At 42.3% G+C, this 72089-nt stretch overlaps 1 protein-coding gene across 1 annotated transcript; it reads left to right on the top strand.

Moving 5' to 3' along the window:
• The first annotated feature begins 32259 nt into the window (after window positions 1-32259).
• On the top strand, window positions 32260-44586 carry ACOD1 (aconitate decarboxylase 1). The gene is made up of 5 exons (XM_077483097.1): window positions 32260-32376; window positions 33692-33853; window positions 38234-38323; window positions 39652-39857; window positions 41663-44586. Exons 1-5 carry the CDS (start codon window positions 32362-32364, stop codon window positions 42621-42623), a joined length of 1434 nt encoding a protein of 477 aa, XP_077339223.1. The 5' UTR covers window positions 32260-32361; the 3' UTR covers window positions 42624-44586.
• Window positions 44587-72089: the final 27503 nt, after the last annotated feature.

Below are 72089 nucleotides of genomic sequence, written 5' to 3' on the forward strand. Positions count from 1 at the left end.
CTGGAGTGCCTGGTAAAATTAGTTGTGTCTGGCAAGGTGTGCAGGGTGGGGGTGCGCTACATCATACAAATAGGTAAAATCATCTTTAACCACTTCCCGACCGGCGCACACCGATGTACGTTGGCAGAATGGCATGGACAGGCAAATGGGCGTACCTGTACGTCCCTTTAAATTTGCCGCCATGCCATCGCATGCGCACCGCCGGCGGAGCACTCGCACCGGCTGGGACCTCTGTGAGTCGGATCGCAGGTCCCGTGGACTCGATCACCGCGGGGTTACCCGTGATCATCTCACGGGGAGGGAGAATGGGGAGATGCTGATGTAAACAGGCATCTCCCCATCTTAGTGGCAGTGTCACTGATTTCTGCTCCCTGTCATCGGGAGCAGAGATCAGTGACGTGTCACACACAGCCACGCTCCCCCACAGTTAGAAACATGCCCCAGGACACGCTTAACCCCTACACTGCCACCTAGTGGTTAACCCCTTTACTGCCAGTGTCATTTACACAGGAATCAGTGCATTTGTATAGCACTGATTGCTGAATAAATGACAATGGTCCCAAAAATGTGTCAAAAATTTCCGATGTGTCTGGTGCAGTCACAATAAAAATCGCTGATCGTAGCCATTACTAGTAAAAAAAATGTATTAATAAAAATGCCATAAAACTATCCCCTATTTTGTAAACGCTATAACTTTTGCGCAAACCAATCAATAAACGCTTATTGCGATTTTTTTTTAACCAAAAATATGTAGAAGAATACATATTGGTCTTAAGTGAGGAAAACATTTTTTTTTATATATTTTTGGGGGATATTTATTATAGCAAAATGTAAAAAATAATGCGTTTTTTTTCAAAATTGTCACTCTTTTTTTGTTTAAAGCGCAAAAAATAAAAACCGCAGGGGTAATAAAATAACACCAAAAGAAAGCTCTATTTGTGGGGAAAAAGGATGCCAATTTTGTTTGGGAGCCACGACGCAGTGCTGAATCGCAAAAAGTGCTCTGGTCTTTGGCCAGCAAAATGGTCCGGGGCTTATGTGGTTAAGATTACATTTATCTAAAGTGTATGTTCATTTCTGTTAATGTCAGTCCTTTTGGTACCTAGACATGAGTAAAAAAAGTTGTGAAAGTCCCCTTACACAATTGACTGTGAAATTTGAGATGTGGCAATGTGCAGTAAATAGCTTGGGAAACTGGAAGTTTTACTGTATATTTGTCTGCCTCCTGACCTAGGAAAATGGTCAAACATGACGGGTACGGGTATTGCAAAACGATTTGTGTTTAAAAGATAACATCTAGTGACCTGTCAACCAAATATGGACCTATATACACAGGAAAGAGTTAAAGAATCAGTAAATTAAATCTATACTTCAAGGTTTGACTTCACTTAAAGAAAAAAGGATGCATAGAAATTGAGATATGCCACATAAAGATAATGATGGATCATACATTGCTACTTGGGTTTAGTGAAAATGTCAAATGAAGCCTAGTTTCTATTTTTTTTCTAAAAAAAGGGTAAAAATCGTGATGACCAGTATACAGTATAATATTCATGTTTTATTTACTTGGTTTGGAAGTATACTGCTAGGAATATTGTTGGAGCTAAAGAAAAATCTTATTAACCATTTCCCGACCAGCGCACGCCGATGTACGTCGGCAGAATGGCACGGGCAGGCATATTGGCGTACAGCAGGGGTGTCCAAACTTTTTTCAAAGAGGACCAGATTTGATGAAGTGAACATGCCTGAGGGCCGACCATTTTGCCTGACATTCTTTGAACCATTAAAAATTCGGTCTAAGTGTGTCCATCCGAGCACTAATACACGGCCCAACAAGAATTATCTTGCCTTTGTCGCACTCGTTCCCAACACACAGAGGAATGCTCTGCACTTTAGGGGGCACCGTTAATTCTTAATGTTGCCCCACACATTGGAAAATGTAGGGTGCTTTTGGTGCAGTGCAATAAAAAAAAATAAAAAAAAAAAAGCTCGGGAACTTCTTTCCCTGCATTTTTGTGAGTAGGGAAGTCCATTGAAATGAATGGGCTGCCCTACACACAGTACACAGCCACACAGATGTTGCATTTACGGGCTTAAAACAGGTGGTGAGGAGGCAACATAATGCCTCTTTACCACCATTCAAATGCCTCTGCAAAGAGATCTGTGCATGGATTGCTTTTCAGAGGAGCAGGAGTCCTGGCTAATATCACACACAAGCCCTACAAAAGCAGTTTTGATGGTATAAGAATGGGGGGAGGGGGGTCCGGATTAAAAGTAACATACACACAAGCACACAAATGCAGGCACACATACAGACACATGCATACACATACATACAGACATATATGCAAACACATGTGCACACACACATACAGACATACAGACACATGCATACACATACACATACAGAAATACATACAGACACATGCATACACATACAGAAATACATACAGACACATGTGCGCACACACACACACACACACACACACACATACAGACACATGTGCACACACACACACATACAGACACACACACACATACAGACACATGTGCACACACACACACATACAGACACATGTGCACACACACACACACACACATACAGACACATGTGCATACAGACACATGTGCACACACACACACACACACACACACACACACACACACACACACACACACACATACAGACACATACACACACACACACAGACAGACACATGTGCACACACACATACATACAGACACATGTGCACACACACACACATACAGACACATGTGCACACACACAAACATACACATGTGCACACACACAAACATACACATGTGCACATACACAAACATACACATGTGCACATACACACACACACACACACACACACATACAGACACATGTACACACACACACACATACAGACACATGTGCACACACACACACACACACACACACATACATACATACACATGTGCACATACACACACATACAGACACATGTGCACACACACACACATACAGACACATGTGCACACACACACATACAGACACATGTGCACACACACACACATACAGACACATGTGCACACACACACACATACAGACACATGTGCACACACACACACATACAGACACATGTGCACACACACACATACAGACACGTGCACACACACACAGACACATGTGCACACACACACATACAGACACATGTGCACACACACACATACAGACACATGTGCACACAAATACAGACACATGCATACACATACATACATACACACACATGAATAAAGGCCTTTTTAACACTAATCTAGCTTGTAGTACAGTACCTTTGCAGCTTCCTTATTCAGCCGGGTACTGCACTGTAGGGGGAAGCAGAGAGCACAGCACAATCCTCTGCACTTTACTTTCACTTTTGAAGCTCACGGAGCTTCTCACAGTGCCGGGGATCGGCTGATCTGACAGCCCTGATCCCGCAGCACAATAAATTGAGAAAGACCAGGCGGGCCGTTCAAAACCGGACCGCAGGCCGCAATTGGCCCACGGGCCGGACTTTGGACATGCCTGGCGTACAGGTACATCCAATCTTTAATGCCGCCCTGCAATCGCGAGAGCGCGCCGCCAGGGTTCGGTCGCGGGTCCTGTGGACTCGATCGCCGCGGGCATACCCGCGATCGTCGAACGGGGCGGCTGAACGGAGAAATGCCATTGTAAACAGCATTTCCCCGTTCTGCCTAGCAACTAGTGACGCTGATCCCTGCTCCATGTGATTGGAGCAGAGATCAGTGTTCACTAAATGAAAGCCCAGCCCCCAACAGTTAGTAACACACCCCTAGGAACACTTAACCCCTACACTGCCACCCACTGGTTAACCCCTTCACTGCCAGTGTCATTTATACAGGAATCACTGCATTTATATAGCAGTGATTGCTGTATAAATGACAATGGTCCCAAAAATGTGTCAAAAATGTCCGATGGGTCCCCCACAATGTCGCAGTCACAATAAAAATTGCTGATCGCCACCATTACTAGTAAAAAAAAATATTAATAAAAATGCCATAAAACTATCCCCTATTTTGTAAACGCTATAACTTTTGCGCAAACCAATCAATAATCGCTTATTGCGATTTTTTTTACCAAAAATATGTAGAAGAATACGTATCGGCCCAAACTGAGGGAAAAAAATGTTTTTTTATATATTTTTGGGGGATATTTATTATAACAAAGAGTAAAAAATAATGCGTTTTTTTCAAAATTGTCGCTCTTTTTTTCGTTTATAACGCAAAACATAAAAACCGCAGAGGTGATCAAATACCACCAAAAGAAAGCTCTATTTGTGGGAAAAAAAGGACATCAATTTTTTTGGGAGCATGACCGCGCAATTGTCAGTTAAACCAACGCAGTGTCGAATCGCAAAAAGTGGTCTGGTCTTTGACCAGCAAAATGGTCCAGGGCTGAAGTGGTTAATGTCAAAACAAAACAAAGGCAAAGGTTGATGAAATAACCACACTGTATTTAAAAATGATGGTGATATTCTTTTCCAACTCGTTCCAATAATTTTTTGGATATACAGAAGGTGGAAGAGCTTACAATTTACTATGGTGTTTTTAGAAAAGGTCCTCAAACAATAGCACTTAGCAGCAGCTCTGGGGATGTCCTTTTTCTGGAGACACAAAACATTAAAATAATTATCTGTTATTTAGTATGTCAAACAAAGAGTTTCAGTTTCCATGTATCGATGGTGTTGAAAGACAAATATGGGCGATAATTATGGACTTCTCCTTTTGAGCAAGCCAGCTGTCTGCTTGTCATGCACTGGACTTAACGCTTTCTGAGTCACTGACTTGGAACAAGCATGGAAATAAGGAATCCTGACACTTCTTTACATCATGGTTGTGTATCGCTACCCCCAGAGAAGCCGCTGAATTGTTTTGTGATTTCTCTGTTGGCACACCCCACTCATCCAGCACTTACTGACGCACCTTTAGGATTGAATGCCTAATAAAATGAAGAATTTATTAGGCCAAGCAAAGCCTAAAAGAAGAGGGGATTAGCAAGTATACTTTTACGAACAATCAATAAAACAATAACGTTACTTACAATAATGAAAGATATAGTTAAACACCTGCAGTATTCTGACTTAGGCCGCGTACACACGGGCGGATTGTCTGCCCAACTAAGTTCGTCAGACAATCCGACAGACAGTCCGTTCAACTTTTGAATGAACGGACTTGACCACACACGATGAACAGACAGTCCGCTGAAAACTTGCGCGATGACGTGTACAGCACGTACGACGGGACTAGAAAAACGACGTCCAATACACTGCAATGCAACCTTCGGCCGTGTAAATCCTTTCTGAGCATGCTCCATACTTAGTCCGTCCAACTTGCCTACACACGAGCGGACTGTCTGCTGAAACCAAGTTTGTACGGACAAAACCAAGTTTGGACGGACAAAATTACGGAAATTCCGAAAGACAAAGTCCGTCAGACTGTCCGCTGAAAAAGTCCGCTGAAGCCCACACACGAGCGGATTGTCCGCTGAAACACGGTTCAGCGGACTAAGTTGGGCAGACAATCCGCCCGTGTGTACGCGGCCTAACAGTAATTAACAGAACTGGATTTCCTTTACCTAGCAACAGTATATAAAGACAATCCTAACTTGTTTTAACAGTCCCAGTTGTATCCTAAAGGCCATTGATTGATAAAATAAAAAATTGGTTGGCAAAGTTGTGTCCCTTGAAGAAAGCATAATGCCGCGTACACACGACCGGACTTTCCAGCAGACTATGTTCGACGGGATCAGTCCGTCGGACAATCCGATGTGTGGGCTAATCTGTTCATTTTTCATTATAGATAGAAACCTAGAAATAGAACATGTTTCAAATCTGTCTGACGGACTCAATTCCTATCAGGAAAACTGTTCACCTGTATGCTGGTCTGATGGACCAAATACGGCGCAAGGGAAGCTATTGACTACTGTCTATTGAACTTCCTTTTTTAGTCCCATCTTATGTCATCACATTCAAAATGAACGGACTTTTGACCGGACTTAGCCCGTTTGTGTGTGGCCAAGTCCGTTCGTTCAGAAGTCCGTCGGAACTCCGCTCAAAAGTCTGTTGGGAAGACCGTTGGACCTAGTCTGCCGGAAAGTCCAGTCGTGTGTATGGAGCATAACAGTTCCCAGCATATAACAGATGAACTTGTGCAATGTTGGTCTATTACCAGACCCAGGACCCCCTCTTCTGGGTCTCCGAAACACACGCTCTGGTTCAATTCTAGGCCTCAGACAGGAAAAGAGTTGCTATGATTTTCCTCTTTCAGCCAGCCGAGACTGCCCCTTTTTTCTTTCCCTAAAAGTGTTTGGAGTGCTCTCTAGTATAGTCTGATGACACACCCTCCCAGAGAGCAGGTTCCCAGTCTCTGAGCAGTCTCTTACTTCTTGTAGTCAGCTATGGCAGGCTTCCATTCACCGGCTTAGCTTTTTCCAACACCCCTGCTAGCCTTTTTGGCTGTCGTCCTCCTTTCTCCTTAGCAGCCTCCAGACACACTCTCCTTGATTTATTGCATCAGGCAATCACCATCCTCTAGAATTGAGCCAGATCCAGCCAAGATGGCTCCACCCTGCAATGGAGACACTCAATAGACAAGCTTTGCTAAGTGGTCCCCTTAAAGATGGCAGCAGTTCTGCATTAATAAGTATTCAGCTTAACACTGTCCACACTGCAGAAGGATAATACAGCAGCAACAAAGGAAGAAGTTCCACAGCAGTTATCAGCTAAAGTCTAGGTTATACTTGCACACATCCCATCATTGAAAACTGAGAAAGAGGGACAACCTGGAAAATTCTCCTTAACTACTGTACCACAAGTGCAAGTTTCACAGATACACATTAACCTAAACGATCATATTTAAAAATTTAACAGACTCTAGAGCTAACATTTTGTTTGAGTCTACCTTAACCACTTGCCGACCAGCCAGCGCAGTTACACTGCTTCAGTGCTGCTCTATTGCGTGAATCGCTGTATTGGTATGGTGCTTCGTGTAATAGATGCAGTGGGAGCGTACAGGGCGTCAAAGCCGATGTGCGTGGCCGGCAGCTGTGATGACCGCCGGCCACGCGCGATTGCTCACAGAGAGTCAGAACAGGGATCTGCCAGTGTAAACAAAGCAGATCTGCGTTCTGCCAGGGGAATACAGTGTGATTGTCTGTTCCTAGTGATTAGGACCAGTGATCTCTCTGTAATCCCAGGCAGTCCCCTCCCCCCACAGTTAGAAACACATCCCTAGGACACACTTAACCCCTTGATCATCCCCTAGTGTTAACCCCTTTCCTGCCAGTGTCATTTATACAGTAATCAGTCCTTTTTTATAGCAGTGATCACTATATAATGTGGGCACTTTTATCCCCTTCTTGCCCAGGCCAATTTTCAGCTTTCAGCGCTGTCACACATTGAATGACAATTGCGTGATCATGCAACACTGTACTCATATGAAATTTTTATAATTTTGTTTCCCACACATAAATAGAGCTTTCATTTGGTGGTATTTAACCACTTCGCATCCAAGCCAATTCTGACATTTCTCTCCTACATGTAAAATTCCTAATTTTTTTGCTAGAAAATTACATAGAACCCCTAAACATTATATATGTTTTTTTTAGCAAAGACCCTAGAGAATACAATGGCGCTCGTTGCAACTTTTTATCTCACACGGTATTTGCGCAGCAATTTTTCGAACACATTTTTTTCAGAAAAAAAACAGTTCCATGATTAAAAAAAACAAAAAACAGTAAAGTTAGCCCAATTTTTTATGCATAATGTGAAAGAGGAGGTTGGGCTCGTGGAATGGCGCCAAACTTTGGTATTTAAAAATCCCCATAGGTGACGATTTAAATTTTATTTACTGGTTACATATTTTGGGTTACAGAGGAGGTCTAGGGCTCTAACGTTCGCGGCGATACCTCACATGTGTGGTTTGAACACCGTTTTCATATGTGGGCGGGACTTAAGTATGCGTTTGCTTCTGTGTGCGAGCTCACGGGGACAGGGGCGCTTTCAATTATTATTTTTTTGTTTTTTATTGTTAATTTTATTTTTATTTTTTTAGTTTTACACTTAAAAAAAAAAAATTGATGACTTTTATTCCTATTACAAGGAATGTAAACATCCCTTGTAATAGGAATATGGCACGATCGGACATATTTACAGTGAGATATGGGGTCAATAAGACCACATATCTCACCTCTAGGCTGGGAAGAATAAAAAAAAAAACGATCCTGGCTTCCTAGCCAGATCGGCACCGTTAATTTGAATACAGAGGCCAGGCGTGACGTCATAACATCGCGCCCGACCTCCGAACGACCATAGAGACTCCGGGGACGATCTGGTCCGCCGGAAATCTCTATGGTAACTTGCTGGGGCCGGCGGATCCTGTGACCGACTCACCGATAGAAACGGTGAGTCGGTACAAGCACCGGAGGGCGGCGGGAGGGGGGGCGTCCCCTCCCACCGCCCCTAAGAACGATCAAGCGGTGGAACAGCCTCTATGATCATTCTTATGGTGCAGGGAATCGCCGGCTGAAAACGGCAGTATCTGAATGATGTCTGTGGCCTTAGGCATCATTTAGGTATAACCACTGAAAGCCCATGACGTCAATAGACGTAGTATGTGCGCCAAGTGGTTAATTACCACTGAGTTTATTTTTTGCTAAATAACCATAAAAAGACAAAAAAAAAAAGGTTTTCTTTCAAAAATTTTGGAAATAGGTAATTTTTCTTCTTCACAGATGTGTGCTGCACTGATGGGCACTGATGGGGCTACACTGATGGGCACTGATTGGCGGCCCTGATGGCACTAATAAGCAGCACTAATTGGGGCTGCATTGATAATCAGGACACTGATGATGAGGGCCCTGATTATCAGTGTAAATGTCCCCTTTCACACTTGCTGGTTACCGGCTCTCTTCTCCTCATGCTGTGACAGCGCATGAAGAAAGGAATGCCAATAACTGCCAAGTGTGTTTAAATTGTGATCAGCTGTTATTGGACACAGCTGATCACATGTAAAAGGGTAATTAGCCATTTACCCCATCTGTGATCAGCTGAGTCTAAAAGACACAGCGATCACAGGGCACACCGGATGCGTGTCACAGAGGGTGCGCAGGGGCATGATTATGGGAAGACGTCAATAGACACCCTCCGAGAACTGGACGACTGCACTGTAGCTGTCATTCGGCTATAGCGTGGTCGGCAAGTGGCTAAATAGCTGTAAATTATGTAATAACCAGCAACTGTTGTTAACCCTTTCATGACTAAGCCTATTTTTGGCATTTGGTGTTTACAAGTTAAAATCCATATTTTTTGCTAGAAAATTACTTGGAACCCCGAAACATTATATATATTTTTTTAGCAGAGACTCTAGAGAATAAAACTACGATTGTTGCAATATTTTATGTCACACGGTATTTGCGCAGCGGTGTTTTAAAAGCAACTTTTTGGGAAAAGGGACACTTTCATGAATTAAAAAAAAACAAACAGTAAAATTAGCCCAATTTTTTTGCATAATGTGAAAGATAATGTTACGCTGAGTAAATAGATACCAAACATGTCACACTCTATAATCGCACGCACTTGTGGATTGACGACAAAGTACGGTACCTAAAAATCTCAATAGGCGACGCTTTAAAAAATGTTTACGTTTACCAGGTTAGTGTTACAGAGGAGGTCAAGTGCTAGAATTATTGCTCTCGCTCTGACGATCGTGGCAATACCTCACATGTGTGATTTGAACACCGTTTACATACATGGGCGCGACTTCCGTATGCGTTTTCTTTGCTTCGCGAGCTCGCGGGGACGGCGGGCGCTTTAAAAAAAAATTTTTTCTTTTTTTATTTATTTTATTAATTTTAAAATTACTAAATTGTTTTTAAAAAAAATAAATAAATTTGATCACTTTTAATGCTGTCACAAGGAATGTAAACATCCCTTGTGACAGTAATAGGTGGTGACAGGTACTCTTTATGGAGGGATCGGGGGTCTAAAAGACCCCCCACCCCTCCTTTACACTTCAATGTATTCAGATCACCGAAAACGGCGATTCTGAATACCGTATATTTTTTTAAAACCGGCGCCATTGGCAGCCGAGTAAACGGGAGCCGGAGGCATCACACATGGAATCGGTGCTCCCGTTCGAACGGGAGCACCGGTAACAGCGGTGGGAGGCGGCGGGAGGGGGGTACGTCCCCTCCCGCTCCTCTGGCATAACAGCCGAGCGGCTTTTAGCCGCATCGGTTGTTATGGCTGGAAAGCCAATCGCCTGCTGAAGAAAACGGTACAGGGATGATGCCTGCAGGTGCGGGCATCATCCCGGTATACCCCGGAAGCCGAGTACGCAGATCTGCGTACGCTCGGTGGGAAGGGGTTAAAAGGAGTGTGCAATGCACAGTTATAACCACTTTGTTATGTAAAACACAATATAAACAAAGATAACAAGAAGGCACAACAAACTAGCGCATTACTGTATAAATATTTTTTGAATACAAATGTAGCCCTGGCTCCTGACGAGCAGGCGCTATGTGCTCATTGGGAACCAGCCCAGTGGGAGTGTTTTCCTGCTGTGCATTCTGGGAGGTGGTATTTAAGGTACTGGCATCACGTGCTTCGGGGTTCTGGAGATTATTTTCCTCCTGGCCTGGGGTGTGGAACCATGCATTTCGAGTCTCGGGGCTGGCTAGCCCGAGGCAATGCAACTGCAGGGACAGGGCTGAATGGATTTCAGGGCCTATTGATCCAAAGGTGGTCTGGTGCCGTCTCATCGGAAGGGAGAGGCGCAGCAACTGGAGAAACCCCAGGGGAGGACTCTTCAGGAGAAGGCCGTGCGCAAGGCTGGCTTCTCTGAAGGAGCCTCGAGGCTTAGTTGAAGGACACAATCTGGATCTACACTCATACGATATCGACGGATCGGCTGAGAGATACTGGTACTGTATGATAGCTCTTTAAATTTGTCTACGTTCCCCAGTAAATCACAAGTCTGTGGCAGAGACCTTGTCAAACATCCTACGCTCAAGTCTGTGGCATAGACTTTGTTAAATATCCTATGCTCAAGTCTGTGGCAGAGACTTTATTTAACACTCTACCGGCTGCTAGGTATAGTGAGAGGAGGTCTATCCGGGGGTTGTAAAATCCATTTGTGAAACGGTTGCTATTCTCTGGATTTTTCTATAAGAGACTTTCCATTTTTGCAGTCTAAAGTACCTGAACTTACTCCTAACCCTCTACCCTAAACTGAGAGACTCTGTTTCTGTTTCAAATAAATAACCCAAAAGAACATTCAGTGTCAGTTTCCACATTTCTTTGGGCCATCTACCACGGGAATCTCTAGATGGAGAAGCGGACAAGAAGGTAACGGTAAGCCCGATAAAACCAGCAGCTCCTTCGGGGGTCAGTGCTACACAAAATATATACCAAAATATTTACAAAGGGAGAAATAACACAGGCGTAACGTAGACCAATCACCACCTGATGCATTACCCTTATGAGGGCACAACTGATACGTTTCAAGGGACAAGCCCTCTTCCTCAGAGCTCTAAGGAAGAGGACTTGTCCCTCGAAAAGCATCAGCTGATGATGCATCTCATGGCAATTGGCATATGTTACGCATGTGTTATTTCTCCTTTTGAGAGTATTTTGTAGAGCTGCATGGTTTTGCTAAAATAAAAATCACAATATTTTTGCTTGGAATAAAGATCACAATTCTCTCACAAATCTCTCAGTGAAACATCACCTTTCACATTATACAAAAAAATTGGGCTAACTTTACTGTTTAGTTTTTTTTTTTTAATTCATTAGTGTATTTAAAAAAAAAAAATGTTTGAAAGGCTGCTGCACAAATACAGTGTGACATATAATATTGCAACAACCCCCATTTTATTCTCTAGGGTCTCTGCTAAATATATATAATGTTTGGGGGTTCTGAGTAATTTTATAGCAACAAATATTGATTTTAACTTGTAAGCAGCAAGTGCCAGAAAAAGATTTAGTCTTTAAGTGGTTAAACTTCCCTCATCTACAGGCAGAAGTTCTTTCCTTTGATCTAAGAAGAAATGTTACTTTGTTTATACTTATCTGCATGTTGTGATAAAACTTGGCAGGCTGCCTGGATTCTTTTTTTCAGGTGTGAGAACTCTCTGCACTTGTCAAAAAGAATCCTGAAATGCTGTTTTGAAGATCGGGAAGGGAAAAGAATTGCAATTTTGATTCTTAACTACTTCCCACCCGGCCAATGTACATATATACGGCCAGGTGGGAACTCTCTACTTCTGAGTGGACGTTCCTGAACGGCTCTCAGAAGTAGGGGGATCGCGCGCGTGTGCCCGCGCAACGGCGCCATCCCGATGCTCCCGTGTCACCCGGACATGGCGCATCTCGGATCTGCAGGAGGGGTCTGTGATTGGCCCTCCTGATCACATGACGGCCGTGTCCAATCATGGCTGTTACTTTTTTTGAATTCTTGTCCTACCCGTCCAGGAAACGCCCAAACCTTGAAGTCCTGTCATGTCATGGACAGACCTTAGGTGGCATTGTTTCATGCCCAGTTATCCAGAAGTATAAGCCCCTGGTTACGGTCACCCTTTCTTGGGCTGAGTCATCCGTCGAGATACAGGCTCTAATAGACTCTGGGGCGGCAGGCCTGTTCATTGATGCTGCCTTTGTATGGAAGCACTCGATTCCGCTGCAGCTGCATGACACTCCACTTGCCACTGAAGCTCTTGATGGGAGATCTCTAAAGCCTGCCCATGTGACTCATGAGATGGTTCCGTTGTCCATGACCGTAGGGGCTCTTCACCATAAGATAATCAAATTCCAAGTTATTTCCTCACCTAAGTTTCTGCTGGTTATCCTTGATTACAGAGGCACAACCCCTCTTTTGATTGGCTTTGTGCTGAGATTCTCTCCTGGTCACCACAATGCAGTGAGACATGCTTCCAGAAGGTAGCCAAGGTCCTGTGCACCTCTTCACTCTCCTCCCTGCCGGAGGAGTACCGCGATTTTAGCAATGTCTTTGACAAGGGTCAAGCCGGTAGTTTGCCTCCATACTGGCTGTATGATTGCGAAATTGACCTTCAACCTGGTGCCATACCCCCTCGTGGACAGGTTTACCTTTTGTCGGTCTTGGATAGGGCCATGGAGGAGTATGTTGCAGATGCACTTTCTCGAGGTTTCATCCACAAATCCTCATCTCCTGCTAGTGCTGGTTTCTTCTTTGTGAAGAAGAAGTAGAGGGGTGAACTAAGACCTTGTATTGATTATATGGAACTCAATCATTTAAGAATGCCTATCCGATTCCGTTGATTGCAGAACTATTTGACCGCCTCAAGGGAGCAACGGTTTTTACAAAGCTTGATTTGATAGGGGCATACAATCCCGTGAGGATTAACGAGTGGAAAACTGCAGTTAATACCAGAGCAGGCCATTATGAGTACCTCGTTATGCCTTTTGGCCTTTGTAATGCCCCGGCAGTTTTCCATTTATTTATGAACAATGTCCTTTGAGATTTGTTGCAGTTATGTGTGGTGGTTTATCTTGATGATATCCTCATATTTTCCAAGTCCCTGGAGAGCCAACACACAGATGTCTGTTGTGTGCTTCAGAAATTAAGAGAGAACAAGCTCTATTGTAAACTGGAGAAGTGCAAGTTCCATCGTGAACAGGTTAAATTCCTGGGTTATGTAATTTCCACTGCTGGTTTTCGATGGACCCAGAGAAACTTTCGGCAGTTCTACAGTGGCCCCGACCCGTGAGTTTACATCCTCTGCAGTGTTTCCTGGGCTTTGACAATCATTATCGGAAGTTTATACGTAACTTCTCGTCTCTGGTCAAGCCCCTGGCGGATATTAACAGAAAAGACAGTAACACACAGACTTGGTCTCCGGAGTCCATTAAGGCCTTTGAGAGTCTCCTGTGTTGCTACATGCTGATCCTACATTACCTTTTATCTGATAATACATTGCCTTTTTGTGGCTACTTTTCCAAGAAACTGTCACCTGCGGAGTGCAATAGGAGATTGGTGACAGAGCTGTTGGCGATCATTTTAACCCTGAAAGAATGGAGACATCCCCTCGAAGGTACCACTGTGCCAGTTCTCATTCTTTCTGACCATAAGAATCTCACATTCTTTATGAGGCTAAATGCCTCTCTCCCTCTCAGAAGGGTACGATGGGCTCTTTTCTTGTCAAGTTTCAATTACATCGTCTCATTCTTACCTGGTACTAAGAATGTAAGGACTGACGCCTTGTCACAACAATTTTCCTCCACTTCCAAGTTGGAGTCGGTTCTGGTTCATGTGATTCCTCCTGATTGTATTCTGGCTATGGTTCGCACCAGTCTCACTTCTCCTTTGGGTGACAAAATTCTTGCTGCTCAGGTCCACGCTCCTCCTGAGAAACCTTGTGACCACTACTTTGTCCCAGAGAGTCTCCGTACTACCGTGATTCAGACTTTCCATTCTCCCAAGGCTGCTGGCTGCCCTGGGAAGAATTAACTCTTTTGGGCCATTTCCCAACAATTCTGGTGGCCTAGACTACGTGCTGATGTAACTGGCTTCGTAGCTGCCTGTTCCGTGTGTGCTCAGAGTAAAAAACCATGACACCTTTCAGTGGGCCTCCTACAACCCATACCCAATGGAGAGAGGCCCTGGACCTACCTGTCTATGGATTTCATTGTGGAGTTCTCAGGGCAACACAGTTATCCTTATGGTAGTTGACCGGTTCTCAAAGAAATTTCATTGCATTCCACTTAAGAAGTTGCCCACTTTTAAGGAACTGGCTTTCATTTTTGCTCAGGGGATCTTTCGCTTACATGGGCTACCCAAGGTGATTGTCTCAGACAGGGGTAGTCAGTTTGTGTCCCGGTTCTGGTGAGCCTTTTGTGCACAGTTGGGAATTCAGCTTGCTTTCACCTCTGCATGTCACTCGCAGTCTAACGGGGCCTTAGAATGAGCCAATCAATCCTTGGAGCAATTCCTACATTGCTATGTTTCTGACCATCATAACAACTGGTCAGACCTATTACCGTGGGCAGAGTTTGCTCACAACAGTGCCTTAAATTCTGCTTCCTGCTTTTACCAGTTTATGGCGAATTATGGCAGAATATTCCTGCATTAGGGGAGCATCTCCGTGGTCTTTGTTCCACCTGGGTACAAGTCCAAGAGGCTTTGCAACATGCTAATGATAGATACAAACTTCATGCTGACCTGCCTGCGTCTTCCTACCAGGTTTGGGACATGGTCTGGCTGTCATCTCACAACCTCCGACTTCGTGTTCCCTCTCTGAAGTTTGCACCTCGGTTTATTGGGTCTTTCCATATTCTTTGCCAGATTAACCCAGTGGCTTACGCATTAGACCTTCCTTCTAATTTGCATATTTTGAGTGGATTTCATGTATCCTTATTAAAACCTTTGGTCTGCAACCGCTTTACCATCTCGGTGCCACATCCTCACCCTGTACAGGTTAAGAACCATGAGGAGTATGAAGTACAGTCCATTATTGACTCCCGTAGGTTCCGTGGGTGCATTCTGTAGTTGGTGCATTGGAAAGGGTACGGTCCAGAGGAATGCTCTTGGGTCTCATCCTTGGATGTACAAGCCCCTGTCCTCCTCCATGATTTCCATAGACATTTTCCCCTTAAGCCTGGTGGTCCTCCGAGGGGGAGAGGTGGTTGAGGAGGGGGTACTGTCAGGGCTGGGCTCAGCCCTTCCTTCTCTGAGCTGGCTGCTCAGCTGTCGGCTAATTGCCAGCTCCTATCTGTCCACAGTTACTCAGCTGTTGATTAAATCCTGCTCGTCAGTCCTGCCTACTTAAGCCGTCCAGTCCAGAGGAGCTATGCTTTCGCCCTGGTCACATCACAGAAACTATATCTTACGTTCCTGTTCAAGACTTGCTTTGCTGACATCCCTTCTGGATCCATATACTGCTTGCTGTTCCACTACATTGATCCCTGACTTCTGGCTTGGCTGACTATCCGTTCCGGTTACTGAACTTTGGCTTAAGTATTCGCTGTGTTTGGTTTTGCTACGTTTTGGTTTTGATTATTAACTGGTTGCTGACCGCCGGCCATCAAATGACGGCCAGGCGGCGCACCTATTGTGGCGGGAGGCTGTCATATGGCGTCCTCCCATTTAAACAGGGAATGTGCGCGATCGTGCGCGTGCATCCCTGTTCCTTCGGTGGCGGCGTGTCACGGAGACACCACTCGCCATCGAGGGGGGTGAACAGCCATTGGGCATGGCTGTTTACCACGTGATTGGCCGTGATGAAGTCACGGCCGATCACAGATAGTTACACCCCCCTCTGTGCACAGTGCATGCGTGCGATCACACGATTGCGAGCGCGCTGCGCGTGCACGTCGGTGGCGCATGTTTCCGGGAACACTGCTCGTCACCGATGCTGGTAAATAGCCATTGGCTGGCTGTTTACCCATTGGCTGGCTGTTTACCCATGTGATCGGCTGTGATCCTTTCACAGCCGATCACTAAATGTAAACAAACTGCGGTAACGAGATGTTACCGGGTTCTCCTCCTCACACACCGATCTTACAGTACACACAAATCATACTGATTGCCCCCCCCAATAAAGAGGACCTGTCACCATCAGAGTACCCGAGTACCCATCACAGTCCATCAGAGTACCGGAGTAGCTGTCACAGCCCATCAGAGTACCTGAGTACCTGTCACAGTCCATCCGAGTACCCAAGTACCTGTCACAGCCCATCAGAGTACCCGAGTACCTGTCACAGTCCATCAGAGTATCCGAGTACCTGTCACAGTCCATCAGAGTATCCGAGTACCTGTCACAGCCCATCAAAGTACCCGAGTACCTGTCACAGCCCATCAAAGTACCCGAGTACCTGTCACAGCCCATCAGAGTACCCGAGTACCTGTCACAGTCCATCAGAGTACCCGAGTACCTGTCACAGCCCATCAGAGTACCTGAGTACCTGTCACAGTCCATCCGAGTACCCAAGTACCTGTCACAGCCCATCAGAGTACCCGTGTACCTGTCACAGTCCATCAGAGTACCAGAGTACCTGTCACAGTCCATCAGAGTATCCGAGTACCTGTCACAGCCCATCAAAGTACCCGAGTACCTGTCACAGCCCATCAAAGTACCCGAGTACCTGTCACAGCCCATCAGAGTACCCGAGTACCTGTCACAGTCCATCAGAGTACCCGAGTACCTGTCACAGTCCATCTGAGTACCCAAGTACCTGTCACAGCCCATCAGAGTACCCGAGTACCTGTCGCAGTCCATCAGAGTACCCGAGTACCTGTCACAGCCCATCAGAGTACCTGAGTGCCTGTCACAGTCCATCCGAGTACCCGTGTACCTTACCCAGTCCATCTGAGTACCCGAGTACCTGTCACAGTTCATCTGAGTACCTGAGTACCTGTCCCAGTCCATCTGAGTACCCGAGTACCTGTCCCAGTTCATCTGAGTACCTGAATACCTGTCACAGTTCATCTGAGTACCCGAGTACCTGTCACAGTCCCTATGAGTACCTGAGTACCTATCACCGCCCTTCAGAGTCCCCAAATACCAGTCACCAGGCCATCAGAGAACCTGTCACCAGGGCATCAGAGTACCCGAGTACCTGTCACCAGGCCATCAGAGTACTTGAGTACCTGTCACCAGGCCATCAAGTACCCGAGTACGTGTCACCAGGCCATCAGAGTACCCGAGTACCTATTTGCAGCCCATGCCTCATAGAATATACATTGGGGTGTTTGCTTTCCAAAATGGGGTCATTTTGTGGGTAATTTCACTGTCCTGGTGCTCCAGGACCTTCAAAATTGTGATGGGTAGGAATGAAACGAGATGTGTTGTTTATGCTCCTAGAACGCCTGAAGGTACTACTTCAATGTTCGTCCTCTGTATGTGGCCAGGCTGTGTAAAAGTCCTACACATGTGGTATTGCTATACTCGGGAGGAGTAGCAGAATGTGTTTTGGGGTGTATTTTTTGCTATATACATGCTATGAGTTAGAAATATCTTATAAATTGACAACTTTGTGTAAAACAAAATGCGTTTTTTTTTCCACATTTTCCAAAAACTTCTGGAAAAAAATGAACCATTCAAAAGACTCATTATGCCTTACAGATTATACGTTGGGGTGTTTGCTATCCAAAATGGGGTCATTTTATGGGCAATTCCATTGTCCTGGTACTCCAGGGCCTTCAAAAGTGTAATAGGTGGCTGTGAAATGAGATGTGTCATTTTTGCTTGTAGAACGTCTGAAAGTGCCACTTCAATGTTGGTGCTCTGTATGTGGCCATGCTGTGTAAAAGTCTCAGACATGTGGTATCGCCATACTCGGGAAGAGCAGCAGAATGTATTTTGGGGTGTAATTTGTTGTATGCATATGCTGTGTGTGAGAAATAACATGATCATATGACAATTTTGTAAAAAAAAATCATTAAAAAAAATCTTCATTTTGCAAAGAATTGTAGGAAAAAAATTACACCTTAAAAAAAATCACCATGCTACTTACTTAATACCTTGACATGTCTACTTTCTAAAAAGGGATCATTTGGGGGGTATTTGTACTTTCCTGACTTGTTAGTGTCTCAAGAAATGAGATACACCTGATGTACTGAAGGCCTTATCAGATGTGATCAATTTTCAGTGATTGGCACCATAGTTTGTAGACTCTATGGCTCCATGCACACTGGAGTTCATAATCTGCAGTTTATTGGAGTTTGGGCATTTTTTTTTAAAAGCCCATAAACTCCACTCTATGTTAGCCTATGTGTCCATGCAATCACCGCGTGAACCCTCCACCACATAAAATGGGGGCTTACCAGATTTAATAGATCCTGCTCAAAATTATATTTGGAGGATCATATATGCTTGTAGATATGCAAAGGCTGTTTTTGAGGTGTTGTCCTTTTCTGGAAAACTTTCAAGTGTGGCTATTTCCTCTGCGGTATGTCTCCATCCACATAAATCATCATAGGTAATGGGATAGATATAAAGGAAGAAAGCAGGGACCACAATAGTGTAACTCCGTTTTTCGTTTCAAACAATTTAATAAAAAATTATCAAACTCACGTGTACAAAGAACATAAGCGCTTTTTCAATAAAATCTCAGGCTGCAGTGAAGTCCCGACGCGTTTCGTCTTAAACAGACATCATCTGGGGTACGTCGGGACTTCACTGCAGCCTGAGATTTTATTGAAAAAGCGCTTATGTTCTTTGTACACGTGAGTTTGATAATTTTTTATTAAATTGTTTGAAACGAAAAACGGAGTTACACTATTGTGGTCCCTGCTTTCTTCCTTTATATCTATCCCATTACCTATGATGATTTATGTGGATGGAGACATACCGCAGAGGAAATAGCCACACTTGAAAGTTTTCCAGAAAAGGACAACACCTCAAAAACAGCCTTTGCATATCTACAAGCATATATGATCCTCCAAATATAATTTTGAGCAGGATCTATTAAATCTGGTAAGCCCCCATTTTATGTGGTGGAGGGTTCACGCGGTGATTGTGTGACTATTTCTTGGAGGAGGTGTAGGACTGTCTTCACTTCATCGTATCACATACAGATATTTTGGAAAATTCGGAGAATTCTTCACTGGTTTTCATGCTGTTTTTCCATTTCCATTTTTTTTGGACACATCTTTTTATACATTTATCTGGACATTCCAGCTTTGCATACACAGCAATGAATGTTTAAATGTTTTTTTATTTTCTTTGCACAGTTTAATATATGTATTAACTACATTGGTCACATTGTAATGTGGTAAAAACAAATAAGCGCTACACTGTTTTTCACAAAATTTATTACGTCACATTTGTACACCTAGATGTTGTGTTAGCTGCTGTTTGTATATTAGTTACACTTTTGAATAGCGCAGTGTTTTTGGATTGTTTTGAGATATGTGTCCATGCACACATGGAAGTTTTTTAGCTTTAATGAGCAGTAGAGTTTATTGGCTTTTTTCTGAACGCCAGAAATTCGCGTTCAAAGTGCCATTTTTCACCGCCAAAAAACAACAAACGCCGATAAACGCTCATAAACGCTTATAAACGCTCATAAACACGCGTTAATTAGTGTTCGGCATTCTATTTTTTCAATGCATTGTGGGAATTTTTATTGAAAACGCCCATAAACGCTAACGCTAATAAACGCTCATAAACGCTAGTACAACCGCGTCCAGAAAAAGCTTTGAGCTTCAGTGTGCCTGGAGCCTATAACTTTCACAAAGATCAAATAATATACACTAATCTGGGTTATTTTTACAAAAGATATATAGCAGTATAAATTTTGGCCAAAATGTAGAAGAAAAATTACTAATTAGCAAAATTTTATGACAGAAACAAAGAAAAAGGAATTTTTTCACAAAATGTAAGATTTTTTTATTTATAGCACAAAAAATAAAAAACCCACTAGTGATTAAATACCAGTAAAAGAAAGCTCTATTTGTGTGCAAAAAAGGATGCAAGTTTCATATGGGTACAGTGTTGCATGACTGAGTAATTGTCATGCAAACTGTGAGAGCGCTGAAAGCTGAAAATTGGTCTGGTCAGGAAGGGGGTGTAAGTGCACTGTATTGAGGTGGTTAAACAAGTGTGATTTAACTGTACTTCTGTCACGGCCTGATTTCATGGTTTTTGAAGCTTATTCCCATGGGGGAACTGGACAGAGGGGAGGGGGCCAGGAGTGTCGGAAGGGGACCTTTATAGAGGTTTGCGGCCGCAATTCCATTAAACAGGGCAGGTAAGTATAGACACGTTTGTTATTTATTTATTTTTAAAGGGGTTGTAAAGTCTAAAGGTTTTTCACTTTAATGCATTCTGTGCATTGGGGTGAAAAACCTTCTGTGCTGCAACTTCCCCCCAGACCCACCATTTTCCTTACCTGAGCCCACTTGTTCCAGCGATGTGCATGAGCCCAGTGGGTCCAGCTTCCTTCTCTGTCCTCATTGGATAGATTGATGGCAGTAGAAGCCATTGGCTCCCACTGCTGATAATCAAATCCAGTGACTTGGGGGGGGGGGGGGGCAGGCCGGGCCCCACTTTCTTTGTCAATGAAAGCAGTAGCGGGACACGGGATTGACCCTGCACAGGTTCCCCCATGAAATGCAGCTCTCCGTGGGGGCACCTGATGAAGGGGAGGAGCCAGAAGGAGCCATACTGTCACAGTATGGAGCAAGAGAAGCCAGAAGCTCCTAGTGTGATATTATCTTCTTTATAATTATTTATGAAGAACTGTAAGGCCCCTTTCACACGGGACAGATCCGTAATGATCAGCCCCATGATGATCTGCTAGGATTTTCCTCCATCTGCAGAATCGGACCATAGCGGTGATGAACGATATCGGGTGTCTGTGGATGTTCATCTGCAGACACCCGCTATCCCATAGGAATGCATGTATGTCCGTATTTCATCCGCAAACAGATGGATGAAATATGGACATACGGTCCGCATGTGTGAAAAGTCCTTACTCAAGAAACAAAAGAATAAAACTGTTTTATTTGCTTGTGTCACACAGTAAACTTGAAGAATTATCACAGAACATGTTGATAAATACAAAAAATATATTTTACAACATGAATATATATTAATAACAATAACAACAATAACAAATGTAAAACAATCACACAACCAACCAAATGTGCAAAACAGTAAAACATATAACAGTGCAATGTTTAATCATGGGAAACAGTATGGGCAAGATTTATAGGCAATATAGCTAATAGAATTATTATTTCTCAAAAGTTAGTGGCAAGTTCTTCTTAAGGAATAAAAGCATCTCTGCATGTTCAGCCATAAGCCCTTGTACAAACGGTCAGACATTCTGACAACCAAATCCTTTGGATTTTGTCTGACGGATTTTGTCCGAAACTGTTGCATACACACGGTCGGACAAAGTTGTCGGAAAATCCAATTGTACATAACGTGATGACGTTATTTTGTTACGACGGAACTACGTTCAGGCTAGTGGCCAATAGCTTTGGTCTAGGAATTTGATCTGAGCATACGTGGTACTTTGTCCGTCGGAGTAGGCTACACATGATTGGAGTATGTCCGATCGGAGCATTTTGTCGGAAAATTTTACCGGCAAGTTGGAAAACAGTCCAATGGAGACCACAGACAGTCGGAATATCTGACAAAGCGGTCCGATAGGACACATTCCGTCAGAATCTCCGACCGTGTGTACAAGGGCTAAGCCTGTTTCTGCTATCAGTAAGGATGTAAGATGCTAAGCTGAACAGTCTTTCACTTTCCACACTACTGCATGGGGCAGAAAGATATTTTGGCCCATTTTAGCCAGAGTTGGAGATCTCACTTCATGAACTGCCCAGTACTTCAGGGGTTTCTCTGAACGAAGTACAGTGATCTCTCCCAGGTAAGCTTCCAGCTGTATAGTATCAGCTTTTGGAGCACTGCTCTCAGACGTAGATGAACCTTCATCAGCAATTTTTGCAAATACAGACTGGTACCTGGCTGGTCACGGTGAGGCCTTTTGGAAGCTGGTTCTTCATGCTCCTCAGATACAATTATCTCTTCAGAAATGTTTTGCAGTTCCAGTATTAACATTTCTTTTGCCTCCCTGGAAGTGTCTGAATTACAGAAAAATCGATCTTTATACCTAGAATTAAGAAAAAAATAAACAACAATGAATGAATGCAGCATATTCTTTCTGTGAATTAAGAAAACAATTACATTTAATAGCAGAAAAATGAAGATTACCTTGGATTGAGTAAAGTTGCGATACAGTAAAGTAGGTTTCGCTCAGTATCAGAGAAGCATTTCTGCAAAGCAGCAAGCAAAGTGCTCTTCATTGTTTTGATACCATGGTCCTCATCCACTTTTGATAAAACTTTCTGTAGCACTGTTACTGCAGGAATTACATCAGAGGCAAATGCATCTGAACAACTCACTTGGCGAGTCATCTTTTCAAAGGGAGCCAAGATATAGATCATCTTCTCTATCAGATTCCACTGGTTTGCAGTAATGATGGCAGGGAGCTCATATTCAGACACATACACTCCAAGGGCCTGTTTCTGCTCAATCAGAGGCTTCAGCATGTAAAATGTTCTGTTCCAACGAGTCTGCATGTCTTGCTGGAGTCTTCTTACTGGCTGACCAAGCTGTATCTGGATGTCCTGCAGCCCAGAGTATGCCAGGTTAGAATCTTTGAAGTGGCCAATTAATTATTCTACGCCTGACTCCCACAGCATCTGCAGTGTTGCGCTGTGTTAACAGTCCCTCTGAGACAGCAAGCTGCAGTGTATGTGCCACACATGAAATATTGGGAAGTCCAGCATCTTCCATACCTTTTATCAAGTTTTGGGCATTGTCCTGAACCACAACATGAACAGAAATTTTGGGAATCGCCCATGTCTGAAGCATTAACTCAAGTATGTTTGCTATTGCTTGACCGGTGTGGGAGCCTTCAAATTTCATAGCTTGGAGCCAGGGGCGGACTGACCATTAGGGCAGTCGGGCGCCGACCGAGGGCCCGGTGTCCAGCAGGGGGCCCCACGTTGTTTGCAACCGCCCGTAGAGTTAACCCCTTTTTGGAGCTGGCCATTAAAATCTATTATGGGCATCGGTGCCCGTAATAAAGATGGCCACGAGCCGACCATGGAACGGCACATGCACTGTTCCAAAGCCGGCCAGGCTTGGGAAAGTTCGTACGTGCTCGGCCGGGCGGCGCATGCGCAGTAAGGTAATGGCGCCTCCCGGCGCCATTTTTGAATAGATGATCGGGACACTGGCAGAGGAGACGAGCAGGGTTGAGCACTGAGGAGGGAAGAGGAGAGTAAAACTGTGGGGAGTGAGAGCGGAGGACATCGCTGGGAGCCCGGAGGCGGCGGAGGGTGAAGCTGTGGCATGCAGGGAAGGGACAGAGACTGATGTGTTCTGTCAACTATCATATTACTTCTCCACATCATCAGTGCTGTGCCCTCCTCCTGTGCCCATTTCTCCTCTCCACAGGTCAGGGAAGCACTGTGCTGCCCTGAGCTGTGGAGAGGTGAAAGGTGCATAGGAGGAGGACACCTCACACTGATCATGTGGAGAAGTAATGATGGTGGACAGAGGAGGAGGCTACTGTGAGAAGGACACTATCATGTCCGCAACCTCTGTCCCCTTCCTGCAGTATGTCCGCAGACTCTGTCCACCTCCTGCAGTATGTCCGCAGCCTCTGTTCACCTCCTGCAGTATGTCCGCAACCTCTGTCCCCTTCCTGCAGTATGTCTGCAGCCTCTGTCCACCTCCTGCAGTATGTCCGCAACCTCTGTCCACCTCCTGCAGTATGTCCGCGACCTCTGTCCACCTCCTGCAGTATGTCCGCAACCTCTGTCCACCTCCTGTATCGTGTCCGCAGCCTCTGTCTACCTCCGGTATCATGTCTGAAGCCTTTGTCCACCTCCTGTATCATGTCCGCAGCATCTGACCGTCTCTTGTCTTTTATCATGTCTGCAGCTCTCTGCCCCCATCCCAGGGATCCCCCTCTGCCTCCATCCCAGTGGTCCCCCTCTGCCCCCATCCCAGGGATCCCCCTCTCTGCCCCCATCCCAGGGATCCCCCTCTCTGCCCCCATCCCAGGGATCCCTCTCTGCCTCCATCCTAGGGGTCCAGGGGTTTACACACATTGCAGCCTCAGCAGAAATTATACACCCTGTCACGCTTGGCATGGGGCTTGCTCTGCAAAGGTTGTGCAACCTTATCCAGTACAGCGACCAAGTGGCTAAAGCAGGCTATAAGGAGGTGTTGTATAACATAACCTGCTTTAACCCCTTGGATCCCACACTAGCATGATGCTACTGCGTGCATTACACATTGTTGCTGGGTGTTTGCAGAGTGGCCCTATTCACTTGATTGGGTCACGATCACCCACCAAAAGCAACAGGGGGTATAATTCCTGCCGCAGCATGTGTAAATCCTCAGCTGCTGCCTCTGCAGCTAAAGGGGGTAGAGACCAATGTATGTAATGTGGGCAGTGTGGCTGGGACACGGGGGGCCCCATGATCTCCTATTGCCCGGGGGCCCCATGAGTTGTCAGTCTGCCCCTGCTTGGAGCATGACCTGATGCAGAGAGAATTTGCCATCTATCCACTGCGCAGTTAAGCTAAAGAGAGACAATGGACTCATACTACTGCTCCAGATGTCAGTGGTGAAGCTAATTGCCTTTATGTCCTTCTGCAACATGATGGTAATGTGCTTATTAACCATGAGGTAGATCTTTGGTAAGATTACGTCTGTTATGCAATGGCGACTGGAAATGTCGTACTTCGGCTGCAACACATTAAGAAATCGATGAAAACCCAACAATTGAAAGAGGTTGATCATCCAGAATAATAAATTGGGTGAGCGCCTCTGTTATTTTTACAGCTCTGGGGTTGTCTCTTGATAGCTTTTCTCTTCTGGCAAAAGTTTTCTGCAGAGTTGGCTGCTGAGTGCTACTGCTAGCGATAGCGGTAAATTCTCCATGCTCACTTTTATGTTTTAATTTCAAATGCTTTATCAGATTACTGGTATTGTAAGAACTGATTTTTGTACCTCCTCTAGATAATTTTGCAGAACAAAGTTTGCAGTCTGAAATCCGTGGGTTGTCCTCGTTAATTTTAAATTACTTCCACACAGCTGACATTCTGCTGCTGTCTCTGTGCAGTGTGCACCGAAAGGCTCTGATAATTTGCTCGACCTTGGGTGAAAAAAAAAAGAAATGAACAATTAAGCGCAACGTGTCCATTGTTTAACTACTTCTATATCAGGCATTCTCACCCCCTTCTTGCCCTGGCCAATTTTCAGCTATCAGCGCTGTCACACTTTGAATGACAATTGCGCAATACGCAATCATGCTACACTTTACTCAAATTTATTTATTTTTTATAATTTTTTTTTATAATTTTTTTTCACACAAATAGAGCTTCTTTTGGTGGTATTTATTTTATTTAATCACTGGGTTTTATTTTTTGTTGAAAAAAAAAAAGAAGCCTTTCTTAGTTTCCCTCACAAAATTTTGTAAATAAGTACCTTTTCTCCTTCACTGATGTGTGCTAACGAGGCTGTGCTGATAGTCACTGAGGTGGCACTGATAGGCTGCACTAATGAGGAGGCACAAATATGCAGAACTGATAGGATTGGGTGGCACTGATGAGGCAGAACTGATGAGGAGGACTTAATATGGAGCACTGTTGGGCACTGATAAGATTAGGTGGCACTGATATGCAGCACTAATGAGCACTGATAGGTGGCACTGAGTAAGCAGCACTGATAGGTGGCACTGACTTATGGGCACTGATAGGTGGCATGCACTGATGGATGGGCACTGATGGGTGGCACTGATAGATGGCACCGAGTGATGAGCACTGATAGGTGGCACTGATTTTGCAGCACTGATAGGTGGCACACTGATGGCTGGGCACTGATAGGTGGCCCTGATTTATGGGCACTGATAGGTGGCATGCACTGATGGATGCGCACTGATGGGTGGCACTGACTGTCTGGCACTGATAGATACCACTGAGTGATGAGCACTGAAATGTGGTACTCATTATGCAGCACTGATGAGCACTGATAGGTGGCATGCACTGGTGGATGGGCACTGATAGATGGCACTGACTGATAGGTGGCACACACTGATGGCTGGCACTGACTGAGGCACACTGATAGGTATCACTGATGAGCAGTGCATTAATAGGTGGCACTGATTATGCAGCACAGATGAGCACTGATAGGTGGCACTGATTATGCAGCACTGATAGGTGGCACACACTGATGGCCGGGCAGTGGCACTGATAGGTGACACTGACTGATGGGCACTGATAGGTGCCACACACTTATGGGCACTAATAGGTGGCACTCACTGATGGCTGGCACTGATGACTCTGACTGATGAGCACTAATAGGTGGCACTGATTATGCAGCACTGATGAGCACTGATAGGGAACACGCACTGATGGGTGGCATGCACTGATGGGCACTGATAGGTGGCATGCACTGATCGGCACTGATAGTTGGCACGCACTGATAGGTGGCACACACTGATGAATGGCACACACTTATGTTATGTATGACATATTCAGCGACCCATCGCAGTTTGCTTTGGAAGTGAAGTTCCGTTGCCATCGTCTTGCTACACCCCACACTCGTCCACACTAAGGATACACTAAGAAGGGGGAAAGTGGACATGTTGTTACACCCACTGGAGTTTTGTATTTTACACGTATTTACACGTATTTATAACAGTAAAGTGCGTTTATATAGTGAAATACAGTACTTAGAACTCAGTGTGACTGGTTAGATGCAGGTGCTTCGTGTTCGGGGCATGCGTGCCCCTTCCTCAGGCTTCAGTCTTAGGATACATTGTTACATGCTTTCTCCCACTACACCTTTGTGAGTGTATTTTAAGATTCCTTTATTGACATTAAATATATTTGCATACTGCACTTAGAGGGCGCTGGTCATAGATTGCAAAGCAGTGCTTTGAAAACAGACATTTTTTTTATAAAACACAGAGACGGGAGAAAATATCATTAGGAAGTACAGGATTATATGAGACATTAAAAGTTATTTCAGCAGCAGGAGGGGAGGGGGCGGGCATTGACACAGGAGCTGGCAAGACAGGTAGGGGAGGGGGAAGGAGGACAGAGGGAGACACAGGAGAGCTGCAGATAGCAGCAGCTGACGGCAGGGCTGGACTGGGACAGAAATTTGGCCCTGGACTTCATCCAGATCAGCCCACTTACATTTTGAGTGTCCCATCAGCACTCCCTTACATCAGAGTGTCCCATCACCAGCCCCCTTACAACAGAGTGTCCCATTACCAGCCCCCTTACATCAGAGGGTCCCATCAGCACCCCCTTACATCAGAGTGTCCCATCAGCACCCCCTTACATCAGAGTGGCCCATCACCAGCCCCCTTACATCAGAGTGGCCCACTGAGCCATCGGCCCACCGGGAAACTCCCGGTAGTCCCAATGGCCAGTACATGCCTGGCTGACGGAGGCAAGTAAACTGACCACGGTGTCAGGGCTCAGGAGCCATGATAAACCGTGTTTTTTTTTTTTTAGGAAAATAATCAATATTAAACTGGGGAAATGTAAAATTACCAATAAAAAAATCAGCATGAAAGGCATGACCACGAAGGGAAGTGATCCCGAAACCCCTAAGGAAAAAGCAAATACTAGTTCAATTAAACAATATCTGACAAAAGAGACACGCCCTAAGAGTTCAGGAGCTGGAAAACAACAGCAGGCCAAACAAGACAAGAAAAAATAACTTGCTAAAAAGAAAGGAGATACCTCTGACCTCTCTAGAGAAGATACCTGTAATGGGGGGGGGGGGGGGGGGGAGGAGAAGCCTCTCAAATAAGTATAGTATTCACTAATAGAAGAATATAATTACGTTTCTGACATACAATGTCCACGGATTGAACACACCCATTAAGCATCAACATTTTTTGAAAGAGCTGAAACAATATGTTGCAGAAGTAGTATTCCTGCAGGAGACTCATCTCACGTAGGATTCAAATGTCAAATTATTTTCTAGAGACTTCCCGACATGGTACTATGTTGATTCATCTACAAAGGAGCTGGCAATTGGACTAGCTGTAGGAGTATGGTTCAAATTGGAGGAAAGGATGACTGACTCTGAAGGCAGATGCCTCTTTTTGAAGGCACGCCTAGGAGAAATGGAATGTACTCTGGCAGATATCTATGCCTCCACTAAGAATCCAATATATATTTGAAAGACGTAATGGGAAAGCTAATGGACTTCAAGAAAGGCAATGTAATAAAGGCTGGGGACCTACATTTTTGCTTGGAGCCTGAACTGGACAGTATGTCCTGTGTGCAGAGGACTAGAAAGGCATCATTAAAAATGATTAAACAGAAAATGTATCAACATCAAATATTAGACGTATGGAGGATTATGCACCCTAAAACGTGTGATTACAATTTTTACTCCCCTGTACACGGGACGTATACCAGAATCGATTACATAATGGTAGACCACAGAATATTAGAGTGGGTAACTGAATCAAACATAGAAATATCGATGCTGCCTGACCACTCCCCCGTGACTATGAAAATGAGAATGACAGAAATATAAAGACCTTCTTACAACTGGCGATTAAATGAAGCAATAATACAAGACAAGAAAGACGCAGAAATAGTTCGAAAGGAGATAGAAAATTATTTCCTGATTAACGATACTAAGGAGATATCATATGCCACCCTTTGGGAGGCCCATAAGGCCTACATTAGGGGCATTCTTAGGGGGGTGGGTAAAAAATATAGGGGCAGGTAAAAAAAAAAAAAGAGAGATCCAAAAATATGAAATCATTAACAGAGGAACTATATAGATTAGAACAAATACATAAAAATCTCGAAGGAAAAAATCAAGAGATATTTAATCTATTGATAATAAAGAGGGATGAGTTAAAAGATCTTATGACACAGGAAACGAAAAGGACATTTAAAAGAATATTAAAAGACAGGTATCAATGGGGAAATAAACCGAGTAAACATCTAGTCAGGATGTTAAAAAAGAAAAAACTCATTAAACTATATAGAAAAGATCCAAAATAAACAGGGGGAATAGTCTATAAGACAAAGGAGATAGCAGAGGTGTTTCAAACCTACTATGAAGCATTCTATTCAGTAAACCAGGAACAATATGAAAAAAACAGAACAGGCAATATAGAAGAGTTTTTAGGAAGAGCGGGACTTTACCAAATATCTGAGAGCGATAGGGACATTAGATAAACCCATAACTGAAGAGGAAATTAAGAAAGCATTACAAGAATCAGCCCCGGGTAAAAGCCCTGGACCAGATGGGTTCCCTACACTCTACTTAAAGCGGTAGTAAACCCGCTAATGTTTTTTTTTTTTTACCACCTGCAAAGCAAAAGGCATAATGAGCTAGTATGCACCGAACACTAGCTCATTATGAAATACTTACCTTAGAACGAGGCCCCGACATCTGGCCCGATCCATGCTGAGGGAGCTGACATGCTCCCTCGGCGTTTCTTCCGGGTATGGCGACTCCGGAGCTGTGAGTGGCCGGAGCTGCGATATCGTCACTCCCGCGCATGCGCGCGGGAGATTTCTTTCCGGCCGGTTGGCCACTGACGGATTTTCAGCCAAGAATCCCCTTGTGCGCATGCGCCGCTGCAGTCAGCGGCGCATACCGAGGGGAATATCTCCTAAACCGTACAGGTTTAGGAGATATTTTTTTTACCTACAGGTAAGCCTTATTATAGGCTTTCCTGTAGGTTAAAGTAAAAAAAAAGAGTATACAACCACTTTAAAAAAGTATGGTGAGATATTGGTCCCAAGGCTCTGTCAATATATGAATGGACTGGGGGCAGATTATGAAATGAGCAGAGAGGCCCTGTCAGCATCAATAACAGTCATCTTGAAGGAGGGGAAAGATGGATCAATGTGTTCAAACTATAGACCAATATCCCTGCTAAATACTGATACAAATCTATATGCAAAGGCCTTGGCAACAAGGATGAAGGACTTGATGAACGACTTGGTCCACCCGGATCAGGTTGGGGTTATCCCTGGGAGGGAGGGGAGAGACAATGGAGTGAGAACATTGCTCCTCCTCCAAAAAAGTAAAGGTCTATTCCTGTCAATAGATGCGGAGAAAGCCTTCGACAGGGTAGACTGGGGACTCATGATAAAAACATTGGACACTATGGGATTGGGCCCAAGAATGATCCAGTGGATCAAAGTATTATATAAACAACTGACCGCAGCTATAAAAATTAACGTTACTTTTTCGTATTGTCCCTGGAACCCCTCCTTGCAGGGATTCGGTCCAATCCAGACATAGGAGGTATTAGGATTGGGGATGGGGTGCACAAAGTGGCGGCTTTTGCCGATGACTTGTTGTTCTACATATCCAATCCTAGGATAACAATGCCAAATCTACTTAAAATATTAAAAAAATATGGAGAAATATCAAACTTTAAAATCAATCTTAATAAATCTGAGATCTTAAGTATAAATATAAGCAAACAAGAAGAGCAGTGTTTGCAAAAGGATTTTTAGTTCCCATGGAGGAGGGAGAGATTAAAATATCTTGGCGTCTTCCCTGAAGAAAATATATACAATAAACTACATTCCCTTATTAGACTAAATAAAAAAATGAAATAAAAAAATAGCCTCAAGACCCCTCTCCTGGATTGGGCGAATCAACACATTAAAGATGGTATTGCTGCCAAAGATCATTTATAAATTTCGAATGTTGCCCATTGTGTTACCGTCTTATTATTTTCAAGTTTTAAAAACTCTTATAATGAGATTTATCTGGCAAAATAAAAAACCCAGAATTGCACTTTCCGTTCTTAGACAGGGGAAAAAATCAAGGGGGCCTAGCGGTACCTGATGTCAAAATATATTACTATGTGATGGTGTTGTCACAAGTGGTGGAGTGGGCGAGGGAGAAAAATGGAAAACAATGGGTTCAAATAGAAAATAATATCTGTGGAGCATATTTAAACAAGATAATATGGAATCCCTCACGATATAGGGTATCAGGAGATAATACACACAAAATGACACAGATTCCACTTAAAACATGGGATTTGGTTCATAAACAAGGTAAATGGGAATATAATTCACATTTAATTTTTTCTGAAAGATAATGATTTCTTTAGACTGGGGAAAAGGATCATAGCCACCCCCTCTCAATTCATTCTCTGCAGCTATCACCTTTTGTACCACCGCCTCCTCTCTTTAGAATGTAAGCTCTTTGAGCAGGGCCCTCCTGTACCTTTTGTATTGTACTGTAATTGTGTTGTCCCCCCTATACATTGTAAAGTGCTGCATAAACTGTTAGTGCTATATAAATCGTGAATAAAAATAATAATAATAATAGGTGGGAATTTGATAAAAAGTGACAGTGCACAATTAAGAGACATAATTAAGAAAAGGAAAATAAATACACTTTTTGAGTTGCAACACAACACAGATTTAATGGTGATAAAGGAATGGCGCTACTTCCAGTTGAAGCATTTTGTCGAGAACTTGCCCCAACCAATAAGAACGGAGCAATGTGTAATATTCTTTGATAAAATAAATAAATAAATAAAAACAAATGTACATGTGCATACATGTTGAATGTTTAACCTGCGTAGTGGATTTTTTTTTCTGACTGTATAAGGCTGACTGGGATGTTGAAAATTATGTAAACTGGAAAACCCAACCATAAAAAGAGGAAGAAAATGAAGTGAGGGGAGGTTGTTTAGAGCTGCTACACACTATAAAACGATTGTGTTTGAAGAAATGAGAACAGGAATTGAACCAGACTGCTGACTGATTGTATGAGGAAGGATGTTTGCAACCAAGGTACTGTGCTGGATTATCATTGCTGCAAAGTATGAATAGATCAAATGTTTGTACTATTACTGAATATTTCTAGTTTTTTTCCATTAATTATTTGCTTAAGTACTTAAGTTTATTATTTTAGCCTCTCTAACCTAAGTTTTAAATTGTTCTAAAAAATTTTTTTATCAGTTTGGGAAAAAAGGTCATGTTTTTTAGAATTTGACTACATTTAATAGTTTTGAGTTTGAGTACATTTACTTTATATATACTGTAAATAGAAAATATACAGTGGGGGAGAGGGTGATTCAGGGGCCAAGAATAATCTTTTGCAGACAAAGTGATTCCAATCTTCTAAAAAAATAAAAAATAAATTCTAGCAATTTGACCTTCAATGCAGAGTTTTGATGCCCACTGCATCCCTACATTATTAAATTTGTTAATATATATTTTTCTTTATCACCCAAGATCTACACAACTTGCACTCAATATTCATCTGATTTTCAGAATCGGAATCTTATGTGAAAATGATGTGTGAATCATGGGTGAATATTGTGTGATTTTTGGGTGAAAACATTGAAAAATAGAACCCATAGTAAACGATTTTAAATGTTTATTCAGCAGCTCTAATAGAACAGTATTTTTCACTAGAAAACTAAAGATAAGATAGTGGGGCCATAGTAGCTATTGCTTGCAGTAATATCATTTTTAAGGCTAACTAAACTTAAGCTGGCCATACACGGATAGAAAATTGTTCGAAAAAGCACTTGATAGGCCCGATCGTTCAACTTTAGATACGTTAGTGTGGCGTTTCGATTCATGAAATACAGTTTTTGCCAAAAGAAAGATTTGTCATGTTGGACTTTTGTTCCGTAATCAAATGATTGTCTAAACATTAGTAGGGAAATCAATCGTAAATAGCTAGAAAAAACATACAGTGTATGTGCATTGATCAAAAAAATTTACCATTTATGTCTTGAATGATCGATAATATGTGGAAAACAATTCGATGCAATGATGCCGTTAACACACAGTCGTTCAACAGATTTTTATCAAAAACTAAAGTTTTTTTTCAAACAATTTTCTATCCATGTATGGCCAGCTTTAGGTTGGACTACAGGAACCCCCGAGGCATCAAATTATTTTCTTTACTGCTACTACAAATGTTAAAAGTTGGAATAGATATTTTGTATTACTTTTGTATAAGCAGTTGATTGGCAAACCTATTTATAAAAATTTGTTACATAAAGTTTTGTTCTGATCTTCATTTTGACTACGTAAGCGGCTACCATATGAAAATGTGCATTTTAGTAATATGTTCATTTGTGTGCATTTTCAGACCATAACAGGGAGTTTTGCTGGCATGATCCATGGCCTAACTGTAAATAACCTCACAGAACAAGTCATTCACAGAAGCAAGAGGATGATTTTAGACACGTTGGGTGTTGGATTGATTGGAACTACAACAGAGGTTTTTCGCAAGGCATTGCAGTACAGCAAGGTAAGTATTTTACCTGTGCAGAGGTCCTTTTTTATATGTGAGATGTCTAGGCCTTTATAAAGAAACAAAATGTGTGCATATAGTACTATTTCCGTGTGGAATTCCTTCAATGACCAACTTTACAAGACCTCTAGAAATGCAAATTAGATAAACCTACAAGATAATTGCAGACATTTCTGACCTTTATTTAGTTTTAAACCAGCGACGGGTGAACACTGTTTGGTTGCTGTTGGTTATTGCACTTTGTTAATTTTTTTTTTTTTTTTAATTAAATTTGTACTTTGTGTGCTAATAGGAGGTAATCTGTGGGGCTTAGTGTCCTGAACCACAATACCAGCTTATAATTCATATTTATTTATTTATTTTTGTTAGTTTTGACAGCAATAAATAAGGAAAACTTGTTCAAAGCAACTTTGCATTCCCAATAAAAATAATAAACCCATGGCTGATTTATCAATCTCATAAATCATATATATATCTAAATCACAGATCAAGATAATCAATATGAGGTAGCGCTGTGATAAGGGATGGGCCGAACAGTCCACTGTTCGGTTCGCACCAGACCTTCCGAACACTGCAAAAGTTTGGACCCGAATATCGAACCCCATTAAAGTCAATGGGACCCAAACGACAAAAATCAAAAGTGCCCATTTTGAAGGCTTATATGCAAGTATTTGGGCATACAATGCTTATAGGGGTCTGTGTCCTGCCCTGGGGCGCATCAATCAATAAAAAAAAGTTTGTGAAATACTTAATTTTTAAATGAGCAGTGATTTTTTGATTTTTACAGTGAAAGCCTAAAAATAAAAAAAATCCTTCCAATCTAGTGCCTGGGGGGGGGGGGGGGTGGTCCCCTTAGTCTACCTGTAATGTGTCAGATCTGTACTGTGTCTCAAATCTGCTACAGCAATAATTGCATTTATAAAGCCAAAAAAAAAAAAAGAAATTTTCCTTGCAAGCTGCCTTTATTTTGCTTAGCAACAGCTGGGGGGCCAGTGTGTATGATGAGGCAACAATGTAGTGCACTGGGAACAAAATTAAAGTTTTTTTGGATACATTCTGGTGTCACTTTGTATAGAAGTAACAGGTGCATAAAAATTGGTCTTTGGGTATTGGTGGCGCCTTCCCACCATAACCCTGTAGAGGTACTCTTGATGAAGGCAAAAAAAATTGCAATGATATACATATGGTTGGTGTTTTTGCCACGTTTGATGTGCCTGAGACACAGTTTGCAAATAGCAACAGTGCGATCTGCTGCAGATGTGCTGAAAAAGGCCCAGACAGCTGAGCTTTGGGGAGTGAGCCGGGAAATAACAGCTGCAGAATGTGATGGAATAGGGTGGCTACTCTCTACTTTTTCTTGATGTCGGCCTCCTTGGGGTTGTGCCGCCTCACCTTCAGTTTCCTCCTCTGCTATATCTGGCACCCAAGCTGCATCAGTGACCTCATCATCATCTCCATCTCCTCCATCTTCATCATTACCACTGGCAACTTGGCCACTTGGCAATAAGCTGCGGCTTCGGGTACATGAATGCAAATTTGTCTACCAGTGTTTCTCCCTCTCTCTAGGCTCATGTTCCTTTCATCCTCAACCTCAGAACCAACATCTGAATCCTGCAATGGCTGGGCATCATCAAGGAGAAAGTGGTTGATGCTGTGGTCAAATAACTCAGCTGACTCCTCAATGGCTGATGTTGGGGCTATGGCAGGAATAGATGTGGACAAGGAGGCAGGTTTATCCACTCTGGCAACTGCAGGGGACTGCACACTTGTCTCTGCTTGCGTGACAGAGGATGTGGAAAGGTTAGTAAGCCAGTCCACCACCTCCTCTGCATGCTGTGGCTGGATAGCATGGGCAAACTCACTAAACATAGGAAACAATGCCCTGCCTGAGGACTGACCACCACGTCCACCTTTGCCTGTGGACATATTTGTTGGTGGCCCCCTTACAGTGCCAAAGGAACATCTGCCTCTCCTTGGGAGAGAGGGAGTGGTGCTTATAAGAAAATGTAAAGAAGAAATAAAAATCTGTATATAGTGTAGATGCACTTTAATCATTGTAAAGAGGTGTTTGGTGAACTTTAATTTGAGTACTCACACTACACAGGCACACTCCACAGATACACTATAATATACTGCAATATAATGCGCCAAACATACAGTGACGCGCAGAACTATATGGCGTTAAACTGGCAGTAATGCACACAAAAGTAAATGGTGTTAAAATGGCAGTAACGCAGAAAACTATATGTCGTTAAACTGGCAGTAATGCACACTATCTGAGCTGTCCCTACTCTACACTAATGTATGTATGAATGACACAGTCTCACTATACTACAGTGAAACTATCTGAACTGTCCCTACTCTAGCTGCACACTATGCAAAGCTGAATGATGGTCCTCCTCACTACACTCACACTATCCCTAGACTGACACTTATCTCATATTCTACACTGACAATTAAAGCAAAATAGCACACTATAGCACACTAACTAATAGCACTGAACAGAGCCCTGTTCTATCACTCTCCACGCCAAAATCACACTGAAAATGGCTGCCATTGAAAGAATACTTTTATGCTGTGGGGCGGGAATGAGCCATGATTTGATAAAGTCAAGGTGACAGTGTCCAATCATGACTCTGACAGTTCTCTGTATCCTAATTGGCTGAAGGTTTCACTGCTTCAGCCAATCAGGGCTCGCAATACACTGTTCAGTGCCGCAAAAGCATTGTGGTCAGTTCGGGGGGGCGAACAAACAATCGAAAGACCCGTTTGTTCGGCTGTTCCTCAAATGTCCGAACAGCGAAAGTTCGGCCCGAACTTATGCTGGGGCCGAACCGTTTGCCCATCCCTAGCTGTGATTACAATACTCCCATATACCAATTAACCAAAATTTATAATACACATTTATCACAGAAATGCTTTAAATCACACAAATAAAGTGTCCATCGAATAGCAGAAAAGTCCAAACAGCACCCTTGAAAAGTGCAGTAAAATGATTCCTCAAAATTATTCTTCAGTCCCCACTTACAAAAATCTACAAAAGGGTCAGAGTGATTCTGGAAGTGCATACTGTAGCATGTGATAGTTTATTCAATATTTTCTTACAATCACAACTGAAAAGCTAGGGACCACACCTGGAAAAGCCATACCACGGCATAGAGATGACCACCCATGCGCTGTTTTTACCGATCATTTAGGTATGAGAGGCTAAACATTCTGGTGAGTGAGATTGGATGTGGGGGAAAGAAAGGTTTGAGCACTTTCTCACATTGTGGACTGAAGAAGAATTTTGATGAGTAATTTTACTGCACATTTTATGGGCGCTATTTGGACTTTATGCAATTTGATGGACACATTATTTGATTTAAAGCATTTCTATGATTTAATGTGTATTATACATTTTGGTCAATTGGTATATGGGAGTATTGTAATCACAGTGCAACCTCATATCTATTATCTTGATCTGTGATTTCGATTTTAGGTTGGTTATCAATATTAAAGGAGAAGCAGGGATGGTGGTTATTAATATTTTTTTACTCTAAATAGAGTTTTATTTTTATTGTAGTTTAGGTTCATATTGGATCTGCTAACTATTACTATTTTTTTCATTTCACTGTGCACAATATATAAAGTTTTGTTAATCGAGCACCTATTTGTAGCGCGGATATAGTATGAATATGTGTGTATGTATATATAAATATGTAATATTTTTGTATGCCCAGATATTGGTGTTTCATGGCTGACTTATATTGGTTCAGATTTTGCATAGTGCAAGAGCTTCTGTTTTGCCTGTGTGATGAGAACATTTACCTTTCCACTGAACAGTCTGAATTGTCACATTTAACTGGATGTTTGTGGGATGAAATGGTCCCACTCTCTATTGTAATAATGGGAGTCTTAAAAGTAAGCCTTAAAAAATAAATACATCTTTATATGAGAAGGAAAGACCCAAATTCAGCGCTGCTTGTAGCAAGCACAGTCTAATGCAAGTTTCATAACTAAGGTAGAGTCCACCTTAATAGGCAAGCAGGACCTCATTTACTTCAAAGCTATAAAAGTAGTCAAAATTATAAGATAATAAAGAAAACCTGTATAAAATGTGCTCTATTTATTCTTTGCTGTAGACAGATTTTAAAAATGTACTAAACTTCGCAAAAGAATAGCATGAAATACCTACTCCATTGAAGTTATGTCTCTAAATAGCAATTGTTCCCAGTTGTCAGCTGTAATTTACTTTCCAAGTAATCATGATAAAATGTTTTTTTTAACACTTATCTATCATTCTGGATTCAATAATAACAGTTTTTCTAGAAATATTTGGTCTCATTTTACCTTTTCTTTGCTTACTCTGTCACCTATTTTATTGATTGATTTCAGATTTATAGCACAGACATCTCAAGCACAGTTTGGGGCCAGCCAGATCTCCGACTCCCTCCTCTCTATGCTTCTTTTGTCAATGGCATTGCGGTAAGAAACTTTTAAAATGATTCTTGTATACAATTATCTTGGATCAATGTTTGATTGCCAGTCAGCATTTTGCACAAGTAAAGCGTGGCAATAATACACAATGACATATAGGTTTTCTGCATAGTTTGCAATAGCTTTTGCTTGAGAAAAGAGACTGTATTGTAAACCTGACAGCTGTAATGAGTTGGTTGATCTGAATATTTACTTATGCTTCATAAAAAAGGTTTCTGAGGATAAATAAGTAGGTATTTATTTTACACCAGACTCTTGCATTACATGTGCAGTATAAAAGCTGCAAAGAAAGTATGCATGGGTGAGATATTACCCATTGTGAAGTAGTCTTTTTTTTAAAAGAAATATAGATGACCACTATTTAGGCAATCTTCACCTTCGTGTTGTTTAATGTACTGTAGTTCTTTCTCTCCTTGCACTCAAATTCTCATAGAAGTAATGAATTAAATATGCCATATCTCCCTAGCTCAACTGTCTACCCAGTTATGGCCAGAATTTGGGGAGTAAGCAAATCCCATTTTTCTGGCCTATACAGTTATCATTTGGTCTACTTCTTTGTTCCAAAGCTATATCTGTACATGTACAGCAAAACAAACCATTTTGTCAGGTACAGCTGCATAGAGTTGAAGATTCTGGATACTGGCTGGGGGTCAAGGGCTGCAGGAGGAGCCACTGTCGCAGGGCAAATTCACTACTTCCTCCTCTGTTGTCCAATGGCACAGGGAGGGATCCGAATCCGAATTGAATGGAGAGGCCCCTGCCACTTTTAAATACAGATGCTGGCAGACGAATTATTCCATTACTGATGACATCATCAGAGCATGTAAAGGAAGCCAGTAGTAGAAGGTTTCTTTTGCCAGCTTCTGTGTTAGTGTGGCTGCAGCAAGACAGAGAGCTAAAGACCCCGGGAAGGCCGCACTACTGTATAAACCACCTTTATTTAGAAATTGGCCAAACAGGGTAAAAGAAGCAAGAAAGCAACAGCAGAGGAGCAGGGTGACCTGCTGACATGTTTCACGCTACACTAGCGCTTACTCATAGCAGTCTGCTTTGATTAAGTGCTAGTGTAGTGCGAAACATCATCAGCTTTGAGCTGGGCCAGCACTTGTTCAATGCTATTGTGGAAGTATGTGGTTGGGTGACCTGGAGCGGAGTTTTCTCTCTTGTTAAGTCAGAGAGTTGTCACAGCGTTTCCCTGAGTACAGGAGCACTGTCAGGAGGTGCTGTATGCAGAACTTGCTTGTTTTGGCACAAAAAAATGGTATGACCATAAACATTTTTTTTTACTGTATGGTTACATGTACATTTTATTATAGGTTCACTCAATGGACTTTGATGACACTTGGCATCCTGCCACACATCCCTCTGGAGCTGTCCTTCCTTCCCTGGTTGCCCTTTCAGAATCATTATCAACACATCACAAGAAATCTGGATTAGACTTTCTCTTGGCATTCAATGTTGGTATTGAGGTACAAGGACGACTCATGTATTTCTCAAATGAAGCCAGCAACATTCCAAAAAGGTATAATATTGTGTAAAACTGAAAATAATACAGTTTACAAGTAATTTAGAAGTTACAACCTGGGCAGTTTTGTAGATCATTTACACCATAACATGCATTAAAACATGTCACTACCAGTTTAAAAATGATCAATATCACAATACTTGATAGTGCACCATAGATGTGCATTTCAATGCAAATTCAGTTGTAAACCAATGCACATCTACAATGCGATTGAATGAATCTTCGTTCAAGCGCACTACACAGATGCATAAGTGTGTTATGGTGTAAAGAGACTCTGAAAGCCTTATGCCTGTGTGGAATATGGAAGAAACAATCAATAAGGAGTGCATTACATTTCTAAAACAAGAAGATAGCTGACATCTGTGTCAAATTCCTAAGATAATCAAAGTGCAGAAATGTCATCAGCACATCAAGGATTCCTCAAAAGTGGTCACGTGGTAAGCATACAGAAATGTTTCAGAACCACATAGGGCCCCTTTGTCAGAAAGTCAATTGCCTGCCTTGCCTGTGGTGATGAATTTAAAGCTTTGGACCTTTTTGAGGAATCCTTGGTGTGCTTATGACATTTCTTCACTTTGATTGTCTATGGTTTCCAGCCTGTGGTCATTACAGCAACCCAAAATTACTGAACAGCCACTTTCAGGAACATGTGCATGGGGAATATTGCATTCAGATTCCTAAGATAGTTCAGAGTTTTAAAAAGAGCCCAAACGTTGCCGGTTCAAGGCAAAAAAACTGGTTCACTGGATAGTCCAGCACACTCCACTGCACACTCATGATGCAGCACTTGACACATGATAAGAAAATCACAAGGCCCAAGCATTGTCATGAAGAGGAGGGTCATAAGCCCTATGTAACCAGACCCAGTTAGACCGAGGCTGTCAAGAAATTACACAGGATTATTAATCGGGGCATTGGTGAGTGAATGGGGTCAAAAGGGAGTGCAGTGGGAGGAAAGTTAAAAGTAGAGCTAATGCCTCCATTAAAAAGTCCCCCTGCAAACTCTCACAAATACTAACTGATCCTGCTAGTGAAGTCCACATCATGCAGTTCCCAGTGACAGGTACAACACTACTACACTACTATTGAATTAAAAGTAGTGTTGTCCCACATGCACTACAGTGGAGTACAGTGGAAATGTTGCAGGGGATGTTGCTCTCAGTATTTTCACTACTGATTAGTAAGCCTAAAACCTGTCAATCTGCACCTAACCACATCTAGCCCTGTACACCACCTCTGTTGCTGAAAATTTACCATTGTTGGATGCAGTGTCTGAAAGGGGGGAGTGTATAAGACTTGAATGAAAATGGGTTTTTGCTGTCTCAAAAGAGGTAACTGCATTTGAGACCTGTATAGATTACCACACAAGTGCCTTTAGATGTTCTTTAAGCAGGGAGGGTGTGGGCTATTAAGCAAACCTCTTCACAAAAATGGGCGCAGTATAAGTTGCTTTAAAGGTTTGTCCTTGAAACATCTGTGTTTTAAAAAAAATTACAAGCTACACGATTACAAAAGTTTTGCTTTCCTTGCATGCCAGCTTAATTCTTAATATTTTCAGCTTTTTTCGTTTTTTTTTTAGATTTTATAAATGATTGATATTTCAACACAGAATATACAGTGCCAGGGTATGTAGAGATTCAGTGCAAACTAGAAAAGATAGAACTGGGACAGAAAAAATTGCCAACAGTTATGCAAAATAAGGATTTCTTGGTAGTTTACAGTGGTGTATTATTTAAATATGTACTTTATTTCCATATGTAGATTGCTCAGAGTGTTCTTAATTTGCAATTCTCTGTCTACAGGTTTCATCCTCCCTCTGTGGTTGGTACGATGGGAAGTGCAGCAGCTTCATCAAAATTTTTAGGCCTTGACCAAACTCAATGCAGAGATGCTTTAGCTATAGCTGCATCATATTCAGGTGCCCCTTTGGCAAATGCAGCCACACAAACAAAACCCCTTCACATTGGTAATGCAGGCAGACATGGCCTTGAGGCTGCTTGCTTTGCATTCTTGGGGCTTCAAGGGAATAAGCACATCCTGGATCTAGAGTCTGGTTTTGGTGCTTTCTATCATGACTATGACCCGCAAGCTGTGCCGCCTCTAGAATCATACAACTGGCTGCTCGAAAAACAAGATGTTGCTGTCAAACGCTTTCCTGCTCACCTTGGAACACACTGGGCTACAGATGCAGCTTGTGCAGTGCGGAAACACATTGTTAGAGAGAGTCACTCACTTCCAGTCAATGACATTCAGAAAATCCAGCTAAAAGTCCCAGATGTTAAATATGTGAATCGTCCCTTTCCATCTTCAGAACATGAAGCTCGTCATTCCTTCCAATTTAACGCCTGTACAGCCCTCCTAGACGGCAATGTGAGTGTCTGTTCTTTTACGGATCACAAAATGTCCAGGCCAGAATTAAAAGCGCTGCTTGGTAAAATAGAGATTGTACACCCACCTGATAACAAACCCAATTTTGATAAACTTTATTGTGAGATCAGTATAACAATGAGAAATGGAGACACCTTTACAGAAAGATGTAACACTTTCTACGGTCACTGGAGGAATCCATTAAGCAACAAAGATCACCAAAAGAAATTCATATCCAATGCATCCATGGTCTTGTCAGCAGATGGAGTAGAAGGAATTATAGAAATAGTAAAGAACCTGGAAAACATATCTGACTGTTCCGTGCTTAGCTCTTTTCTCAGGCTAAGAAATCAAATGACTGACAAGCATGAAAGGTCACTGCATAATAAATTATGAGCACAGACATTCTCATGTTTATACATCAGATAGATGCCCTTCTAGTTTATAGAACTTAGATCACACTATCATTTTATATTTTGTTTCCCCATCACTATACAACAGCCTTTGTTTAAGGGGGCCAAGTGATACAAAATGACAACCAAATACAACTTTCACATATTTTTTTTTCTTGCCACTTCTGAACACTTGTAGGTATCCAGCAGTAGAACTATAAAGGTGGTGCTTGGGTGAGTCATATGACTCTGTGGTTCAAGTCAACCACATTTAAATTTTCTGCAAGCTTTAAAATGTAGACTGTGGTACTTGCTCTTATAGTGCAGTCTGATTTTAACTTGCTGTTTACAATCAAATAACAATGGTATAGATGTTAGTATGAAAAATACATAAATCTTGTATCCCCAAGGCATCTTGAAAGATAAATATGACCTTGGCTCTATAGAATTCCTGTTTTGATGCTGAAAATATATAAAATGTACAAGCAAACTGTATAATCTGGTCAAGCAATGTGTGTTGTGTAGGTGTTAGGCATTACTAATATGATCTGATGTTTAACAGAGGAAGAACAGAGGAAAAATTTACAAACACTAACTTAAGAAAATGTATTTTATACCTGCTGTTATATATGAATGCCTGAGTTTTTTTTTATCTATGACAGTGAAGAAAATGCCAGTCTTATCTGCTTCTGAAGTTAATATAATTAGCTTAAATGCATCCCTAGATCTGCATACTGTTTTAAAGTCCAGGCAAAGATGGAAGCTCACCAAGCAGAGTCCCATGTAGTGATGCAATACATGGCTCACTTGATAAGCTGTTGGATTGGTCTGAAAGTGCATGCTTCCCCTGTTATGTGGTAGTCTAGATTGTGCCTGGCTTCCATTAATCTATTCTGTCAAACTCATGTTCAGTTTACTTGGCTGACTGTGTACAACTTAGCTTAAACACTTCTATCACAGTCACACTACCCCAAGCACAGTGTTCTGTCTACCCTGTTCATCATTTGGCCATAAAATGAAACACAGTCGGGGGAGTTATATGTTCAGTACTGTTCTTATTCATAATTCTGCTCAAACTGTGCTCACAAGAGAGTGTCCATGCATGCTCACAGAAAACCTGTTTAGGAAACCAAACTGATATATTTTACTGGAATTGTTTGCCTGCTTGTAATGCACCCCTTTAGATCTGCATTTTAAAATTGTAAGTTAGCTGGACTGATTAATTTGACCAACATTTTGAGAACACAATTCAACCACTAACTTACAGTTTAAATTGACAGTATGTTGATGCTTCTAGAAGACTGTATTATGGCTGAACAACACAAATCACTTTTTCTGAACGAGCGGGTATTTGTAGGGGGTTTGTAACATGAACATAGCCTTTCCAATGTGAGCTGATTGATTGTACAGATGGACTAAACTGGAGCTGAGGATCTATGGCCTGCAAAATGAAACAGCTCAACACTGACTCTCCATAGAATAAGCTTGGTTGCTTGTTGTATGCCAACAAATGCCAAGATAAAAAAGACTTTTGATGCAGAATTCACTAGCCATATACATTTATTGTATATGGGTGTTCTTCATATTGTACATTTTAGAAATTAAAACACCTTATGCTAATGCTGTGACCTGATTGGAAATCACATGCTTTAAAAAAAAAATTATGTTGAAATATTTCAAAACTGACACGGGAAATTGCAAAATGTCAAACACGTACGTAATTTTAGCAATAGTTATAGTTACACTCTTCTTGCTTTCATTGCACAATGGTTTCAGTATAAAATCCATATATATTTATAATATACACTACCTACATTTCAAATACTACTTGAAAATATAATAAAGTAAATCATATAACAACAATGTTTTCTGTAATATAAGCAAATTACTCTGCCTGTTTGATTTATGTAATTATTTTATTTGAATATGATCAAATGAATAATAAAATGTTTTAGTTTAACAAATCATTCTGTTGTTTCAATATAAAAAAACACTAATGGTGTACAATAGTTTTAATATATGAGATTTTGAATCCTTTTTTTAATATATCAAGCTATCTTAATGAAAAAGTGCAGCTTGCCACCCTCTCCACCAAGCTGATTCAGCTCACCTAGATGTTTGGAATTCACTGGGTTGGGTCAAACATACTAGTCCCATGCTGGTATGCTTTTGAAAACTGAGCACTCTCCTCCACACCTTTGTGATAGGGAAGGCAGTCCACTTAAGATGAGCTAGTATGACTTAGCCGCAGGGAATCATGGATCACTCCCCTATTTAAATAAGAACTGCAGATTCTAAGACCTTGCCTTATCACCCTTATGCTGATCACCTGTAATGCAAGCTCACACAATAACTTTTCATACTAGTGAATTTTTTAAATCTGACAATTACCTTGTATAAATAATTTACTGAGTTGATTATGTTAACATCATCTCATTGTGGAAGACAGTAGTAAATGCTAAATCCAAGCCCCCTTATACACACATCCAACCCCCATTTGCTTATATATCTAATTTAGACAGTCACAGCTTGCCAAGATATGGTTACATTTTCCAAGCTGAAATATTCTTCACAGCTGAAAGCACCCTCAAATTGAGCTATCATAGACTTGTATAGGATCATCTCCCCAATGAAACCAGTCTACAGAGACAGCCCTATGCAAGTCTATGCGGGCTGCTCATACAGATAAAAGAGTTTAATGAAGGACGTTAACAAATCAGGAAATGCTATGACTGTCCTACTCAGGTACTGTATTTAAGCAGCTGGGGAAGGGTATGTCATAAACATTTGTTATTCAGTCTTTCTTACTCACTAATGGTAAGCTTGTAAGTAGGGGTTGCATTCCTTTTAGGGTGGTTTCCACCCTGTCTCCAGCCAGTTTGTGCTGGATTTCCTCTCCCTGTCTAGGGTAAAAAAAGGGGGGGAGGAGTCTTTTGGGATGGTGCATGGGAAGAGATAGGACTCTCATTTAGGGGGGTAAGAATGCTACATGTTTCCCTCTCTGTGGACCCCAGCTTGGACCTGTGATATATACCCCTGGGTAAAAGATGGTGGCAGCAGCTATGCAGGGACTCATAATACTGGCAGCCTTCATGCAAGATAATGTAACATTCTATGCAAATAACTGTTATACCACTAGCTGGATTTGGTAAAGGAACAGTGGTTTAGTTTGGCATTCATAGCACCGGCTGGGATTTGTGTTATGCCTAATCTGTGTGAGTCTGTGGGTATTACACCCTAAAGGGCCTGAAATTTGAAACCCACTGTCTTTCACAGTTCTACAAGTGGCCCCTGGCATGGAATTTGACCTGGCCTTCCTGCTGCTACAAAAAGCCTACCTAACCACTACCTTCTCCTATTCTTCTGCCTAGTTCACAACACTTGACTATCACTGTACTGATGTTTATATATATATATATATATATATATATATATATATATATATATATATATTTATATATATATATATATACATATACACAGTATCTCACAAAAGTGAGTACACCCCTCACATTTTTGTAAATACTTTATTATATCTTTTCATATGACAACACTGAAGAAATGGCACTTTGCTACAATGTAAAGTAGTGAGTGTACAGCTTGTATAACAGTGTAAACTTGCTGTCCCTCACAATAATTCAACACATCCCTATTGAAATGGTCCAAATTGGGTCCAAAGTGTCAATATTTTGTGTGGCCACCATTATTTTTCAGCACCAACTTAACCCTCTTGGGCATGGAGTTCACCAGAGCTTCACAGGTTGCTACTGGATTCCTCTTCCACTCCTTCATGATGACACCATAAAGCTGGTGGATGTTAGAGACCCTGTGATCCTCCGCCTTCCATCTGAGGATGCCCCACAGATGCTCAACAGGGTTTAGATCTGGAGACATGCTTGACCAGTCCATCACCTTTACCCCAGCTTCTTTAGCAGTGGTCATCTTGGAGGTGTGTTTGGGGTTGTTATCATATTGGAATACTGCCCTGCAGCCCACTGAAGGGAAGGGATCATGCTCTACTTCAGTATGTCACAGTACATGTTGGGATTCATGGTTCCCCCAATTGAACTGTAGCTCCCCAGCACTCATGCAGCCCCAGACGATAACACTCCCACCACCATGCTTGACTGTAGGGAAGACACACTTGTCTTTGTACGCCTCACCTGGTTGCTGCCACACACACTTGACACCATCTAAACCAAATACGTTTGTCTTGATCTCATCAGACCACAGGACATGGTTCCAGTAATCCATGCCCTTATGCCCTGTACACACGGTCGGACATTCCGACCACAAAATCCGTTGGATTTTTTCCAATGGATTTTGTTCGAAACTGTTGTTGCATACACATGTTCGGACAAAGGTGTCGGAAAATCCGATCGTTCGGTATGAGGTGAAGTTCGTTGTGTACGATGGGACTACGTAAAGGCTAGTAGCCAATAGCTTTGGTCTCGTAATTTAATCTGAACCTGCGTGGCACTTTGTCCGATCGGAATTCTCTACAAATGATCGGAAAAAGTCTGATCGGATTTTTTTGCCAGAAAATTTTAGATCCTGCTCTCAAATTTTTTCCATTGGAATTTATGATGGAAAAAGTCTGATAGAGCCCACACATGATCGGATTTTCCGACAATATAATCCGATCGGACCTTTTCCGTTGGAACTTCCGACCGTGTGTACAGGGCATTAGTCTACTTGTCTTCAGCAAACTGTTTGCGGGCTTTCTTGTGCATCATCTTTAGAAGAGGCTTCTTTCTGAGGCGACAGCCATGCAGATCAATTTGATGCAGTGTGCAGTGTATAGTCTGAGCACTGACAAGCTGACCCCCCACTCCTTCATCCTCTGCAGTAATGCTGACAGCACTCATACATCTATTTCCCAAAGACAACCTCTGTATATGATGCTGAGCATGTGCACTCAACTTCTTTGGTCGACCATGGGGAGACCTGTTCTGAGTGGAACCTGTCCTGTTAAACTGCTGTATGGTCTTGGCCACCGTGCTGCAGCTCAGTTTCAGGGTCTTTGCAATCTTTTTATAGCCTAGGCCATCTTCATGTAGAGCAACAATTATTTTTTTCAGGTCCTCAGAGAGTTCTTTGCAATGAACACACCTGTTCCCCATGCACACCTTGTAACACATTATTTTACAGAAGTTCTCTTTTGTTCTTTTTTTTTGTTTAATAAATGTTTATTAGAGACCAACAACAAACATTGAATAAAGTATGCATACCGACAGCGCCCAATCCCCTAAACATGGTAACAAGCTTACCCAATACCATCTAGTCATCCAAAATTAGTGTATGTTGGCATGTAATACAGAAAAGGGAACACATAAGTGGGTAAAGAGGTAAACTGCTGCGATCTTATGCATCCAGCATTTTAGTGATGGAATTTTGGGTTGGCCCCAAAGAGCAGGTATTAGTGCCTTGGCCGTGTTCAACAGTTGGGGGATTATGGAGCGTTTGTACCAGCCCACAGAGGCCTGCAGTGGCATGGAAGAGAATGGTCCAGGGATCATTGGGAAGGTTGATGCCTGAGATCCACTGTATAATTTGGATAACGTTGGACCAAAACGGTCTGATGAGTGGGCATGACCACCAGATGTGTGCATGCGTGGCCCTGAATCCACAGTTCCTCCAGCATAGCGGGGAGTTTTCAGGGAACATCCAGTGTAATTTCTCTGGAGTGTAGTGCCACCTGGTAAGCAACTTGTAGTTAACTTCAGCCATTTTCGAGGCAAGGGATGAGACGTGGGTTAATTGCAACACCTTTCCTTTTTGTAGGTCCATGAGGTTTGTATTTAAGTCTTCTTCCCATCTAGCCAGATAGGGTGGATGTGAGTTGTGGTGGAGTTTGATAAGGGCCTTATAGAACAATGATAGGCAGTGCAATGGCAGATCCTTTGGGTAAAACACAGCCTCAATGCCATTGAGATTCTCAGGACCTCTTAGTGGTCGAGGCAGAGCTTGTAGGAAGTGCTGTAACTGAGCGTACCTCCATCTGTCCATGAATGTAATTGGTTTGGTGCCAAGTATAACCGATAAAGACTTAATAACAGTGGTCTGGAGGACTTGATGCAGTAGCAGGGGTCGATCAGGGGACCAAGTCCGAAATCCTGGGTCTAATAGACCAGGCAAAAAGTACCGGTGGTTAAGAAGCGGCATTAAAGGGGAGTTGTAGGACCAGGAGAACTTCTTGTGTAGATTGTCCCATACATCTAAGGTGGAGGATGTAAGCAAGAAGGTATCGCTGCTGAGGTGTCGGTGTATGCGAGGGATCCATGGCACAACCGTAAGGTCTGCAGCGCACAGAAAGTGTTCCATGGTAACCCACAACTTGTTGTTCGCAGCGTACTTCCAATCTGCTATCCTGGAGAGTATGGCAGCATGATAATATGCCCTAAAATTTGGTAGGGCCAGACCCCCAGCATCCTTGGAATGGTATAATACGTCCCTTGAGACTCTGGGGTGACTGTTCCTCCATACATAGCGGGAGATCATGGTCTGCAATGTTGTAAAAAACCCTATGGGTACTCCCATGGGGATCATTTGGAATAGAAATAAAACTCTAGGCAATATGTTCATTTTAATAATGTTAACCATCCCCAGCCAAGAGTGTGAGAGGCTCTTCCAGTTTCTCAGGTCCTGATGTTTTTCAGTAGGGGAAGGTAGTTATACTGAAAGAGGGAGTGGCTATTAGATGTTAGAGAGATTCCCAAGTATTTCATGGTTCGTTGAACCCATCTGAAAGGGAAGAGAATAGTATAGAATCTGCCTCACGTCTGGGAAGGTTAATGTTCAGAATTTCTGACTTAGAGAGGTTAATTTTGAAGTTGGAGAGTTTAGAGAGGGCCGACATTAAATTAGGTAGGGAGATTCGAGGACGCTGGACAAAAAACAAGATGTCATCTGCGTAAGCTGCATATTTATGGATCGTGGAACCTATCTGAACCCCATGGATATTGGGATTATGCCTAATGGTGGACAGGAAGGGTTCAAGGATGAGGGCAAATAGAAGAGGGGATAGGGGGCAGCTCTGCCGGGTCCCGTTATACAGAGAGAACGAGTCACTCAGAGACCCTTTTATGCGGACACGTGCTGTGGGAGCGGAGTAAAGGGAGGTTATGCGGTAGAACATTTTGGGACCCAGGTGATGCAGAGTCGCTTTGAGGTAGTCCCAGTCCACCCTATTAAACGCATTTTCGACGTCGGTAGACACAAGTAGGGTGGGCTGGGAACACCGCCGCACATATTGAATCAGGGATATGGCCCGGAGGGAGTTATCCCTAGCTTCTCTATTAGGTTTGAAGCCAGCCTGATCTTTCGAGATCCAGCTGGGGACAAGAGGAAGTAACCGGTTGGCCAGAACCTTGGAGTAGAGCTTAACATCAACGTTAAGCAGGGAGATCAGCCGATAGCTACTGCATACTGTAGGGTCTTTACCTGGTTTTGGTATAACTGTGATGTGGGCCGTGAGAGATTCTGGGCGCAGACAGGAGTTGCGTGAGATGGGGTTGGCTTAAGCCGTGAGGTGGGGGAGTATAATGTCACTGAACGTTCTATAATAGCTAATGGTGTAGCCATCAGGGCCAGGGGCCTTGCCCGTGGTTGAGGACTTCAGGGCTGCTCGGAAATTCCTCCACCGTAAATTCCCCTCCAGGGCTCGGAGTGCGGCAGTGGATAGTGTGTGCAGATCGGCCTCTTTTAAGTATGCCTGTATGCGGTTGCGCTTTTCCCTCGGGGTTAGCGAGGGTGTTTCGCTCTGCAGATTGTACAAATCAGCGTAATAATCCCTAAAAGCCGCGGCTATGTGTGGAGTAGCGTGCACTAAACTGCCATTGGGAAGTTTTATTTTGGGGATAAAAGACCTAGTTTGTTTCGCCTTCAGGGATCTCGCCAGCTGTCTACTGGGTCTATTCCCTCACTCATATATTGTCTGAGCGAATCGTTGAAATTTCCTTTTAGTATCCAGATCCAGGAGGGTTTTTAATTCCTCCCTTTTCAGAATGAGAGCTTTTTGATGGGCTACATGGAGAGTAAGTTTATGCTGTTTGTCTAGGTCTGCAATTTGACCAAGAACCTGCACGACCTGCTGACCATGCTCCCTTTTTTTTCCTCGATCCTAGTTCAATGAGTCGGCCCCTCATGGTAGCCTTGTGAGCCTCCCACACAACAGGGGGGGGGGACTCGGAAGAAGTATTTTCATTGAAGCACTGTTCCATATGTGAGGACAACTCTGATACCTCCACCTGATTAGAGAGGAGAGAGTAATTGAGTTTCCAATTATTGGAGCAGTGTGTTAAGGAGGGCATGGTCATACACATCGACACGGGCGCATGGTCAGATATAGTGGCCGTTCCTATATGGGCAGACCTCAGTAAATGGAGATGGTGATGATCTAAGAAGATATTATCAATGCGCGAGTACGACTGGTGTGTTTTAGAAAAGTGGGAATAATCCCTGTCTCTGGGGTGGAGCATCCGCCAGATAACGATCAATTGTAGATCGAGAAGCATGCGTTGAAGTGAAGAAAGTCTTTTAAACGGGATATTGGATCGGCGCTGTGAGGTGTCCAAGATGGGGTCTAGAGGTATATTGATGTCCCCCGCTAGGATAGTTATGCCATCAGCAAATTGCGCCAATTTAGAGAGAATCTGGGAGAGGAAGGCAGGTTGGTGCCAGTTGGGACAATACACGTTCGCCAGGGGGCAGCGTGTGTTACCCAGAAAACCCTTTAAAAAAAGATACCGACCATGATCATCCGCTAACATTTCAGCAAGACGGAAGGGAACATTTCTGTTGAAACTTATGGCCACACCCTTCACCTTGCTAGTATCAGACAAACTATAGTACCATTGCGGCAATTGGGGGGAGGTCAATTTAACCGGCGTTGTATGAGTCAAGTGCGCTTCTTGAAGAAAGGCAATTGAACAAGTGTTTTTTTTCAATTCACGGGTAATTTGGTGTCTTTTTGCAGCAACATTTAACCCCCTCACATTATATGAAGAAATTGTTAGTGAGGCCATGACATCAACAGAGTGTACCCTTTAGGCTTAAATTTCCACGCAAGCCAACCTGAGAAGGGAGATAAGGGGGAGAGAGAAATAGAGGAAGGGAAGAGAGAATGAAATAGAAGAAGCAATCTGAAGTATCGAGAAGTCAGATCTGAAAATAAACCATTGGGAACAATTAACAAGTCACGCAGAGATCTGCCGTGATCCCTGAGGGGAAGGGGAGAGCAGGTGGCAGTCCCGGCCTCTAACAAGGAGTCGGGAGTCACAATGTGAGAGCCACCCTCTCCCACCAACCCCAGAAGGAGGGGGGGTAAGGGGTTTACCAAGCGAAAGGCACATGGGAGCAATGTGCCCCGCCAGCGTTCAGCTAAGCGTATAGATCAGAGAGAACACAACAATGGAATAGGAAACATACTAAGCATCAGCAACTGAAACCTACGGCTGCACTTAGACACCATTGAACTAAACAAACAATGTCCAGGTAAAGAGATATCAATACTTACAGGACCGCTCCATCGGTCCGGAACAGGAAAAAGATCCCAGGTTAGGGGGGGTCAACTTGAGTCCACAAATGTAGCTTAAAGCTAATGTACTGTCAAGAGATGTGAACTTACTTTCAGCACATAGGTGTGTCCACTCCAACCATGGGGCCTCACCGACCAGTAATGAAAAAACAAAAGGGAGTTGGAGTGGGGTGAGACAAGAGACCCAACAAGATTGGAAGAGAAAATTAAAAAATAAAAACAATGTGTTCACCAGAAAGCAACAATCAGCCGTTCTTTTGTGTCTTTTTACTGGAAGGGATGTGCGCCTCTTTTTTGACGGGGTTCTCCGCCATTGGGTATCCGGAGTAGAGGAGAACTGGGGGATTTGGACCTGCCATTCCGGGAGATCTACTTGTGGCAAACTGAGTTCCTTCAGAAATGTGGAAAGATCTTCCGGGAATCGCAGGGTGTGAGAGCGGCCGTTTTTAGTGGCGATTAAGCACGCCGGGAATCCCCATCTGTATGTAATCCCATCTGCATGGAGGAGATCCAAAAGAGGTTTAAGAGCTCTGCGACGGTCTAAAGTGTCCTTAGACAGGTCTGGGAAAATGCTGATGGTGGCCCCATCAAAGTCTATGGTAGGTGTGCTCCGCATTTTGATCATTACAGCATTTTTGTCTGAAAAGTAATGGCATACAACGTCCCTTGGTTGATCCGAGGAAAAGTTGCGGGGACGGAGGGCCCGATGTACTCGGTCAAACAGCAATGGCTCGGTAACCGGCTTTCCCAAGATTGTGTTAAGGATGCCCCGGATCGATGGTTCGAGGTCGTTGTCACCAGTGGCTTCCGGAAGACCCCGCACGCGCAGGTTATTTCTGCGATTTCTGTTATCGAGATCTTCGAGTTTATAAGATGAAGCCCTCTGGGCAAACGCTAATTGTGTGACCGTCTCTTGCAACTCTTTTATGGCTGAGGCCTGCGATTCCTGTCTGAGCTCTGTCTCCTCTACCCTATCCAGAATATGCGCCATATCCGCCCTAACTCCGGTAATCTCCTTCTTTATGGATTTTTCCAGTCCATGGAACATCCCCACCAGCTCCTTCTTAAGACCGCTCACTAAGTTGGACATGTCGGATTCCACCGGGGAACCGGGATCATCCATTAGGTCAGAACAATAGGACGAAGCAGGAGAGTTTTATCTGATGGAGGTGGCAAGAGAGGAGGGGGAGAAGTTGTGTTTAGGGGTTCTGTCATGGCTGCCTCGTTCGCCTGGCACCGTCTTCCCCGCGACGAAAAAGTGTTGAATCGAGCCGGATTGGGTTAGCACCGGCCCCTTTCCAGATCCCTTGTTAGTTGTGGAACGAGATCTAGGTTTCTTTGTTGTCATAATTGTGGCAGTAAAGCTGAAAGCTGGACGGGACTCAGGGTCACTCACATTTAATTAAGGATAGCATGTGTAGTTTTGCAATGTTCACACACAGCCGACGGGCGAGGCTCGGTGGTAACAGCACATGTAGCAGCCCAGAAGGGGGGGCACCACCCAGGCTGTAGTTGCGGCACAGAACAAACAAGTCCCCGGTGGTTCCTAGTGGATCATTTGTGATATCAGCTAGTGCTCAGGTGAACCTGGGGCTCCCTGGCAAGGAAGGCTGACTGTCACTGGGGGACAGGGGGTAATCCAGGTAGCTCAAGTTCCGCTCTACTCTTCCCCTGGGCTCTAAGCAGCTATTCAGTTCACAGGTATTGTGGGCAGCCTGCTGGGTGACTCAGTGGGGGAGTAGCGGAGTAAGTTGAGGCAGCCTCTTTACCAGTGGTCTCACAGGGGTTGTCTATGTCGACCCAGCAGTCCCAAGCAGCTCTCACCCCAGCGTTGGGCCTCTCAGGCCTACTCAAAATGGTGTCCATCTGCCGCCCTCCGCGGCCCGTATGGTGAACTCCTGGCAGGGCCTGGAGTAAGGGGAGGCTCCTGGAACCCTCCGGTGTCCCGCGGTAGCCCTCGGGCTGGTCCCGGCTCGGGTCTGTCCCCTGGAACTCCGCTACGGCTCCCGGAGAGGCGACCGTGGAGGTCGTAAGATGGTGGCAGATGGCCGCGTTACAGGCCCGGGCCGCTCGATCGCTTGTTCGCGGTGTAAAAGGCAAAATTTCACTCCGGGCACCTCCTGCGGCGGCTCTGCTATCTCCCGGTGCGGTCAGCGGGTGGATGAAGCGGCTTGGAACGGTGGATGGCAGTGGATCGCGTCCGGCTGTGAGGAGCTCTGTCTCCACACGTCCGTTCAGCTCAGCATCCGGCCACGCCCCACCCGGTTCTCTTTTGTTCTAAATCAAAATCATATCATGGCAGAAAAAAATCTGTTAAAATTTAATTATTTATGTATTCAGTTAGGCTTGCAAATATTTGTAAAATATGCATTGAGGCCCTCATACTGAAAAGCATGGCTACCCCCACTATAGAGAGTCCTTTCAACATTACAACAAATGTATATGTGGCAGCAAGGTGGCATGAATACCAGTGGCACTGACCACTCATTCTCCTCAAGCATCAGCCTCAAGTGAAGCACCCTAGCCCACTAAAAACTCCAACCTGGTGAAACTGGTTTATTGAGAATCACTAGGGAACAGAGGACACAAATAGTAAGAAGCAGTTATCCCTTGCTCCTAGGGTTAGTTTAATAAACAGTATGCAGTTTGAAAAACAACATCCAGTCCCTGGATAATTTATGGAATGCTCCTTAATTTGTGGTAGCAAATGTAGAATGTTTTGTGCTGTCATAGCAACAGGAAAATTGCATGGGAAATAGCATAGATCACTTTGGTTTAATATAGTACATTGAAATTGTTTCAATTAACTATTTGATTTTGCAATGACCTTTCCAGCACCTGGATATAAATACATATTATTGATAATTACGTAGTCAACCGCAAATATAAAAATAAAAACAAACATATGAGCACATTGATGGGAAAACAGTGAATAGGCAACATTTGTTTAGTAATTTCTAACATTTCACTTCCCATAGCAAATTCCTACTTGATTGAAAGTACCTTTTACCAAAAAATGCAGTCAGAGAACAAAACACAATAGAGTTTCTTTGTTTTAAGCAAAAATACATCCTGAAGTTTCCAAAAACACCTGTATTATCTTGCAAGAAACCCTAGAAAATATAGAAAAAATGCTGTTTAAACTGGATTTTTACCCATAACAATTTCCCTTTTCTTTACTTCTTCTATCCTCTTACTCCCTTTTCATGACCCTTTCCCTTTTATCAGTTCTTAAGTGGTACTCACAGGGTTGTTCTCCAGCCCCATTGAAATGTACTTTTGCTTTACTGATTTATTAATCACCTTGTTTTTAAACTAGACTGACAGTCTACCTTTTACTTTTCAATTATCTGACATTTTTTACATTTGACGGTCTATTAGATACTTATATAATGCGGTATTGCTCTTGATTTTTTATTTGTCTCTTTTCAATTGAAGTAATTTGTTTGTTACCCTTTGAATATGTACCACAATCTGTGTAAAATTCAGATTGTTCTCCTTTATTTTATTCAAAACAATAAACAAATTTGACAAGCAAATTACACACAGGTGGATTCTATTTACTAATTGGATGACTTCTGGAGGCAATTCGTTCCACTAGATTTTCGTTAGGGGTATCAGAGTAAAGGGGGCTGAATACCTATGGTGTAGGTGCCATGCAGCACTTTTGCTGCACAGTCACTTTCGAAACACAGCTACGGCAAATTTTTATATATTGATTAAAATAAAATTATAGATATGTTTCCTTCTTTTTAGTTAGGTAATATAAAATATTTCATGCGACTATTGTATTGTATTTTAATTAGCCAGTGGGTAAAGTTTTCCTCTCCTCTTTTTAAATGTTTTTTATTACTACATATTAATAAGATAAAAATTAAGTTCTTGTTTACAGACCTCAATAGCTTAAGCTGACTGTCTCTTGATAACCTATTGTGTATTGTTTAGGGATGCTGCTACCACAGGCAGTCAGCTAAATGTATTACTCAGTGGTAATGGAAAACGTTGGTAAGTGCGTAGAAGTTGATATAGCAATTGTTAAGGCAATTAGGCAGTTCCAAAATCAGACACCATGGGTGGATAGGGAGGTGAGGGCTCTGGTTATGGAAAGGAATATCACATTTAAATCAGATGAAAATGAGTTAAATGGTGACCACCGAGCTATATTGCTGTATGTATATGTATACATATACACATACATATATTTTCTATAGATACCTGGATTGCACCCGCTCCTAAGGAAGTGAACTTTTTCACGAAAAGCGTAGAGCAATAGGATGCAATCTCTATTGTTTCTACTATGAATTCACTCTACTGCCATCTACTATTGATCATCATTTTAAACATGTCTGTTAGTTACTCGTATTATGTTTTTTCCATCTCTCAACAGTTCCTACCTAACCTATGCTATGTTTCCAATGTAATACTGCTGTGTGCAACTATCTGATCAATGTTTCCAATATCTACCATCTTTAGCTGGAATGTACTATACAATATACATTTTTTTCTTATGTATCTACTGTTTGCTATGTATGGTTACATATTAAAAAGTGTATTCTGTCAGGGCTGGATAGCTACCAGTTTGCCTTTAGAGCTAATCAAGCCACAGAAGATGCTATTAATCAGTCTGTATATGCAGTAAAGCATGCTTGTTATACTCACTGTGGAACCTGAGGGGTTAATCCTCCACATTGTGTAAAAAGGCTGTTTGATCCTCCCCTTCTTTTACTGTCCAAAATCCATCTGCTGATAGTACAGAGAATTGGATGCACTTGGCGTGTATTGCTAGAAAGTTTTTCATTTTTTTGAGAAGGTGCATGTTATCAGCACAGGGCCGATCAGCACTGTCCAGACGGAGGGTCAGGAGTCATGCAGCCTCATAGGATAGCCAGAGGAGAATGAAAACTCCTCCTACAAGCTTTGACCAGTGCTCGGCCAGACATTGATAGAAGTCACAAGACTGCTATATACCGCTGATGACAAAAGGTATTTCGCAGTTTATACTTACTAAAATAATTTAATTCCCATGTTCTGTGTACTGTGGAAGACCAGATATAGTGAATGAGGGCCCTGGATTTAGTAACAGTTTAACCTTACATTCTGTACTGACCCATTTTGAAGAGAAAAACAGCTATGCTCGGATGCTTTTCAATTCAGCATTTAATACAATCTTACCAATGAAACGTATTGCTAAGTTAAATTCGCTGGGGTTAAGCCCAACTCTTTGTAACTGGATTCTGAATTTCCTGGCCGATAGGCAGCAGATGGTAAAGGATGGTATTTGTTACTCATTGATTCTGTCACTTAGTACAGGGGTGCCACAGGGATTTGTGCTAAGCCCCTTTTTTTTTACTTTATATACTTATGATTGAGTCTCCCACTTCGAGGTGACCTCTGTTCTAAAATTTGCAGATGACACCGTGTTAATTGGGAGAGTTTACACTTGTTTCAAAACATGGCTTCAGATATGCTTTGTTAAAGCTCTCTGAACGCCAGTCAAAGCTCCTGTCACTAAATAAAAAGGTTATCTTACAGTCCTGTTTACACCTTGCTTTTGCTTGGTGCTTCGATGAGGCTTCGATTAGTCTTCAGTGGGGCTTCAATGAGGCTTTGGTGGAGCTTCGATGGGGCTTTGATGGGGCTTTTGTGAGGCCTCGATAAGGCTTTAGTAGGGATTCAGTGGGGCTTCAGGGGGGCTTGGGTGGGGCTTCAAGCAAGCTTTGCCATAGACTTCTATGGAGGTTTTGAAGACGCTTTGAAGCACCATTGAAGCTACATGGGGTATAATTTTTAAAGCGAAGTCAAAGCAAAGCAAAGCAAAAGCAAGATGTAAACAGGTTTTTAAGCTAATCATTTTATTTAGTGACATGAGCTTTGACTGGCATTCAGAGAGCTCTAACAAAGCCTGTCCGAACCCTTGTTTTGAAGCAAGTGTAAACTAGCCGATAAGGTGTGTTGAAGCCAAAGCAAATGGATATAGGAAACCTAGTGGGTTGGTGCAAAGAAAATATTTCTAAGCTAAATGTGGATAAAATAAAGGAATAATTTTAGAAAATGTAGAGAGACTATAAGCCAGTTTTGATTGATGGGGCAGAGACTGAGAGGGTACAGGAGTTCAGTTTCTTGGGAACAATAATTAGCGAGGATCTGTCATGGACAGGGGACATATCCTATCTGGTGGGCAAGACTCATTAGGGATTGTATTAGGCAAGACTCATTAGGGATGTATTTCTTCAGAAATCTGTGGAAGTCTTTTCCGAGCAGGTCCTCCTTAGCTTCTATAAGGCTGCCATTGAGAGTGTGCTGGATTATGTCTGTAGCAAGGGATATGCATGATCCATGACAGAAATGCCTAACAGAGGGTAATAAAAACAGCACAGAAGATTTTGTAAATTGCTGGAAGTTGGATAGTCAAGAAGGCACCTCATCCCTATGAATGCATATATTGGTGAAAAAGGGAATATGGGAAAGAAATTACCTAATCAAATATATAAAAAATATAAATGTATTCATACAAAGTGTATAAAACATCACAGTATCATCATACAGTAACCATAATATGAGTAACCAGCGGTAACTTCTTGCTCTACATGTTTCGCCATGCAATGGCTTCCTCAGGAAACTATCAAAAAGCACTGTATAGCATGGTAACTATAGGTGAAAAACATGTTTCGCAATGCAATTGCTTCCTCAGGAGACTTCCAACAAGCACTGCATAGCATGGTAACTATAAGTGAAAAACAGTACATTAAAATCAGTATTTAATAATAAGAACAAGATTTTAAACACATCAAAAATAGAAATTAAATTATCTCGCTAATACAATTAGACTAAGAGTACCATTCAAGACCCTCTGCCTCACCCACAAATGCATGCATGGAGACGCTTCTCAATACCTATTTGAGAAAATCAAACACTACACTCCCAACCGCAGTCTTCGATCCTCTAACCAAAACCTCCTCCTCGTTCCCAAATCTCGGTACAAATCAAAAGGGAATGGAGATTCGCTGTCCAAGGACCATGGCTATGGATCGCTCTACCAACCAACATCCGCTTGGAAGAAAACCTCCAGGTCTTCAGCAAAAAACTCAAGACCTTCCTCTTCTAGAAGCTGGACAACAAAGCTCCGCACAGCACCTTGAGGAGATTCAGTTCGCATTTGTGTGCTATACAAATTATTCATTCATTCATTAATTCATTCAGTACCCCCCGCTGTGTCCCCACCTGAACTGTGGACCATGTCCTATGTATGGAGGTCGCGACCCTAATGTCTCAAGGACATTGAAAACATATGAAGATATCTGCTGTATCACAGAGAAGGACATACATGCCCCATAAGACTGAGGATTATCTAGAAAAGGGGGAGACATGATTAGCTTACACTAACAAGAATCAAAAAAATCAACAAAGGTATCTTTCTGACCATAAAAAATAATAAATATATTCAAACCTTGGAAAGCAGATGTGGGAACCAACTACTGGTACCAGATGGTATCATAGTGGGTGATACTTCCAAATTGTTAGTAGATCTGAGGGTTGATTTTCCCAGAAGAGAACTTCTAAGTGGTCAAATGCCTTAATAAACAGCCAAACAAAAACAGGAAAGAAGAAACATTCATATCTAATCTGATAACTTCCAGTCCTAGTAGTTCCCACCAGTATCTGAGCATATGATTTGAAGCATCAAGTATCGCCCTGCTGCCAACTCAGCTGCTGCCTGTCTGCAGAAAAAGGGATCTACTTATATCTCCCCCACCTCAGGCGCCCCAATGAGGCGCGGACGCCGAGAACTCGCATGCGCGAGTGGTGCCGGAAGTGACACAAGCAGGCGCAACCTACATACGCCACCATGATGGAAATTCTGCCCTCATCTGGATGTAACCTATGGCTGTTCCTGAGATACTGGCTATAATGTATGCTGGAGACAAGGGATCTGGGATGGAAACTACTGGAATGTAAAATCGTATTCCCCGCTGAAGGTTTATGATACAGTGAGAAACCTAGACTTCCATCACCATTGAGGAAAATTAAGATATCTAGAAAATGAATAGTCTTTTGATTGTAATTCACTGTAAATCTGTGATTAAATTAATTTAATTTTAAGGTTTCCAAAAAGGAGATTAACTCCTCCTTGGATCCAGTCTATATTAGGAAGATATCGTCAATAAATCTTCGCCAAATGAATACCTTACTTAGGCTGTTTTGCAATTCTTCACATGTAAATAGATATTGTTCCCACCCACCCAGGTACAGGTTTGCATATGAGGGGGCACAACGTGTCCCCATTGCAACACCCTGCACCTGGAGGTAGTGGGAGCGATTGAACAACAAAATATTGTTAGTCAAGATGAAATACAATAAGCCCAGAATGAACTGATTCACTCTTTCTACAATAAAGCTCTCCACAACTCGAAGCCCCAAATCATGGGAAATCAAGTTGTAGAGAGCTTCCAGGTCAAAGGCCACCATCCAAGCCCCCTCAGGCACTACCACTCCATCAAGGGCCCTCAATAGATCAGCAGTGTCCTGAATGTGGGAGCTGAGAGCTACCACATGGGGCCTCAAGTAATCATCGACCAACTGACTGGCGGATTCTGTCAGACAACCGTTCCCAGATACAATGGGTTGTCCAGGAGGGTGGACGATGCATTTGTGTATCTTAGGTAATGAGTACAGGATGGGCATTCTCAACTTGATATCCTGGTATTTTTTAGTATATACATGACCATCTTCTCATATTTTGTAAGATCCATCACCACTATCTTACCGTCTTTATCTGAAGGCTTATCTATTATATTTTAATTTTTAAATTTTTTAAGGGTAGTTAATGCTTCTTGATGGGCTAGACTAAGATGCGATGATTGGTTATTATTCATGTTGATGGATTGAAGTTCTTTGGTGACTTGTTGTGTAAAAGCCCAAATATTGGGGTTCCCTTGTAGAACCGGGAGCGAAAAAGACTTGGGCCTGTACAATGTGAAAGAAACAGAAGGATCATTACAATGGTTACTAGATGCATCATCAAATGAATCATCCATGGGAGTACCTTCCTCCCATAACTCCATTAATTCCTCAATAGCTTTTATGTAATTTAGGGTAAGATCCTTCCCAAATCATTGGATGAAATCTAGACAGCAGATTAGATATGAATGTTTCCTCTTTCCTGTTTTTCTTTGGCTGTTGATTAGGGTATTTGACCACTTGGAAGTTCTTGTCTGGGAAAATCAAAACTCAGATCTACTAACCGTTTGGAAGTATCATCTGCTATGATACCATCCAGTACCAGTAATTGGTTCCCACATCTGCTTTCTGAGGTTTGAATATATTTAATTTTTTTATGGTCAGAAAGATATTTTTGTTGATTTTTTTTTGATTCTTGTTAGTCTAAGCTCATCATTCCTTTTGGGCAGGAGCACCCCACTCCCTCATCATTGTCTCTCATTAATGTCCACTTGTGGAGTCCTTTAGTTCTCCCATATAGAGGAGTGTATTTCTCTCATGCTTCAGAGAAGCAGGATCTCCAATTCTATGGATAATGTAGGACCCACTAGCAATGGGGTACTGTGTCGCAGTAAGTGGGCTTAAGCACCATATAGCAATATCATGTGACCAAATCCCCATATTTTTTTGAAAATGTTCAGGTGTTTTAAATAGCTTTGCAGGAGGTAAATGTATTTTTTTACTTATTACTATAATAAATATCCCCCAAAAATATATAAAAAAATATATATTTTTTTCCTCAGTTTAGGCCGATATGTATTATTCTACATGTTTTTGGTAAAAAAAATCACAGTAAGTGGATATTGATTGGTTTGTGCAAAAGTTATAGCATCTAAAAATTAGGGGATGGATTTCTGCCATTTTTCTTATCATTTTTCTTATTAGTAATGGTGGAAATCTGTGATTTTTATCATGACTGCGACATTATGGCGGACATATTGGACACTTTTGACACTATTTTGGGACCATTGTCATTTATACAGCGATCAGTGCTATAAAAATTCACTGCTTACTGTATGAAACTGGCAGGGAAGGGCTTAACCACTAGGGGGCGATCAGGGGGTTAAGTGTGTCCTAGGGAGTGATTCTAACTGTGGGGGGTGGGCTACCTAGGACATGACAACGATCACTGCTCCCGATGACAGGGAACAGTAGACCTCTGTCTTGTCACAAGGCAGAATGGGGAAATGGCTTTCTTACATAAGCATGTCCCCGTTCTTCTGCTCCATGACACAATCGTGGCCTTGAGACATCAGGGTGGCGACATCCATACATAGGACATGTTCCACAGTTCAGGTGGGGACACAGCGGGGGGTACTCTTGGTCTAATCTGCGAGATAAATTAATTTCTATTTTTGATGTGTTTAAAATATTGTTCCTATTATTAAATACTGATTTTAATACTGTACTGTTTTTCACCTATAGTTACCATGCTATGCAGTGCTTGTTGGAAGTCTCCTGAGGTGGCCATTGCATGGAGAAACATGTAGATGATTATTAAGGGGGTGTATTTACTGTGTATTGAAGAATTGAGATGCCTCCAGAGAGATATTAATATCCTGAAGGATAGTTCCCTTCCTGCGAATGCCTTGTTTAAAGTACTACCTTCTGGCAGGTGATTTAGGATTATTTTCTCCCATACCACCAGACTGCAAAACACCTTTTTTCCATAGTCCATATGATTTTTGAATGCTAGAGGCTTTTTGGGGTTCAAATAAATGCAGAAGGTATTTATTATGCAATGTGTGTATTTTGTTTTTATGAAGATAGTATTTTATGTGACATGTGATGCCTTTAATTGTGAGGGGGCTGCATCTACATTTTATTTATGATTTTTATTATAAAATGATAATAACTGGGGCATCAGATACCAGTTCCTAGCAATGTCACAGTGGACATAACAATGTTCAAGATGCAATGTGTTCTTAGCAACATGGTAGCAGCCAGAACTATTGATGTTCAGCAGCTGAAGTCCTGCTACCACTCTGCAGAAAACCAGGAAGTGAAAGGGTTCTACCTTTATTTTATATAAATATAGTATAAAGAGAGCAAAACAGCTAGAACCCCAAAACTCCAGTAGAAAAAATATAATAATTCACCTTTAATATAACATCGATAATGCCCAACTCTGAAAGAAAAAAATCAGAAAGAGATAATACTAAATTATTTTAGCCTTAATTGATCTCATGCAGTATTTATCTCAAAAGTAGTCAATTCACTACCCTGTTTCCCCTCGAAAATAAGACCTAGCATGATTGTCGGGGAAACAGGGTAAAAAACGTGCCTGATATAATGAATCAGTTAAATATTTATGTTTTGCAATATTTAAAAACATTGCCTAAATATGGTCATATTTGGGCAAGGATGTTAGCACTATACCCACCCTTTCCTTAACCACTTCAGCCCCGGAAGGATTTACCCCCTTCCTGACCAGAACACATTTTGTGATTTGGCACTGCGTCGCTTTAACTGACAATTGCATGGTCGTGCGATGTTGTACCCAAACAGAATTGACATCCTTTTTTTATCACACACTTTTTTTTGCAGGTTCTCCCTTAAAATGTATACCAGAATCAAAAGGGTCTGGTATGCATTATGTGGGGGACTCAATGCAAATTGTTTTGCTGTAAGATGTGCTACAGCAGAAATTACATTTAAAAATTTTTAAAAAATTACAGTTTGAATTACAGGCATAGAAAACTGCATTTGCAAAACTCTTCTTCCTTTGTAAAAACACTGCTCCTAGCTGCAAGGAATGAACAATTTTTTTTTTTGCATTGATACAGGTTCTCCAAAATGGTGCCCACCAACCCCTGTGCTATTTTTTACACCCACTTGTCTATTAGCTCAGAAAATGGGCATTATTAAATTGATTTGGCACCCATTGATTTTAAAGGGGTTTGAGTTCGAAATCAGAATCTCTGTGGAACTGAACCCAGGGCATTTCAGCTCATCACTACTGTCTGGTGCAGCGTTCCCTTCATTGATTTTTTGTACATTCCTAAAATATCGACTGGCTATACCATGAGATAAATAATGAATGTGTGTGTGTACAGTGCCCTGAAAGAGTATTTATACCCATTGAAATTTCCCACATTTTGTCATGTTACAACCAAAAACGTAAATGTATTTTATTTGGATTTTATGTGATAGAGCAACGCAAAGTGGCACATAATTGTAAAGTGGAAGGAAAATGCTAAATGTTTTTCAAAATTGTTTACAAATAAATGTCTGAAAAGTGTGGCATGCATTTGTATTCAGCCCCCTTTACCCTGATACCCCTAACTAAAATCTAGTGGAACCAATTGACTTGGTCACCTAATTAGTACATTTTTTCAAGGCACTTTATGTGTGGTTTTTTTTTGTTTGTTTTTTATTTTAATAAGTTATTTAAAATTTTACATGGTATTTACCTCACATATTTTCAGAATTTGTGGTATTTACCAAAATTTTGATCTTTGGCTATTATCATGCAATATATCCAAAAAAACCTCCACAAATATATCATGAAATAGTTGTTGATGAATTGACGCCAATATTAAATATTTCACATAACTACAGTGAATTAAACATGTGCATGGTACAGATTTTGAAATATTTCAGATATGGCCTGTAGATAGTACCAAAAGAAAAATACATTTTGCAGTATTGTAGTTTTTTACTGCATAAAGAAGGAAATTACTCCAAAAGACTTTTAGATTTTCTAAAGGAGAAATATTCTCTTTCTGCCACTAGGTGATGCTCTTGGTCTTTTACTTGCAAGTACATGTCTAATGCTTCACAGATGCCAGCTAATTATCTCTATAGATAGGCATTGCATTTTGTGTGACTTTACTGACACAACCTTTATAGGATTTCATAGTATTTATATAAAATGTGATCAATTAGCTTGTCATCAAAAGCATGCTTTTTCAAAATAAAGCATTACAATTTGTAATACCAGTTCAGAAATCAGGGTAATGCATAGCACAAATAAAAAAAATGACATCTTAAATGTAAACATTATTTTATTCTCTCTTATCCCCTCTTTAGGCTTCATGCACACTGGACATTTGCCCAGCTCTTCTGAACATCTTTCTCCTGACAGGAGAAAGTCGGCATAATAAAATACACACATTTTGCATACACATTTAGGTGCCTCAAGCTTTTTGGTGTTCATTCATTCCATTGACCAAAATAATTTATTCTAGTCACTGAAATGAATGAATGTCTGAAGCGCCAAACGTGCCAAACGTGTCAAAGGTGCCTAGTGTTTAGGCGCATTAACATCTGCATGAGCACATAGGCTAACACCCTTAAAAGCAGTGTTTTTGATGCCCAAAGTGCATGAGGCCTTATAAGTCCATGCTCTAATGTCCACTGTCAATTGGCAGATAGCATCCAGCAGCAGTTAAAGTAACTTTGCCAAAAAATCAAAACATTTATGTTTAAAGACTCTATTCCAGTGGTGGTCAACTTCCCTCATATAAGGAGCCACAAGTGTGGCTGCCAACATAGTCAATGGTGATACAAGGTGTGGTCAGTGACTGCAGCCATAATAAAAAGATGGTCAGAGACTGCAGGCATGATACAAGACATGGTTAGTGACTGCAGCTATCATAAAAAGATGGTCAGAGTGAGACTGTGGACATGATACAAGAAATGGTCAGAGATTGCGGCCATCATAAAAAGATAGTCAGGGACTGCTGACATGATACAAGATATGGTCATGACTGCAGCCATAATAAAAAGATGGTCAGAGACTGCAGACAGGATACAAGATATGGTCAGAGACTGCAGCCATAAAAAAAGATGGTCGGAGACTGCAGACATGATACAAGAAATGGTCAGAGAGTGTAGACATGATACAAGAAATGGTCAGAGAGTGTAGACATGATACAAGAAATGGTCAGAGAGTGTAGAAAAGAGATGGTCAGAGACTGTAGACAAGAGATGGTCAGAGACTGCAGACATGCTGCAGGAGACTGCTATGGACTCTGTACATGCTATAGGAGTTGTTGGAGACTGGACCAATGCTTTACAAGATAGTCATGCACAAAAAACATATTACATAAGGTTGCTAGAAATTACTACTATAATAGTACTACTACTAATACCACTCTGCACTCACCAGATGTGTTGGACTCCCTTACCTTATAGCAAGAGGAGTCTACTGTGCTTGTAGGTCATTCATGGGGACCAATCCCACTGCAATATCCTCTGGTTGCTCCTGCTGTTATGGTTTACCTCCAATGGTGACTCCAGGGCTCCAGGATCAAAATATGTAGGTGTGCAGTATATAGAAAGAAAAAACTTCTCATAGTTTGAAATCCTAAGTTTATTGAAAAACAGCATCATACATAATAGAATCCATTAAATGGTATTAACTGTCAAAAGTGACCATGCTGGACATCACAAAGACAAAAAACCGGCCTACATGTGTCTAAGTAGTGGTCGCTGCTAAGAGCATGTGTGTGTTCCACTCTCTGGGCCAGTGTGACGTATGGGAGATTCATCTTAACGCGTTTTGTCATCTATGTGTGACCTTATCAAAAGCAGATAGATACGACTGGCTACTTTTCTTTATGACTAATAAAAATGTAACTGGAAACTTAACCATATACACTTCAAGTAGAACTATAGGCAAAGCTTTATTAAATTTTGATAGAGTAAGGGATGATTCTTTTCATCTCCACTTGGTCCAAAACTAAAACAAAAACATTTGCCTTTAGTTATACTTTTAGTCTAGTATCTAGTATCTAGTTTTCCATTGTCAGCAACATCTGTAGCAATGTGGAATCTCTGTCCCTTCCCAGGAAACACTTTATGGGTATACTTCAAACGTTTTCTACATCCTTCTGCCTTCCTTAGCCAACACTGTCCTTTTTTTTTCTCCCTCTAGAGCACATGTGTCAAATACAAGACCCACGGGCCAAATCTAACCCTCCAGGCTGTTTCATGTTGCCCTCACCTCCAGAGTTTTTTTTCAACTGAAACATGACGGAACTCTGTTCCGGCACCTCTGGCTCTTACTCTCCTCTTCCTGCTCATCACTATTGCTTGTAAATACAGAAGCCTTCTGTGTTTACAAGGACATATTTTCTTTTGACAGCTCTCACAGATTCCTGCCTGCCCTGCACTCACTTAAGTGGATTTACGATTTAAAATCCTTTATCAATAATGGTTGACCCTGTCTTCTGTCATTACTTTCCATAAGTCTAGAGCAGTGATGGCGAACCTTGGCACCCCAGATGTTTTGGAACTACATTTCCCATGATGCTCATGCACTCTGCAGTGTAGTTGAGCATCATGGGAAATGTAGTTCAAAAACATCTGGGGTGCCAAGGTTCGCCATCACTGGTCTAGAGGGAAATTTTTGTTTGCATGAGGTAGTTTAGGCAATTTACTGGTTCTTTGTAAGTATCTTTTTTCTATACATTTTATACATTGTTTTAAGAATTGCTTCATGTAAGGTGTTCCACTGTAGTCAAGGGACAGCCGTATTGCTTTTTTTTTTCTTTAATACATTTCATACAACTTTTACATTTAAAATTTTTTTTTTTTTTAAAAGAGAAGTAAAGGTTGTTTTTTTCCCCCTATTCATACTTACCTAGGTGAATGCAGCATCTGTCCGATGCTACATCTGTCCCCTGCCACCTCTGCACTGAGAATCGAGCGATTGAACATCGCCGATGGCTTAGTTCTCTCTGTAAATCAGCAGCTCTCCGCTCTGCTCCTCCACGCTCACTGGAGCGCTGAGCTGTGGAGGAGCGGGGAGCGGCCATCTCAGGCTCTCCGTGGCTTGCTGAGAGGCTGAGATGGGTATCAGTCCAGGCACCTGGCAGATCCAGACTTTATTGTCGTAATGACGTGGTGCCTGAATTGATTCAAGTAATGTCAGCAGAGAGCGGACTTCAGACTCTTCTCTGCTAAAAATGGGTCACAGGAGTGAAAAACAAATTGCACTCCTATGACTCATTGGAAAAGCCCAGACAAACAAGCTCAGACTGGACCTCTCCTTTAATTTATAACTATTGACATACTAAATTCCACCAGTCTGTCGCTTCATATATTTGGGTTGACATTTTTTTGCCTTAACTCGATAGAATGTCGTTGTTTACAATGCTGGTGTGTATTTGAATATATTTTAAGCAGAGATTTACAAGCCTCCTTTTTGGTGTGAGATTTACACATTTATTTATTTATTTGCACATTTATTGGTTAATTCTCCCATTTCAAAGGCTTGAATTGCACCTAGAACCAGCAAGGATTGACTATAAAATGAGTCTTGACTCACATCCAGAGCGAGGCTTGAATGCTCACACCCAGAATGAGGCTTGAATGCTCTCCAGTGGCCATCTTTGTTCCAAATCGTGGCTTGGACATCTACACTATTACCAACATGGCCATACCTTTGATTAGAGCAGTGGGGACAGCTGTACCCTGCCTATTTTTAAACAGTATATATTTGCGTGGTATAGGATATGGACCCAGAGGACATTAATTCTAACGAAACGCATCGGGTGGAATCCATGAGGCACCATGCAGGCCAATCCTGTATACTGGTCTATCGACTTCTGGGATGTCTTTGATCTATTAATGCTTGTTTTTAACAGATCTCTGTAAGTGTTTAGCACTGATTTCTCTTAAAAAAACGGTTACTCAGTTTTACACTATGTGGCTGTTTTATCTTTCCTTCATGGGCCCTACTATGGAGTCTGACAGTACCACCACCTGCAATATAATAGAGGAAGCTGATTGGATCTTCTATACTTGCATATATTACATCTGTCTAGACCTCTGGTAAGGAGGCATTTTATATCAATATTGGTGGAAGTATTCATTGCTATTGTATGTTCATCAAGGAATTCATCTGCACTATTTAGAACAGCACCAGCTGTTCACACTAGATCATTGGTTCTCAACCCTTCTAGTGTCATGACCCCTTGATAAAATTTCCTAAGTTGTGGGGACCCCTAACAGTAAAATTATTTTCATAGCGCGAGTTGTCAGCACATAAGGCAAGACAAGTAATTTGCGCCCCTAACCCACGGACATATAGTGCTCCCTGAGTCCCTTCCACTCGTACAGTATGGGAAGGGGACGAGTGGCAATGCTGGGGGGGAATTCTGATCTGTCAACTTAGGTGCTCTTGATCAAGGTCATCTACTGATCTGAGAACTGTAGTGGGGGCAAGTAGACAGGTAGTGCTACACACTGTGTCTCCGGCTTCACTGTGCCTCAGACTTTGTGGTGTCTCGTAGCAGTGACACGTATGCCAAAATCAGGAGATAGGGTCTCCTCCAGCCTCTCCCACTTCACATTCCTCACCAGTCAGCTCACCTCTAATCTCTGCTCCCCAGCCATGCCGTGAACTGAATGGGCAGCTGTGAAGAGCCTGAGGGGGTGGCTGCAGGCTCCAGGAACAGCCCAGCTGGGCTGCTGAAAAAAGGCTGGAAGAGTGGTGCGGGCTTCAGGAACAGCCCAGGATTCAGTGACCCCTGGCAAATTAGCATTCGACTCCCAGGTTGAAAACCACTGCACTAAATGGACACTTATTTATTCAATATCTATGTTTAGCGTGGCAACATTTTTTATTGTTTAATTTTCACACATATGCATATATACATACAGTATGTATGAGCTCAAATATATAGAAACAATGGCAATTAGAAGCGGATGAAAATTTTTACGCATGTATACGAATAAACACATGTTTGTGCTCCTTTATGCAAGGTCTTTACGGAACGTTTTACTCAAGATCTCTCTGCCAACAATATCCTACCTGTAAATTATTACGTGCAACTAGCCTGGTACATAAACACTTTAAGTGGGGTAGATCTGGCAAGTTTCAGTTTTTCCTATAAGTAATCTTCGGAGGGTCTACTCTCTTTTTCATCCTGCACAAAGTTCTCCTCTTAGCCACTTAAAATGTTCATTTTGCAGCAACACTACTTCTCTGATTGCAGTGAGTGGCTTCCTAGAGAATATACCGTAAATGATTCTCAGTAGGATAGAAATTATTATAACACCTGTGGAATCATGGGAGATTTTTACTGTCTAATTTTTATTTTATTATGCATTGAAATGGACTTTGACAGTTTAACAGAAGCTATAAACGAATATTAAAAAAAAAGCACGCATTGCCTATGTGCAAAGCAAATAAGTTCAAGTATGAAAAGCAATAAATACTTGTGAAATGTACACCTAGTGTCTTGCGTTATTTTAAGGTATGTAATCAAATCAAATACCATACATTAAATCTAAAACATAGAAACCGGCGGGGACTTCCGGTTACCGCATCACTTCCACTGTTTGGAACGCATGCCGCCTCTTGGATGGTCTGGGGCAACGGCAGTTCCCTAAAGTATTTACAGATGATTCCAGGTGCCAAAGGGGCATCAGAAAAGTGTGAGTGCAATAATTTTTTATATTTTTAAGTGGAGCTTAACCACTTCCCACGCGGTACTTTTATGAACTTCCTCGATTGGGAAGGGTGATATCTCGGTCATTGCTGCAGCTGCAGCAATGATCGAGAAATCATTTTGTTGGGCCAGCAATTCTGCACAAAGTGAAAGTAATCCATGCATCTAATGAGTCGCTGAATTAATTTTACTGGTGGCAGAAAGGGGTTCCGCCCGCCGCCTTTACCTGGTTCTGTTGCGACCATAGAGCCAAGCATGGATGCACCTGGCAGCATCCATCTTTAGCCACACAGTGACACAGTGAAAGGAACCTATGTTGTTCCTTCCACTGTGTGACATCAAACAAGAAATGATGAGGATTTTATCACTTCCTGTTTCGGTGCTTTGTTTACCTGGCCATTAGTGATGGCCGAACGGTTCGCCCGGCGGTCGTTTCGCGGCGAATTTCCGACTTTCGCCGTCCGCGGGTTCGAACGCCTTTTTCCGTCGTTCGCCCCGGCGGACTTACGTGTTTAATGTATACAAGAACTTTAACCTTTCGTGACACGTTTATCATGTGTTACAGGACAACCAATTGAGACATGACAGCTCATGGACACTTGGACATTCCCCCTAACCTATAAATACACCCGATCCGGTGGCCATTTTACATTCTTTCTTCTGTCACTGTAGGGAAAGGATCCTGTGTGGAGTAGGGACAGAGAAAACGCTAGCTATTTGGTACACAAAAGTTCTTTTCAGGACTGGTATAGGTGTTAGGTCAGCAGCCTGAGTTTCTTTTGTCAGTTTAGATAAAGGGACAGAGCGCTGTATGCTGCTATTTTAGGGACAGCTCAGCCAGATTAGTCTTTCTTCATCATCATCATCATCATCATCATTAGCTGTTACTATCAGGTCCACAAAAGAGCTGTTCCAGCTAATCGTTCCAGCCTACTCTTTTTTGCCAATTTGTATAGGGACAGGCAGGAAGCAGTGTGTCAGGCAGTGAGGATAATTTTAAAGACTTGCTGTTACTATTAGTTCCACAAAGGTTCTTTTCAGGACTGGTATCAGTGGTACGGTAATAGGCTTGTACACGTATAATATTCTTTCTTCCAAATATAGAAAGAATATTATACTTGACTGCTGCCCTTCTGCTGCAGTCTGCTAATCATTCACAACTCACTTGTTCCACAAAGCTCTTTATCAGGACTGGTAACTTGGTCTGTCTAGGGTGCTACGGTACATAGGCTTGGGTGCGGTACAGTCTGCTGTTCTGTAAGGACCGCTATCGGTCCACAATACATAGGGTTGCCGTGCACTACTGCTGACCGCTGCCCTATACTGCAGCAGTCCTTCATTGGTATAGGGACTGACGTACAGTCTGCTAATCACTAACACACAACCTGCTTGGTCCACAAAAGTTCTTATAAGGACTGGTAACTTGGTATAGGGTGCTACGGTACATAGGCCTGAGTGCGTTACAGTCTGCTGTTCTGTAAGGACCGCTATCGGTCCACAATACATAGGGTTGCCGTGCACTACTGCTGAC

The sequence above is a fragment of the Lithobates pipiens genome, unplaced genomic scaffold, assembly GCF_037356315.1.
Source record: "Lithobates pipiens isolate NorthernLeopardFrog02 unplaced genomic scaffold, aLitPip1_a1.2 Scaffold_16, whole genome shotgun sequence".
Classification (NCBI taxonomy): domain Eukaryota; kingdom Metazoa; phylum Chordata; class Amphibia; order Anura; family Ranidae; genus Lithobates; species Lithobates pipiens.

What these genes read in the sequence shown, in the direction of transcription:
- ACOD1 (XM_077483097.1), top strand. An exon ending in AGGCATTGCAGTACAGCAAG is followed by an intron (nt 33,854 to 38,233) that starts GTAAGTATTTTA and finishes GATTGATTTCAG; the next exon opens with ATTTATAGCACAGACATCTC. An exon ending in CTTTTGTCAATGGCATTGCG is followed by an intron (nt 38,324 to 39,651) that starts GTAAGAAACTTT and finishes ATTTTATTATAG; the next exon opens with GTTCACTCAATGGACTTTGA.